Source organism: Wolffia australiana, chromosome 6 (genome assembly GCF_029677425.1).
Source record: "Wolffia australiana isolate 7733 chromosome 6, ASM2967742v1".
NCBI classification, from domain to species: Eukaryota; Viridiplantae; Streptophyta; class Magnoliopsida; order Alismatales; family Araceae; genus Wolffia; species Wolffia australiana.
The window spans coordinates 1068770-1140858 of NC_135840.1; the positions used below are offsets into that span (position 1 = coordinate 1068770).

General features: G+C 39.3%; 4 protein-coding genes across 6 annotated transcripts; 1 reads left to right on the forward strand and 3 right to left on the reverse strand.

Moving 5' to 3' along the window:
• Window positions 1-11882: 11882 nt before the first annotated feature.
• Window positions 11883-12903, reverse strand: LOC144704551 (uncharacterized). Of its 2 annotated transcripts, none has more exons than XR_013581840.1 (3): window positions 12713-12903; window positions 12318-12570; window positions 11883-12139 (listed from the first exon to the last, which is right to left on the reverse strand). XR_013581840.1 is itself a non-coding variant. In XM_078577005.1 (3 exons), the coding sequence occupies exons 1-3, from the start codon at window positions 12805-12807 to the stop codon at window positions 12117-12119; spliced, it is 348 nt and encodes a 115-aa protein (XP_078433131.1). In that variant the 5' UTR covers window positions 12808-12900; the 3' UTR covers window positions 11883-12116. The 2 variants fall into 2 exon arrangements, 1 of the variants encoding a protein (XP_078433131.1); XM_078577005.1 differs by having other exon boundaries at window positions 12341-12570; window positions 12713-12900.
• A 22943-nt stretch (window positions 12904-35846) lies between these two features.
• PTR2 (peptide transporter 2) lies at window positions 35847-39633 on the reverse strand. Its single transcript, XM_078577456.1, has 5 exons — window positions 39313-39633; window positions 38117-38222; window positions 37485-37702; window positions 36851-37410; window positions 35847-36786 (listed from the first exon to the last, which is right to left on the reverse strand). The coding sequence occupies exons 1-5, from the start codon at window positions 39361-39363 to the stop codon at window positions 35955-35957; spliced, it is 1767 nt and encodes a 588-aa protein (XP_078433582.1). The 5' UTR covers window positions 39364-39633; the 3' UTR covers window positions 35847-35954.
• A 5051-nt stretch (window positions 39634-44684) lies between these two features.
• On the reverse strand, window positions 44685-46300 carry LOC144704887 (protein BASIC PENTACYSTEINE1-like). Of its 2 annotated transcripts, XM_078577458.1 has the most exons (3): window positions 46162-46300; window positions 44855-45847; window positions 44685-44777 (listed from the first exon to the last, which is right to left on the reverse strand). In XM_078577458.1, exon 2 carries the CDS (start codon window positions 45766-45768, stop codon window positions 44881-44883), a length of 888 nt encoding a protein of 295 aa, XP_078433584.1. In that variant the 5' UTR covers window positions 45769-45847; window positions 46162-46300; the 3' UTR covers window positions 44685-44777; window positions 44855-44880. The 2 variants fall into 2 exon arrangements, with proteins under 2 accessions (XP_078433584.1, XP_078433583.1); XM_078577457.1 differs by having other exon boundaries at window positions 44685-45847.
• Window positions 46301-50816: 4516 nt separating this feature from the next.
• LOC144704901 (zinc-finger homeodomain protein 11-like) lies at window positions 50817-51530 on the forward strand. Its single transcript, XM_078577480.1, has one exon. The coding sequence runs from the start codon at window positions 50921-50923 to the stop codon at window positions 51431-51433; it is 513 nt and encodes a 170-aa protein (XP_078433606.1). The 5' UTR covers window positions 50817-50920; the 3' UTR covers window positions 51434-51530.
• Window positions 51531-72089: the final 20559 nt, after the last annotated feature.

Sequence of the window (72089 nt, forward strand, 5' to 3'; positions counted from 1 at the left end):
TTAACTTGGGCCTTCATGATATCCAAAGAATCTTTGAGAAGGTGTTTAAAATTTTCTGTCATTTCAGCCATTGATCGTTACATCTCCTTTTCTAATTTTTCTAATTTGATGTCTGTCTCCTTTCCTTTGACATCAATAACTCCTCTTCTCATCCCCCCTGTCCTAGAGTCTACCATAGACCCTTGACGATACACCCAATTTTCCACCAATCCTTCCATGCATCTCAAAGATTCACTAGCTCTCATATTTAAGAAATTCCCACCGCAAGATATATCCACTAATTGCCTCTCGTTGTAATCCAAGCCTTGATAGGATATCTGAGCAAGCTCATGCTCAAGAATACCATGGTGGGGGCATTTCCTTGTCAGAGACATGAATCTCTCCCAGGCATCACCAAAGGGTTCCTCCCTGTTGGTGAAATTCCTGATTATTTTTCTTACGGCATGAGTTCTCCCATAAGAAAAATACTTCTTTAAGAAACCAGGTTTGCATTCTTGCCAGGTGGTGTAGCTTTTTCCTAGATTGTTCAACCACTCTTTTGCTCTATCCTTAAGACCAAAAGGAAATAACATAAGTTTTACTACCTCTTGGGATAATCCGGCAAAATTAGATGAGCAAAATTGAGTAAATTCTCTCAAGAACTTATAAGGCTCATCACTGAATCTTCCATGGAAGCTTGGTAGTAGATTTAGCATAGTGCCATCGATTTTGAAGTTGTGATTTTCTCCGAGGGGTGCTACTATTCCTGAATGAAAGGTGCAGATAACTCATTCAATGTAGGTCCTTGGTTGTTGCATACTTCCCTCTATCCGTCAGCCATTGTCACTTCTTTTTCTCTGTTCATCAAGGGCAAATCTATTTTGCTGCTTCCCAAATGTAATTTCGGGTGCAAAGATCTTCTCTCGTGCATATAAACTATCTAATCACTAAAACAAATCAAGCAGAGGATAATTGCCAAATTTATTAACTAAGAGAAGAAGTTCAACTGAATATTCTGATTCTATGCAATTAAATAAGGTATGAAACAAATCCCTTCGTGAAAAAAAATGAAATTTGTCCTTGTTGCCTCCCCGGCAATGGTGTCAATTAATAAGTTCAAAAAATATGTTTTTATATGTGTCGCTATTTAAGGGTTTTTGAACTTAAGCAATAAAATTTGTTATAACCCTTAGTACTTGAGTAAGGGGTCGAACCTTAGGGAGGCATTGGTGAACTTCAATTCTTGATAGATCAAGGTCAAGTTGACTAAATTGGAACTGATATGACACTCTTTTTACTCAAGTTAAAACCAGGCTTGTAGTTATATTTATCCTTCTACCTTTTTTCTTCATTCAATTTATCTCAATTAATAGAGATTTAGTTTCTAAAATTCTTTTCAATGAGAATCAGATTTATGATTAGTTAGCAATTCTTGATAAGAATTACTAAATAATCCCCTGAATAGATTAACTATGTATCTATTTGATCTTAGATTTTTGGAAAGTTAGCATTAATCTTCGCTAATTTGTTTTCATCACAAAACCCAAATCCAAATCTACCATTAACTAGCATTCCTCTTTTATTTTACCCAAAAACTTAATTCAGTGTAATTATAATTTTGGGTTATTTAGTGAATTAGAAATGGTTTGAAAAAGATAGTGAATCTTAATTGATTTATTACAAGTTTGTTTGTAAAATCTAATCCAAACTTCACACGGATTGGAAGCCATAAGTTTGCATTTTATGGTGTTTTCCATTTTAATTTAATTTATTTCAAAATTGGAAAGATATCCTGAACTAGTAAATCGTGGCTACGCCTTGCTAATTCCGGCAATTGAGAGCTAATCGTGTTGTTGGAGATTTAATTTCGATCCAAATAGGTTCGACCTCCAATGCAGAATGCTAATCAATTCTAAAACGAGGTAAATTTGAGAATGTAAAAGTAAAACTGAGTTTTTTTGAAATTAAGAATTACCGTATATTGGTAAATCGTAATCACGATCTGCTTATTAAAGGAATTTGAAACTAATGTGAGATCATTAAAGATCTCTCTCGATTCAAAAAGATTAACTAGGACTAATGAATGTTAAACGATTCATAAACCAAGGAAATTAGAGAATGAACACAATTACAATCGGGAATTCAGCAAAAAATTTGCACGTAACTTAAACTACGAAATTGCTAAAATTAACACAAAATTGAATGCAAATTGAATTCAATACAAGCCTAGAAGTACCATGAATGATATGTGAATCAATCTGGAAGGATTTCGCACAATGAATACCCAGATTTCCCACAAATTGATGCTTCAGTTTGGTGAAGAATGCGGCACTGGATCGTCGAAATCGCAGTCCAAATCGAGCGCGGATTGCACTCCCAGCTGTTCTTGAGTCTTCGAGGGAGCTAGGCTTACTCTCTTCAAGCTTCAAAATCAAGAACTCAGTTCCATTTCTCCCTTTCCCAATTTTATCACCGCAGAATCACAAGAACTTGTTCTTCTGATTCTGTTATTTCTTTGATCTTCTTTGCTTTGTATGCAGGCTGAACAAGGCATTGCGGTTGGGCCACATGGTGTCGCGTATGCGTCGTCCTTTGTATGCACGGCATTGTGTACATACGCTTTGCACAAACGAGGCATGCATGGACTATGACGATCTGCAATCCCATTGGTCCGCAGTGCTCATGTGTGGTGCACGACACGCATGGTACTGTGTACGTGCGTGTGGCGCATCGAAGACTCCTATCGCTAGCCTAATTGGCTAACGCGCTCCGCATATGCTATGCGCAATTCAGCAAGTCTGTTAGCGCTTAAACTGGCCCAATAAGGGCCAGTTTCAATAAAAAGTGATTTTTATTTAAAATCAACTGAAATAAATTGTAAAAAACTATTTATTAATGCACAAAAATGCTTTATTAATTCCTAACCTCAGTTTTAGTGTTAATTTGTTTTTGTTCATGGGACTAGGTCACTTCAACACATTTAATTCTTTATAAATTTCAATTCTACAAGTGTTTAAAATGTGTTAATTAATCTAATTATTTATCAAAAGTAGTGTTTCTCTTGAAGATTAAGAAAAGTGTTATTCTAACATAAAATCATTATAACATGCACTAGAGTTGGACATTTTTTTTAACACTAAAGCCCAAAAATATGAAAAAATTAGCATTTTTTTAGTTCTTATTTGCATGTTATCAGACACCGCACACAAATCGCATGGGCTTGGATGCAATGCGCTTCCCCGTTAAGCGTTTGAGGCGATGAGCCGGTACGTGCCCATCGACGACAACGAGCTTAGCAGAGCGGCCGGGTTGAGGGGATCACAAACCCTCTTCTCCTATGCCTTCCCCTTTCTTCCTTCCCTTCTCTCTCCTCCTTCCCTTCTTTTTGTTGAGACAACAGAAGAACAACAAAATACTTCACGATAATTTCTATTCTGCAGGGGCTAGAGCTCCGTCGTGCCCCTTATATAGGGGAGCCCTTAGTAAGGGCACCAGTGCCCTTACAAGGGGGATCTTACACATAGGACCCCCCACTTTAAAACAAAGCAACAATATTATTTGACATATGTTTGGCGATGTGAACACAACACACGAAAACACGACAGACACATGATGGACACAAAGATGACATGACGAACACCAACACGACAAACAAGAACACAAGAACGCAATAAAACAGCAAACATAAGAAATTATCGAACCCGTACGTGCGTGCTTTACCTGGGGTATGCGAACCCGGGTATTTCACCTTTGCCTTGGTGTGCCAGTTGGGTTGGATGCAACCACCGGGCTTTCGACAACGATGATGGCGTTTCTGAAGACGTCTCTGATGGAGTAAGCTGACGCGCTCCATCAGGGATGAGTGGAGACAATAAAGAAAAACGTAAGGGACGGGGGGCATTCAGATATGGCTTGGCTAGGCGCCCTAAATGGGTGCCTCCCCCCATTAATGAGTTTTCATAACCACCCTCAAAATAAAATAGATCTTCCAAAATCCTTTTAGTCTTATGAGTGTGATCTTCTATGCCCATATTCCAGTCTAGTTAATAACTTTAAGGTACCATAATATTTATTCACCAACCTTATTTATTAATTATGTCGACATATAAATTAATTTGTAGAGGTATAATTTTGCCTCATTGATAGGTTAATTTTATAGCCTGTGGGGTGCACATCTGCATCTCGAGTTCTAGAAGATATAGATGATGGAAATATATGCGTCCAACAAGCCAATCACACATTCCATATTTCGTTTTGTGTTCATTAAGAGAATATATTCATTATAGTGCATGTGTGATGCTTATAACGGAGTCCATGAATATATGATCGGACTTAGTGAACTATGAAGAGATTGTAATATGGAGATCACTAACCTTAAGCATGTGTTCTAAATGTTCCTAGTCAAAGGATACACGAGAAGGACATCAAAGTACACGAATATAATAGCAGTATCTAGCACACTCATATGATGAGTATGGCCAGTCCCGTAGCCATAATTGTGGAGACACTAATGATAGATCGTGGGTGCTCTTTAGTGGAAAGAGTTCACTAAATTGATCCATACAAAAAAAAATTCATGAAGCCATATGAGTGTTCAATATTGGATTGTCCGCCATCGATATAAGAGGTGACAGGTTAATGAAGATGATGTGGTGATTTCCTAGGCCAAGGTAATGAAATATCGAGAGAAGACTTCTCCGATGATTTCAAAACGCATGAGTACTTAATTGGATGACCGATTAGGGTTTCATAGTTGACCATACCCTAAGTCAACCTAGGAACCTCAAGTGAATGAGGAATCATATGTACATGGCAGCTGATGATGAACAAGCTCCACGAGTGCACCGACAAACAGTCTTTTTTATCTTCTAGAGCACGAGGTATAGCTTAACACCCTACATGTTGGAGATTCAACCTATCAATTTGATTAAATCAATTTCAATTTAGTTAAGTGATATGATGGTATAGTTAATTAATTCAAAAGGCCATTAAAGGTTATTAGGCCACTCAGGTTGCCAACTAGACTGATATATGGGTCAAGAGGGTCACACACAAATGGCCTTTTGGGCATCTGATATTATGCAATTCATACATGTTTTTGTATAATCATTCATGCATTTATTAGGCAAAATTGGTAAGTTATATTTATATTGCATATTATCATTTTATTATTTAAAATTTCCTAAAAATATAAAATTGTAATTTTGAATTAATTTGACTAAATTTCATGTTTTAAGGTGTTCTAATGGAAAATAGAATGTTCAATGATAAAATTTGGTGAAACTTTCATGACTAAATCAAAAGATATTTGATTTTTCAGAATTTATATAAATTTTTAGGTTAAAAGCGCAAACGAAGGCCCATTAACCACCAGCCATGGCTAACATGGTAGGCGCATCTGCGTTATTTTTCAGAATTTATATAAATTTTTAGGTTAAAAGCGCAAACGAAGGCCCATTAACCACCAGCCATGGCTGACATGGCAGGCGCATCTGCGTGGTGTCATGTCAGCAACTAAGGGAACAAATGGCACGGACGGGGGGGGGGGGGCGCATGGGCTCACGCATATGCAAGATTTAGAGGAGCAATGGGCGAAGAAAAGTTTTCAATATATAATATATGCCTCGTTATTTATAATGAAAAATAATCTTAAAAGCTTCCATATGAGATTAGTCTTTTTACTCGTTTAAGAGCTAAGCTTACCTCCTATTCATTTTTTTTACAGGTCAAAGGTGCATCGATCGGACATTCAAAAAACATTGCGGCTATTATGGACATAGATCTAACGGCAACGGAGGAACCCAACTTAAAAGAGAACATCTAGTGGTCCAAGGATCTATCAATTGGACGGTTTGGGTGCAATCCAACTATAAAGGAGCTAGATCCAACTGCCAGAAAATAATCTTCTTTTAAAGAAAAAGATATAGTATTCCCAGGGTGCATCGATCAGACGGTTGGCTGCCAATCTGACTATTTTTTATTCAGATCTGACAGCCGAGGAGCAATCCGAAAATTAAGAGAAGATCCAATGGTGGAAAGCTATCCCGATCAAGATTATCGGATGATCCGACGGCTGAGGATCGTACAGATCAAAGGAAATTGAGAAAATGGCATAAAAGTCATTAAAAAATCAGAAAAATGCCTAAAAATTGAAAACAAAATTCTAAAGAGGGCATTTTTTATAGGGCCATAACGGTTGACCCGAATGGTTTTTTAACTCGCAATGTTTTTGGTAGTTTGCTTTGATAACTATGTATTTTCTGGCCTATAGAACGTTCATTAAAAGGAAAGAGTTTTTAAAGGATGCAGTTCTTCTACTTTTGTCTGGCTTCTAGCAAATGGCTAGCCGGGGTGAAACAAAGCCCAGGGAGATAATAAGAATTGTGTTTTCATCAAAAGGTTAGTGAATTTCTTCTCTTCACATTTGTCGATTCATGATTGAGTAAGATGCCAAGGCACCAGGCGAAATGTACGGGTCCATGAAGATATGAACCTGAAGAGAGCATCACTTGCACAGAGGTGAAAGCAAGGCTAGATAAAGAATAGATTTTTTTTTAATAATTTTATTATAATAAATTTAGGTTTAGACAAATATCCCTAATTTAAGCCCCCACTTAGAGCTTTATGTTCTTGATCTATGAAAGGAGATAAATACATAAAGATAATTCCATCAACCTTCTCATCTTTCCATATTCTTAAAGTAATCCTAATTTAAATCTAGATACCTTTCCTCCCTGTGGATCGATCCTTTCTCACTCTATATTAGAATATTTAGTGATTAAGGAGTACTAAATATATTGTATAAGTTGATTTGCCTAAAAAGACGCATTATAAACACATAAAAATCTACATATTGTCATTGAAGTATACACTTAAGTTTTCGTGGTTTTTATGAAAAAGGGAAGGCCATGAACAAAATTCACCCAGGCCAGAATTTTTCTGGGGCCTTCCTCTTCTTCTCTCTTCCCCCACACCACCTCTACACTCCTGATGCGATCAGAATGCTATAATGAAGACGACAGAGATTGAACAAGGTTGTCATCGACAAGGAGGAGATCTGACGTGCTAAGGACCACGTGGATACTTCTAGAGGCTGCACATAGGAGAAACTCCACACGACTCATATGAGTATAAAAGGAATTACAGATGTGATCTATGCCAAGATAATTAGTTTAATTATTTTTAATGATGTTCTTCAATTCCGTTTAAGTCTTCCGCTATGAATGTTTTGACTTTCTTATCCAACAATAGAGTCATCTTTAAACTCTTTTATGGAAATTTTGCTATCATTGACTTCCGGTATGGTTAATCGTCAAACCCTAATCAATCATTTGGTTAGTACTATTGCATAATAAGGATCATTGAAGAATGTCTTTTCCAATATCCTTACTACGCTGGAAGGATATTAGTACATGATCTTCCATGAGTCAATTTACTCTTATACTTAAGGCAGATGATACCATCATGACAACTCAATTATCTCCGCAGACTTCTTACTCTATCCAAGTTGTGACTTGTTTGAATCCCAAGGTAAGACACTCGTAAGTGGTAGTCAAAACAAAGTTTTCCATGCATGAGATTTCTTAGGCTTTTAAGGACAACATGTCACTTATACAATTGTGACATGAATCAACCTGATTCATGTTTAGGTATTATATCATTCAGATATTCATAGAGATCAATTTGATGAAATCTTTCTCCAAATACCACCCCAATTCGTCCTTAGTGTCTCCACAATATCTGCCATAGAATCAATCGTACTTATCGTATAAGCAGGGCCATACATTATTATTCTATTTGGATAACTCAATGTCTATCTGGACTATCCGTTGAATTTGGTTATTTAGAATACATTCTTAAAGATTGGCAATCACTATATTATGATCCCATTATAATTCACTTGGCCATTGACTACATAACACATTCATGGGTTTTATTATAAATGTGAGTCTCAACTAATAATGAACTAATATTTTATTCAATGCACCTAAGTAGAAACATGGTGGTCTGATTTGGCTTGATGACTACATATTACCTATAAATGGAGTTATGGGCAAGAATATATTCAAATGATAATTTTTATACATCAGATAAAATTAGAATGAAAAATCAGGTTTTGAGGATTAAATTTGCCCTAAGTCATTCATTAGTCTCACACAAATGGTAAATGTATGTCGAGAAAGCTTAGCTAGAACTCTATATCTTCTTGGGCATGTTGCATCACTTAGTACCCCATAGGCTAGAATGTCAAACTGTTAATTGGGTTAAATTGATCATTGAAAATGTACTTAAATAATAAGATTCCAGATAAATATATTAGGATGCTAATGTTATTAATTAGAATGATACATAGGTCTCCAAAGTTGCACACACAAGATTTGTAGAAGTTGGTTGATATATTTGAAGTATACGGGCATTAGTGGAAACTTCCATAATAAGTATATCTGTATTGAGCAACCATTGTAGGTGCCAATGCCAACCTGATTTTGTTACCCCCCTGCTCTCTTCCTTCTCTAAATCTCACTTGTTTTATTGCCACTAGATACCGATAAGATATAGCAGATCTTCAAAGAAGATTGAATACGATAAGGTAGAGATCTATTGGCACATTCATTTAGTTAATCAATATAAAAACCACTGCACTCATCTGAACACTGAATATAATTTTCTGGTGGAGTTAAGTGAGAGTAGAATCAGTTCTATAGCAGGTGATAACATTATCTACAATTAACTTGATCAATTCTAAATTTTCATATTTGTGCAATCAAATTTGAAATTAGAAACTCAATCGAAGCCATTTTTTATTAGCAAGAACATGGTGCCGAGTACAACAAACCTAAGGTTTATGCTCGTAGATCAATCCAGCCATGCGATGAACGCCACCTAGGAATTTCATGTCTGTAAGGTTGAGTGTTTATAAGAGTTGATAGGTGTGGCGAGCGTAATTTATTAATTACTCACGGACCCTACTTGCCCATGCCCATGACACAAAGGAAGAATATATAATAGTGATACTGCTGCATGTTGTGATGGAGACCTCAAGCGCCAGGAGCTCATTCTTGTCCCCTATAGTTGGTGATGTGAAAAGCAGGTGTTATACGCGCACTCATTAGGTGTCATGGTTGAGCTGCGCAAAGGTTACAACATCTACGTGGGATGCCATGCACTCGTGTCTCCAGCATCCCATGAGATACGCCACTCGTAGGGCCTTCAGATGCACGAGTCTAGTGTGTGTAGAGAGCTGACAGGCTAAGTCACTCGATGTGATGGCTGCCTATCGTCTCACGGGGAAGACCCAGTCAAGTAGTATAGATGGAATATTGCAAGAGCATACTGCATTTTTTGCGAGGGCATCTAACGTTTGTCTCCTCTTTCACAGTTGCTGGCAAATGCTGGTAAGGCAAGTGCAAAACTACATGATATCTCACCATACATTCTATATACATTACTCGAAGCACGAGCCTGCACAAAGAATATAAACTAAGAACTATGGGTCTGATTCGATGATCATACGGTGAAGGTTTCACTCCTCAAAGAGGAGCAATCAAAGCCATCAAATATAACACCAAGTTCTATGTAGGGGTGATAGTGGGTTGTAGAGACATCAGTTTTACGTATCTTGTTATAGTGAATGAAGAATAACAAGTGGGAGTAAGTAGACACCTTATACTCATATTACGCTCTTGAAATTTTGTGCTCCTTGAACTTTCTTATTCACCTCCTTAAAATTTTAAGGTTAATAATGCCCAAAATAGTTATACTGGTTCCAGCCACTATGTCATTTCTTTATAATTTTTCCTTGTTTCCAGAGTGAAAGTTGTCTAAATAAAGGAAATGTCAAATAGAAAATTCAAGATATTATCGCATATAATTAGGATTGGCTTATTTTGTGAATAAAAAACTGGCAAAACTAAAATAGTAATTAGGGATTTGTTATATGTGCAACATGATGAGATTATTCAATGTTTTTCTTATAATATTTTTATTTCTTGTGAAATGAAAATTTCCACTGAAATCATTGAGCAACTTAAAAACTTATAATATTTCAAAAAAATTGACACTTAAGTTTCAGCATATCTTAAATAAAATTATGAATGGTTTAACATTGATATGTTTTATAAATTTCAACATTTATATGTGTAGTTCATTTATTTTTAGCACAAAAGTGGAAAATTCTCCATTAAATAATGTACTATTTGTTAATTGTTTGGTTCCATTATTTCTTGTAAAATTCATAGTGAATAATTCATTGGGATATAAAACATTGTGATGTTGAGTTATATTGGATAGTTTCAACTTGTGTCCTAAAGACAACATAATTATGCACGTTGTTTGAATTAACAGGGGCCACAATCATCATGGTAAATATGTTGTTTCATTGCATTTTTAGTGTTTCTATCAAAGTGTAGAAACACAATATTGAGAAATCGGAGAAGAATATTATAGAAAACAAGGCTTTGAAAGTCGTATAATGAAATTTGTATGGAATTCGAAAGATACATATATCTCATGAGCAGGTTTCTATCTACGAAAGAAAATGAAAGTGAAATATGTTATTATATCTTAAAAATAGTTATCCCATCACGACTATTGACGCAGATGGTCCATGGATGCTAAGTGATGCGTACGATCAATACCGTTTTTTAATACTATCCTATTACTTTAATAGAATCCGCTAAAATAATGGAAAAAGGTTTCAGAAAAATAATTATGTTGGCAAGGTCTGGAATTGTATGGAAAATGTTTTCAAATACTATCGTATCACTTCAATAGAATAGGTTATAGTTTCCCTCGTGACGAAATTTTAGGTTATTAATCGTTTCATCAGCAGACGATTAATATGGTTCGATCATTCTTGATTCATTTTTCTTAGGTGCACAAAGGGAAGCTTGTGCCTTTGAGAGATATATCAGAAGCAACATTCGTGTTGAGACTTTGTCATTAGATTCTCAGGGGCTTAAAAGTTCTGTCCCAAATTTTCGTTTATCTATTGATATATTACATTTCATTAAAAGAGGAATAAACCCTACACATATTTTCCCTTTTATGATACCGATGAGTAATAACGGTACAGTACTGAGTATGCTTCTTACTTATCGTATCTCTGTGACCATCTTTTCGTCCTGAACCATGTTAAGTTTATCAACATGAAGGATGTGAAATCCGAGTGCAAGGATGGTCGCGGACGATACTTTCTGCAATTCTACTCTGCCTCTTTACATTCTTAATAAAAATCCCAGCCGATCCTTATCGTCACCTCATCTGGTTCTGCGTCTCGTCCTGTTTTGAGCTCCATTCCTACTCAAAACTTCCATTATCATCAAATTGCGAGCGCAACGATGCGGGACCATGACAACGTATGTTTCATCACCATTTTTTGTAAGTTATATGTATGTATCTCTCACGATCATTCTCATTCTCTGTCAATTATTCTCTCTCTATCTCTACATCTCTCTCTTTCTCTCTCCCACCCCTTTGATTCGCTCCCTCGCGCGCCATACGACGTAGCGTTGCCGGATATTTTGTGGTTTTCCTACTTGGTTTTAAGGAATAAAATTGCAACGGTTTATTCTTAGGAATAAGTGGTTAGAGGACACGGCTCCCATATGCATACACGAAGCGCTAATGTTATTGCCTGACAGACAAAGTGCAAAACCTAATTGAAAGAGTGATCACAAAAATGCAAACCTCACAATGAGAAAATTTACTGATGACCTGCAATCAGGTAAAATATATACGGTGAAGCAACAGATTTATAGGTAAGGTAAACATTTGAAAGGCAAGTTCTGGAATCGTCATGAATAGGGGTTTTATTTTTGTGTTAGAATGCATGATTTGGTATGCAATAATAATAGAAATATTTATAGGTGGTTTAACCATTCGAAAGGCTCAATGAGCCTTGATTGAATTGAGAAAGTCAAAAGATGACTTTGATGTGATTCCATATTGAGGCGCATGATACATACCAAGGATAGATAGTAATCTTATTACATGTATTGATCGAACACAAAAGCATCTACATCAACCGTGAATGGGTCATGCTATCCATCAACCTTGAATATTGAACCAAGCATCTACATCAAATGTTCTACTTTCTCCCTCCACCCGTCCCACTTTATCCACTCTACGCTTTCTTCTCATCCAGGAAGAGATGGTTGCCCTGTAACAAGCAAATCGTTGCTAATGGAACCGTTATGTAAAGAAGTTAAAATTATCAGTACTTTCCCGATATAATTCTACTATATTATATAATTTGAAAAAAAAAATCAATAGAATTCTGAAAATAAATTATCAAAAATAAAGTAATACTGGTTAAATATCATTTTAACTATAGATACCATATAGTGTTAAATTTGCTGACCGGGGGGGCCTTGCTCCTGGTTAAGTCCTTGAGTGGCAGGTGCTTGTGCAGTAGAGGATTCCACACCTTCCGGCAGGCTTTCAGTGGCGATTCCCTCCGTAAGTGACACAGATAGGGCTTCGTAGAGTGGCGAAAGAGTGTCAGAGAGAAGGGCAAGTCTTTCTCTGCTTCGCCCACGGCCGTAATCCTCAAGGAACGCCTTGAGAGACGGCCAGTCAAAGTGTGCCAAGCTACCCCAGTTGAAAAAACAAAAGGAACACTAATCAATAAGAAGAGCAAGCCCAATCAATAAAAAGAAAAGGCAATGTTAGAAATAAAGGGTTGAAGGGCGAAGAATTGAAGAAATAATGCAGACACAAGGAGAATACGCACCTCCCGACGACTACCTCCTCTGGGTTTTCGCTGTCGCTAAAATTCACTTGAACCCTGGCGTGATCGAACTTCCCTACTTCCCCGTGCAACGACATATGAATCCTGTAGTTAGCTGCACCACCAAAAGAAAGATATAACAACTGAAGGCCGCGTGAGAAGACGCCATTAGGGTTCGACCTCTAACACGTTGACGACTGGTTTACTCTTTGTTATGACGTTGTCAATGCCATTGACAATGACATTGAAGAACTTGTTTGAAGCCCGGGTAAGAAAATGTCATTTAGGGTTTTTGTCATAATGTCGTCAATGTCATAATCAATGGCAGTTGACCCTTTCCTGGCTGTGAAATCCACTCCATTGACGCATATACTGACAATGTCACATCTGTTCAACCACCCTCGAACCGTCAGCATCATAGGGTAAATGAGTTGACCTTGATGGTGGTAAACCCCAAAAGACACCTCGACGACTAGGGTATGATGACTACAGTGCCAAAGCCCAGCAAGAAGACAACACTAGTGTTGGACATTGTAAATTTTGACAACGTCGTCAAGTCAATCGCAGTTGACCCCTGATTTTGGACGTTGCCAATGTCATATAACTTCAACCAAATTCGTCAATGTTGTCGTCGCCAGTATGGTAAACGTTAGTAAATCAGTCAACGGTGGATAACCCTTGAAGAGACCTTTGATATTAGTGTTTGATGACTACGGTGCAGAAGCATCAGTACTAGGGCTTGACAACTAGTTGACTCTTTGTTGATGAGCCCAATGTCATCCTTGACAACAGATGACCTCGGTCTGGCTAGTGAGTCATCCCGTTGACAATGTGACACTTACTCCACAACCCTTAAACCGTAAATGTCAACGTTTGTCAATGAGTTGACGTTGAAGATGAAGAATCCTGGCACAGACTGATGACGAAGAAGAGTGGTCATGATCTTTACAAGAGGAGAGGACGAAAACTAGACAAGATCTGCAGAAGGATGACACCCAGACTTGCTTTGGGTTGACGATGACAATTTCAAGATAGTGTTTACGTACCGCAGCCATGAACGATATCTCGTAGGACTTTGCAGGAATCGTCGCAGGGTGGCTCGGGCTGACGCAGCCAGGAAGTGCCAATTGGAGGGTTACCAAATATTCTATTTGCGAGAGAGCTACCCTCGTTGTTGGAAGGTTTAAGACCAAACAACCGAGAGAGAAAATCTATGTCAATATCATGGAGGTTGACTCTACCGTCACTGCTCTCGCCGATGTTATGTACAACCCCGCTACTCTCGCCGATGTTATGCACACCATCACTGCTCTGGCCGATGTTATGCATACCAACACCGCTCTGGCCGATGTTATGCACACCATCACTGCTCTGGCCGATGTTATACACACCATCACTGCTCTGGCCAATGTTATGGATACCAACACTGCTCTGGCCGATGTTATGCACACCATCACTGCTCTGGCCGATGTTATGCATACCAACACTGCTCTGACCGATGTTATACACACCATCGCTGCTCTGGCCAATGTTATGGATACCAACACTGCTCTGGCCGATGTTATGCATACCAACACTGCTCTGGTCGATGTTATGCACACCAACACTGCTCTGGTCGATGTTATGCACACCAACACTGCTCTGGTCGATGTTATGCACACCAACACTGCTCTCGCCGATGTGTGGATCGACACTACTCTGGACGATGCTATAGATAACACCGCCGCTCTGGTCGATGTTATGTACACCGACGCTGCTCTGGCCGAAGTGATGTACAATATCCCTGCTGTCGCCGATGTTATGTACACCGACGCTGCTCTCGCCGATGTTATGTACACCGACGCTGCTATAGCCGATGTTATGCACTCCAATACTGCTCTCTCTGATGATTTGGACGTTGTTGGGAGGGTTGCTTTCAACGAGGCAGATGTTCACCTCTGGTTGGACGCTTGCGTTGGGCTCTAAGATCGTCTGTCCTTCGCCGTCGACGCCAGCAATGGGTTGGCCCAGTTCAGCGAGGATGTTGGGAGAGTTGGCCCAGAACTGGAGTTCGTCATCAGAGAAAATAATGCCAAAGTCGTTTTGAATGGGAGCAGGAGGGAGATTGTCCATGATGAAGCAGTGGTTTGAGAGGGTGCAACTATCGCAGTGGAGAAGGAAGGTTGATATAGGGCGAGAGAGGGCCGGGCAGAGAAGTTGAGAGCCGTTCGGGGCCTGCAACTTTTGGAGATATTGCCCTCTCCGTCTTCTTTAGAACGTCGCGAGCAACCGCAAGGGCAGTGTGCTCTTAGGGTTTCTATCGTCAGTGACTGAGCCCTATCTTGTTTGAAAATCGTCAGTGATACTCACGACAGCGTAGTGTTGCTGTAAGGGGAATAAATCAGACGTCTCCTGACGATTTCTCTTTTCCTGTTCTGGACTTCTGGGTGTCACAATTTAATGGGTTTTGATGCGTCTTATCCAGCTGTCTCAACTCCTCTTAAAAATTATTAAAGAGGTTTAATTGTGGGTCGCCCGTAGTTCTTCTATTGTGCATTGGTAAAATAAATTATATAAATCAAAGTGTTGAAGAATACAGATGGAATAAATCTCATATAAAGGCAAGCCAGACAAGTTAATCATAGGTGATGAGTAACTTACGCGAGTGAACTGGAGATGTCAATTATTTCGAATTTCAGCCAAGATTTAAAAATATTGAAAATAGAAAATAGAAAATAGAGTCCTTCGAGATAAGAAAAAAAGAACGTTGATGAGCGAGCGTTGAAGTTCCAGAACGACAACATCTATTTTCTATTTTCAATATTTTAAAACCTCTGTTGAAATTCGAAATGATTGAAATCTTATCCAGTTCATTCGCGGAGATGGGAAAAAAGGAACGTTGATAAGCGAACATTTAAGTTCCAGAGCAATGACTTCTATAATCATGTATAAACTGTATATTACAAATTTAGAAAATCGAAACTGAATATGATGACAACTAAATAATAAGCACAGTGCGAAAAAACCTTTTGAAGATAACAAAGCTCGCATTACAAGTGTTGTGGTGATGCGTTAGTTTTATACCACAACACTACTACTGTATCCTTTTTCACCTAAAAAAATTAAGAATCTTGACTGTTACTTTCGTTCATTGCCATTTTATTTATCCCCCTGGCATGGTTATATTATTCTAAGATTCTGAAATAGGTAAGAGATCTACTCCTGGCTTCTATTATAACTAATATTTTCCGAATGCATAGTGAAATATCTGTGATAATGGCGAATGTAAAATTCGTATATTTAAAGCTTTCATAACAGCTCTACTCATTTATCAAATTTCAATAATTTAAAATTCAAATAATAAATAACCTCGCCTGTGTGGAGACCTATCATGCTGACACAAATTGGTGGACACATAGTTGACCCGTTGATGCATGTACCATCCAGTCTGGAGTACCAAGTTATACGTCTCAGTAATATACCAACGACTTTTATCATAAGACACATCATTTTTTCTCTCCCCATTAACGAACACTGTTAGTTTTCTATTGAAAGGTTTGTCATAAAAACTAACGCATTATTGAAAAGTTTACATCTTTGTTAATACGAGGCTGAATTAGGTCTTCTCATTATTTTTAATTTAAATAATTAGAATCGCATTGGTATTTCCTCTATCTTTTTTCTTGAGTTAATTATAGATTGTCTTGAATTTCAATAGTCCATCCTCTCCTTTATCTATTGAATAGCTCTTAGCTTGATACTCGGTATATATATATATATATATATATATATATATATATATATATATATATATATATAGGTTCTATAAATCGTACTTGTCATGTATAGGTATTATATAAATAGTAGATTGGTTGAGAATTTGGAGGGCAGATGGCAATTTTAATAGAAGATTTGGATATCCCCTAAATCCATCAAGGTAATGTAATTTATCTAGAGCCTCACATTATGTATCCTATCAGTAATCGAGGGTACAATACCTAAAACCCCACCAGTACGGCCATAACACATTCTTGTATTCCTCTTCTATGCTAATGTTTTTAATAGGCGTATACTTTATTCTCAACCACCCAATTTTACATGGATTAGTTGTTAAATTGGTCGAAGTCCTAATTTAAATGTGTAGAAGCACTTGTTGACGGTTTGATCTAAGATAGTTTAATATCTAAGTGATTTTACAAGACATCCATGAAAATATATACTTATAAACTTTTAATGTTTCAGAAGATGAAAATTTGTGACAAAATAAAGATCCCACGATGTCACAATAAAATTTTAACTCATAATTAATGTGTAAAAATTATATTTTCAAGTAGATTAGTATGTAATAATGACAATGTAAATAAAGCAATGATCCCATGTTTTCTTCTAATTCATACATTTCAATTTAACTTACTGTAATATTACTATGAACTTAAACTCTCATTATAATTTTTTGACATATAATGCTTGATTCATATATGCAACTAATCAAATAGAATCCTCACATCAGATTGTTAACTTTTATACTCAAAGTATCGACCAACTATTGAAATTGGGTGGTACAATTTTGAGTTTTTTTCTCTTGGTTCGTTTTCTCATGTGTGAATTCGTTAACTACAGATCAAGGTAAGATCAATATCTTCTCTATAGTAATTTCATAAACTTCCAGCTTCAACTATGGTGTTTTATTAATATAAAATGTACCCAGATTTACATTTTTGGGATATACCGAACTATCATTTAGAAATTAGAAACATATGATGATCTGTAATTAAAATTTTCATTTCAAACACATGAAAAAAGCCTTTAATTCGTTAACATTTGTAGGGTAGCTTCATCTTTTTCTCCTCTTTCTATCCATGCCCACACATATAAATTGAAGCATGGAACTTTCTAAAAACCATTCTTAAACTTGTGTCCTACATTTTTGTGCTCTTTTTTGTAGAGAGTGAGTTTCTTAGGTGCATCAAGCTCCTTCTTAATGTATGAGGAGTGGCAAGAAAGATTAGGGGCAGATTACCGGCAATAGCAAATCACCATGGTCCTCGGAGAACATGAGGTCTGCACAAAGTGTCCACACCTTATTGTATTATTCTCATCATCATTAACTCATACCCATATTATCGTCATATCTTGTTGTCATATCCCATCTTTACACTTTGCAACATATATTAAGTCTTTCAGATCATTGCGTCTTCATCATGTCACCCTCATTATACTTCCTTAAATTATTCCATCATCACATAATATTTTACCTATCTATATATCTCAATATTTATTTATTTATCGATTTAGCTATCTTCTTATCTTATCATGCTCAGTTCATCTTCCATCTCACTCTCTTTCTTGCTCACATCAACACACCATATTTTATTTGTATTACCCTTCAGCTCGTGTATCTCTATTTAAAAATTATTAATTCCCTAATTATCAGTCCACGTGGAGATACTAGCTAGAATTGTCTATGTGAATAAAGGTTTACTTTGATAAACTGAAAAGTACCAAGGATTAGTTAAAACTCTAAAAAAGGTTCACATACTAGACCTAAAATTATATTGCCCCCTATTGGTGAACTCCTTATATATAGTGTCATTAATTATTTTTGTTCAAACACGCACATATAATATACCTCAACCATTGTAATTATTTTTATATAATTATTAATTTCTACCTTAACACTTACCCATTATCATCATTACTGTAAAATGAGGTTCCATATTTGATTATTAAATAAAATTGAATCCATAAAATCTTTCCCTCTCCCTAAGAAAGTTAATTGAACTTAATACCTATGCCCCCGATTGTCTCAGTACAAGAGGGTTCCAGGAACTAAGTTACACCAAAACTGAACTTAGCTCTCGATGAAGAAGTTTACCCGTACATGATTGTTAATCGTATCATACAAAAAAACCTTTCCTATAAACATAAATAATTGATCATCTATACAGGCCATCATTCACCTTTTCCTTTTCATTAATGTTCCTTTAAAATAATGAAACCATTTTGGTCGCTATTAGAACTATGCAAGATACCCATTTTTCTTATTTTATCTCATATTATAGGATAGTAAGGCTCAAATTCTCAATCATGTTAGGAACTCAAATCACTATAATTCCTTATAAAATGGTTATGAATAATCATTTATGATTAATTAAGAATATGTAGAGGATTTTTATTTTAGTTTTGATTTATAAATTTATTGAATCATGTAAATTTCATATATTATATGAAAATTCATCTAAAGATTAACAGGAGTACTAAATTATTAGTATGGCGGGTAAACATATATAAGGATTATAAATATTAAGATTAAAATATAGGCAATAGTTGCCAAGTTTGTTGCATTCAGTAGCTCGGTCATTCAGAAAATAAGCAATTTGTCGAGTTTATTACGCACTCCTATACATGGATGGTGTATATAAAAAAGACACACTAGAACTACCCCATTAGGTTCCAGATTTTCAAGAATAAAGTGGGCAAGCAAAAGCAGAGGATGAAAAGTTGCGACGCTGGTCTACGGGGAGATATGCTACAAGTGCATGCCAAAAGGAAGCGGTGGGATAGAGTAAGGTACCACTAATCAAGTGTTTACGTAAGCAGTGCACCAGAAAATAAAAATCTTTGCACCACTCATCAAACTGATTAGTACGCCGACAGACTCTATCAGTTCCATGTTCACATGTAGAGGATTGGGATTCATGGATGTGGAAGTCAATTTTCTACGTCATTACTAGGTCTCTTTCTGCCTATCTTGGGATTCTATTCAACAATTTTTGATTAAATATCTTTCTGTTTCTGTTACAGAAACCTAGTGTAACAATATTTTTATTGACTTGGAAGATTATGATTTGCAATCTTTTCCACGAGATTTTAGGTTTAAAATTTTCCAAAAAGTGAGGGTAAATAATGGTATCATGTATTTTTCGAATTTTTAAACTTTTCCCAATTTTCTACATCTTTCCTTTGCCACGAGACTGATGAGGTTCATCTTTGTTTAACTCCTCTTTGTAGCAAACCTACTATCGTTCTAATTCTTCGTCAAGTTGATCTTTGACTGCTTCTAATTATGAACCCCTCTAGGAACCTTTTAGTACTTCACCGTTTCCTAAGCCAACGTATGATTGATTCATACTAAGGTTACATAATCATGAATGTGAAGGTGGTTTGGTGATATATGTCACAATTATATGATGTTTTGTAGATAATAGACAGTTGAGAAGTAAGCTTCCAACATAATTCATCTTTTTTATTTCCAAAGTATGGATTTATTATCTAATCTAGCTGCATGGAAACTATCAACTATCTCAAGGAACGATCTCGTGTCAAAAAAGTTTCATAGACATACTTTGTTTTCTAAATAATATTATCAATTGTCATATGTGACATCTGAATTGTATTTTTCCAATGTGATGAAACATCTAAAGGATAAGGAGCACTCTGTTGTGTATCATAACTCCTCATTCACACCTACTATGTGGTGCTGGTCAATAGAGTCTGTTGCAAGACAAGTTAAAAATGTTTTTTTGTGTTCCTCTAGTATTATGCACGACAAGGTCGTAATATTATAAGGCAAAAAATTATGATTAAAAGATCCTCTTGAAGATGAGGTCTATATTGAGTAAATGGATGAAGACAAGGATTCCACGCAGCAGAAGACACGTAATGGAATCCAAGTAGCCTCATTAAAACCATGAAACAATGTACCTTTGCAAGGATCGCATCCGTGATTTCTTGGATCCCAGAGTGAGACGAGTCGAGCTGCTCAAGTCTGCAGCCTCCAGACTTATCCATGGGATCCTCGGCACGTCGAATCTCCTCTTTCTCATTGACGAGCCCCGTTCAGTATCTGTCATCGTATCGGGATGGAGAAGGGGTATGGGGATAGTGGAGAAAAAGGGGAAAGGCCCCTAAATAATTCTGGCCTGGGTGAATTTTGTTCAGGGCCTTCCTCTATTTATACTAAGTGGGTATTTTTCATAAAACCCCCAAAACTTATGTATATCTTTCAATGTCCAAAAGACCACTTGCGTGTGACCCTCGAGACCCATGTATCAGTCTAGTTAACGACTCCAGCGGCCCAATAACCTTTATTGGCCTTCCAAATTAATTAACTATATCAACATATAGCTTAATTAATGTTGGATCAATTTAACCGAATCGATAGGTCGAGTCTCCAACACGTGGGTGCCAAGCTACACCTCGTGCTCTAGAAGATATAAAAGAGTGTATATCGACTCACTCATGCAAACTGTTCCTCATCGGTTACCGTGTACATATAATCCCTCATCCATTTGATGCTCCTTGGACGACTTAGGGTATGGTCAACTATCAAACCTTAATTGGTCATCCGAGTTAGTACTAATGCATTCGGAAATCATCGGTGAACTCTTCTCTGATATATTCCTTCCTTGGCCAAGGACTTCATCGTATCGTCTTCCTTGAGCTGTCAACTCTTAAAACGAGGGTGAACAATCCCATCTTGACCACTCAATCATCTTTGTGAACCTCTTAATGAACCCAAACTTAGAATATTTGGAATCCCATGGTTCGAGACTCGTTTGCCATAGTCAATGTGCAACCGTCCGTCCACAAGACGTCTTTGGTGTCTGAGGTCTAAGGACCACTTACACAATCGTGATGTGAATCGACCTGATTCACAGTTTGATATAATTCCATTCAGGGGTTTGTACGGATCAATTCAGTGAACTCTTTCCACTAAAGAGCACCCACTATCTATCCTTCATGTCTCCACCCTAATGGCTATGGGGCTGACCATACTCATCATATGAGGGAAACTAGATAGTGCTTTTCTATCCGGATACTTCGATGTCCTTCTCATGTATCCATTGAATAGGAATATTTAGAAGACATGCTTAAATATTAGTGATCTCCATATTACGATCTCGTCATAATTCACTAAGTCCGATCATGTATTAATGGACTTCATTATAAGCATCACACGTGCACTATAATGAATATATTGTATTAATGAACATTGAACGAGATGTAGAATGTGTGATTGGCCCGCTGGCCACATATATTTCACTCATTACCTTGAGTTGATTGAAACAGAATTTCACGTCATGATAAATTACTCATGCTATTATCAGAACCAGAAAACTTAGTGTACAAATTTGTCTTTGTCATTTGATTAAATACTAGAACCATCAGTTTTCAAAAGATTATGTCAACTATACATGTAAAATATACAATATATTATTCATCATAACTACTCGATAGATAACATCAAACTACAGATATTATGTTTCTAATATAATTTTAATATTATCAATAATATCAAACTACATCAAAAACCTACACCTTCATACTTCTGTTTTACAACTTATTTCTAGGTTTGCAGTTGTATTATTCACTATTTAAGGATAAAATGAGTCATTTATAATTTACTTTCCTAAGCTATGTTTTAAAGTATTTTATTGATTTTTTGGGCAAACCCACTTGACTCCTTAGAGTCAAGTGGATTTCTCACATCTTCTAATATGGCCTATAATATATTGTAATATAATTTTAATATGGCCAATAACATCAAAACACATCAATAAAACTACAACTTTATACTTCTCTTCAACCACTTATTTTTAGGTTTGCCATTGTAATTCACCGTTTAAGGGTAAAATGAGGGATTTATGATCTACTTTCCAAAGCTCTATTGTATAATATTTTATAATTTTTGTTAAACTTACTGATGGAGAGCATCAAGACGACGCCAATGAGTCATCAACGGAGCCGTCATCGCCGTCATCAGCATCGACAACCACCCCAGGTAGAGCACGTCCACAGGCGCATCATTATTTTTTGTCTTCGTTTCGTATCGGTTTTCATTGTCTTTTTCGTCTTTCACGTCATTTCATTTCCTATGTCATTTAGTTGTGTTTTAAAAAGGGGGGGTCATTTATTGGACTCCCCTTGTTGGACCCTTTAAAAGGGGCCTATCATGGTCCTATATAAGGCCATGATGGCCCCCACGTTCTTTTTTCAGATCTGTCTTTGTGGAAGTTGTGTTTTTTTCAGTTATCAGATCTCACGTCTGAAGAGAAGAAGAAAAAGAAGAAGAAATAGAGGAGGAAGAAAAGAACGAGGAAGAAGAGAGACAGAGCTCTGAGTGCACACTTGAGTTGCAACACCAAGCTCATCAACGACGGTCCTCCGTCGACCCCGTGCATCACCACACGAAGAAGCCAGTTCATTCGTCGATCGGTGACACTCGGAAGAATCACCGTCTACTTACGATGCAACGTGCGGCTACGTCAACGCTCACACACGAGGAACCCCTCCACGCCCACTTGACCCACCACGGTGAGTCTCGCAACGAATGCCCCACAACGAGACCCACGGACTGCATGGAGTTCCGCCGCAACCGGTCAAACCCTCTCCGGGTATTCTCTGCTATGACCGCTATCGCAAGAGGTCTTCTGCGATGCGGTGAACCATCGTGCAGGTCCTGTCGCCCCCCTCCAAAAGTTGAATCCTTGCCGCTGGCCTGGCTACCGGATGATAGTCCTTTGTGGATACTTTGAAGGAGTATCTATCGCACCAACGAGCGCCGAAAGCCCCTTCATTGACGACTACCACCCCTCTACGTGGTGCCATTCCCATTGCATCAAGATCAATCGACCATCGGACGTACACGCACAGCCCTCTGGTGATACCGTTGGAACATCTTGTGGCGTGAAGTAGTCTATCAACTGAGTCAACAACGGGACTTCCATCAATCCTACATCAGAACAGTTAATTTCTACCTCCACTTAACGCCCGTCGCACTCCCGGGCCTGAGGCTGTTTATGCGGTACTCTATTGCTGCCGGACGCCCACACACTGCCGCTACGACATCCTCGCCTACTCGTCTTCGCTCTTCGACTCTTCACTTCAGTACCGCCTGTCAAGTTACACTGGGCTCGCCTCCGGCATCTCTCCACTGCACTTGCCCACACCGGCCCGTGCACTAACAAATTCTCTGGCGAGGAACGCCCTGTCAACGAGGTACGCCGTTCCCCTTGCTCGTCAGTTATATTACGTCTTTTAGTATATTTTTTACTACACTCCACCACACTCGGGTTAGGTTATGTGAGAGAGAATCACTATGAGAAAACTGTGAAATGAGTGTCTTCCTAGATACGGGTTGAGCCTGTCCATTACATGCGAGCCTCTACGAATTTGTTCCATTTGGTGCCATGGTCGCCGACGTCACTCCGACGAGGGTCAGAAGGTTACTGTCATCATCCACGGTAGTCCGCCTCGGAGCTCGAAACTCGGCATCTTCCCCACTCGTCGGCCCTGCAGGTACAATCCACCTAGGACATACACATCACGTAATTGCATTTACCTAGCGATTCTACCCGTCGGACTACACCATCGACGACGTCCGACATCACTTGCCCCACTTGACTTATGAGAGGCAAGTGGATTTTTCACATCCTCTAATATTATTGATAGAATGTTTGTAATAGCATTTGAAGATTACCGATAACATCAATTTACACCAAGAAAACTACACCTTTATACTTCTCTTTCACCACTTATTTTTAGATTTATATTTTTACTATTCGCCATTGAAGGATAAAATGAGGCATCTATGATATCCTTTCCTAAGCCATATTTTTAAGTTTTCTATTGATTTTTAAACAAACCCCACTGGACTCCTTAGAGTCAAGTAGATTTTTCATATCTTCTTGGAGTTTTAGTTGAAATTCAGGACTTATGTTAATAAAGTGGTGAATTTATGATAGAAATGGAAGATAGGGAGAATCCCATGCCATCTTCTAGATGATAAGAATATGCCCAATACACTAGAAGCTCACTCTAGAAGCCCATTTAACCTTTTTTTATAATTGAGTCAACTAAAGGAAATAATTTTGGAACTAACCCACAATTAGAATTTGAAAGGCCTAATTCAACTCTGGAAAGGTGGGAACATGGATCCACCTGCAAATCAAGTACTCATAGCCTTCAAAAATCTTGGAATTAAATTATGGCTGGGAGGGTTCGGGCATAGTTCGTATTTCCGCATAAATTTAAAAATGAAAATTTAACCCTATTTTATGGTTTGTCAACTATTTATAAATAATGAATGAGCTTAAAAATTATACCTCAGAAGTTATAGTTAGAAAACTATTAATGTAGTATGGTATAATACTAATAATTCTGGGAATATTAGACTTATAAAGCAGAATTTAGGTTAAATAAGTCATTTTAGGGATCTGATTTATGCAACAGTATTTATAATTTTTTTCTTACTTAGAATACAGTAAGGGTTGAATCCATCTGGAGCAGGTAATGAGAGAGTAAATTTCATTATAAATATACTAAAAAAATAATTCTTTTAGCTGATTTTTTTATTTTTCTCCTAGACTTGGTGAGTATTTTCTAAATAGGAAAAATCAATGTAATGAATGCAAACTAGTCAAAGCTATTTTAAATAAATAGAATACATATTTATTATGTGTTAGATATGATATAATAATTAAATGTTATTTTTATAGGAATTTTTTGAGAATTTTAAGGGCAAGAAAAAAAATTTAACATTGAACAAAACCTTCAGTCCACACTAGTGTTCGCCCATCCTGATACCGGTACCAGATGCCAATATCGGGACAGATGCTATATCAGATACCTAAAAGGCAATTTCTAGTATCCGTTCTTTTTGATATCCAGATATTGGATATCGGTTGCTACAGTGCCGATATCTGATACCGATATCGGCCTCGATGTCGGCATCCGTCTCTGTCTCAAGGGGGAGGATGACGACATCAGATATCAGGTGTGGGTATCGATTTTCGACATCCACATCGAAAGGATACTTAAAAATTCTATTAACTTATACGTGTTCAGCGAAAACATGGGCAAGAGCGTAATAAGTGAGGTTTTCGATTGTTTACGCATCTCGTTTAATATATACAGCCAAATATTTTTAATTTCTTCCACATGGGATAACAGGATTTGGGTTTGGTGTTAAACTACGAATCCCTTTATCCCATATGGAGGAAAATAGAACTTTTTACTTCTATTTATTGGACGATGTATTATTATATTAAATAATAAACAAATATGAGGCCATTAAATATGGCAAGTATTGATTAAAATAGCATTTTAACATTTAATGTATAGTCGAACTCATTTAATATATAGAGAGAAAGGTTTCTAATTTCTTCCATGTGGGATAACAGGATTCTGAGTTTACATTACACTTCGAATCCTATTATCCCATATGGAAGAAAATAAAAATTTTGCACTCTATATATTAACTGAGATTGAAATAGATTAAAACCATTCAATACTAATGTACGTAAGTCATAGATTGATATGAAAATCGTATTTTTTACTATCGACACCAGTTTTGACATCCGGATACCGGTTCTGATACCCGGATATCAAAAATCGATATCCGCCATCCAGTATCCGTCGCGTCCCTCTACCTACGATATCCGGTACCGATATCCGTCTACCCCTCAGAGATGGATATCGTCCGATATCTGATATCCGATATCCGGCAGCGTCCTATTTTTTCCCGGATATCAGATATCGGTTGTCCGATACCGGATGACGGACGGATATTAGTTGGGCAAACCCTACTCCACACTCTATTGGGTAGGTAGTAGACTGAAAACTTTGTAACTTTTTCTGCAAGAGGAATTTTTCAGTTTTGTTTGATATTTTGGGAAGCTCAAAGTAAAATCTGTCTACTGCAATGACCTAAAAAATTGGGTTAAATAAGTTTAAACATTCAGAATATCACACAAATCTTGTTGTCACTTCCCTCAAGGACCAAGTGGCGCTATTTCTCCAAGAAGCTTGACCACATGTGAACTCTCCCACCCAAACTCTTGTAGAAATCTGATTCATTAGGCCTCCCACAGCAAGTTGGTAGCAGAAATCCAAGATGAGATACAAACAAATGGGAGAAGAGAATAAATAGAAGTGCACTAACTCTCCCAACCATTGGATTTAATTCCAAGGGTTTGGAGGGTTAGGATTTCTTGATTTCCAGTCTAGACCCACATTCATCCTTACCAGATTTGAAAATAGGCCTTTCAAGTTCAAAATGTGGTTTAGTTCCACAATTCTTGCCTTTAGTTAATCCACTCTTTAAGGAGGTTTGATTGGGCTTCTAGAGTGGGCTTCTTGTATATTTGGCCTCCACTTATTATCTATTAGATGGCTAAGGTTTCTAAGTCCTCCCATGTGCATCTCAAAATAACTAATTTTTTTATCTAAGTCCTGTTTTTCAAATAAAACTCCAAGGAGTCAACTGGAGTTAGTATTCAAATTCAATAAACTATATTACAATATAGCTTAGGAAAATAAATCATAAATTTTTCATTATACTTAACTGGAGAATAATGCTAGTGCAAATCAAAAATAGGTGGTAAAAAGGAAGTAAAAATACATAAATTGATTTCTCTAATTTGATGTTATCACAAAGAAATAGCAAAAATATATTATAAAATAGATAGATAGAGAATTAAAGGTATACTTCTTTGTAATATTACATTAAACATAAATATGTACGAAATGACTGAAATATTATTTAGTAGTATAGCTTTTTAAAATTTTTCAACTAATATCACCATTTTCAAAGACACATTTATACAGTTCATGGTTAGCAATACAGATTTTATTTTATAATTTTCAATATTAATAGTTTGAGAGTATCATGCATAGAATGGATTAACCAATTCACGTAAAGTTTATTTGATTTGTAAGTTTTTGATATCTGGTATTTTTCCAAAAACTATTTATGATTATTTTTGTGATCGAATCCAACCTGCAGGTGATGTAGATCAGATGAGTTCCATCAGGGCCTTTTTGTTCTAGTCCAACCAAGTGTATTGTAATGATCACAAAAATCCAAACAGATAAGAAGATATCTTACTTGAGTCAAAGTATTACTCATTAAGTTATGTCTAGCTGCAATATGTCTTGCCTCAAAACTATTGTTGGAGGCAAATCTCAAAATTGTTCTTCACTCTTTAATGAAAATATGTGTCTGACGAGCCATTTACACATTCCACATCTCATTTAATGTTTATTAATAGAACATACTCATTATTGTGCATTTGTAACTATTATCATGAAGTCCATTAATACATGATTGGACTTAATTAATTATGATGAGATGAAAATACTTAGACCATTAATCTTTAAGCACGTGTTCTAGAAATTCCTATTCAAAGGATATTCAAGAAGGACATAAAAATATTTAGATTGAATAGCACTATCTAGCCTCACTCATATCATTTGTATGTCCAGTCTCGTAGCCATTAGTGTGGAGACACCAAGGATAGATAGTGGGTGCTCTTTAGTGGAATGAGTTCACTAGATTTATCTATACAAATCCTTGAATGGTATTATACCAAACTATGAATCACGTTGATTCACGTTATAGTTTTGTAAGTGATCATTAGACGCAAGACACCAAAGATGTCATGTGGATGGAAAATTGTACTTTGACTATGACCTAGGAGTCTTTAATCATGGGATTGATAAATAGTCTTAGTTCGGGTGTGTCAAGAAGTTCACAAAGATGATTGAGTATTCAAGATGTGATTGTCCACCCACCATATAACAGGTGACAGCTCAAGGAAGACAATGTGATGAAGTCCTATGCCGAGGTAGTAAAATATCATAGAACAGTTTTCTGATGATTTTCGAACGCATCAGTACTAACTCAGATGCTGAATTAGGGTGTGATAGATACCCGAAGTCATCCTAGGAGAGTCAAGTAAATGAGGGACTCTATGTACACGGTAACCAATGACAAACATGTTCTATGAGTGAGCCAATACACACTATTTTGTATAGTCTAGAGCACGAGGTGTAGCTTGGCACCCCACATGTTTTAGATTTGACCTATCAATAGGGTCAAATCAATGCATTAATTGAGATATATGATGATATGGTTAATTAAACTGGAAGGCTAACAAAGATTGTTGGGCTTCTAGAGTTATTATCTCGATTGATACATGGGTCTAGAGGGTCATACCCAAATGGTCTTATGAACATCGGAAGATATACTTGAGTTTGGGGGATTTTATGAAAAATACCTACTTAGTATAAATAGGGGAAGGCCCAGATTGAAATTCACCAAATACAGAATTGTTAGAGGACCTTCTCATCCACCTCTTTTCCCCCATGGATCATCCCCATTCTCGCCGTGATCGGGACATCTTAATGACGGCGACGGAGGTTGAGCAAATGATGTAACATGACTAACAGGATTGTTCAGATTGTGTTACACAACGTACGTTTGTCCACAAGACAAAATGAAGGGTTGAAATGATGAGTAAATTTAGAAATAACGAGTAAGTAAATCAATCATTGACTTACAAAATGTGCAAGTCAATTGAACAACACGTGACGGGTTTTGTCACGATCAAACTTCCAATAAGTCACGTACTATTAGAAGGGGTCGACTTGGTGGGGAACGAGCTTCGTCCACTAGGGTCCACACCGTCGACGTGAACGAGCGGATCCAGTACCATCAAAGAGAATGTCCTAATGCAATGGTGGTGGCTAAATCCTATAACATCATATTTGCTCGAGGCAGCGGAGCAATCTAAAACCGGCACTGAAGGGGGTAATAGTACTGCAAGAATAAAAGAAATATTGGGGAGTGAATGAGACAGGTAGGTGTTTCTGAGTAACGATGAATCATGATCGTCAATGAAAGATGAAGGAGCTGCGGTTGATGATTGCACAAGCACCACAAGGATCCCTTTTGGCGAACACGGTAGGATTCGTTCACGGCGGATGTTCACAATTCACCTTGTACTGGGCTGATGACATCTTGACGGTGATCGTGTAGGCTGAGGAATGTGATAGAGACCGAGTCAGCACGATGGGCAATATTTGACCAAAGGGGAGGTCTTCGCGGGTTGGCATCAATTTTTGGCCGGAGTCGGAGGCCGCAGCTAGAGTGGGAGGGGAAAATTGCGGTTGAAAAAAAATCCTGGCAAGACTCACGGCGATGCTGGAACACCGAAGAACCGGATGACCTCGTCGTGGAACGCTGAATGACAGTATATCAAGGAGGACGGGGAAATGTCGAATATTTTTTGACTTCGATGAGCGTCGGTCGAAAGTGGAGACGTTGCAGCACAAATTCGTCACTGCCAGCGATGGAGGATCGGCGATCGATAATCTTCGCACTAGGGGAGATCCATCGATTGGTGGACGTTTAACAGAGGAAATATAATCATTCAAGGTGTCCAATCTTCACCATAGTCCGGATCCCATCCATCCCCCGAAAGGAGAGAAGATCACAGAAAAAAATAGAGAGGGAGAGGGGACGAAGGATAATCTTCAGTGTTGAATGACGCCGGCAAGTGAGTTGGCGATGATTTATCGTGGATGGAGCTAGGACGGAGGAGACCAACGAGATAGTTTACCCACAGTGCAGCAGTAGTCTGGATGCTGATAGATCATTGAAATATCGCTCCAATACTTGAATCCGATGGTACAGTCTTCAACACAAGTCTTCTTCGATTTATTCCTTTTCTTCTTTGTCACGGTGGAGAAGAAAATGTAGACGAGAAAGAATTTCACCCCGTTGATGGATGCCAAAGTTCCATTGAGGAGGTATTGATTGACCAAAGAGTTAACACTAGATGCAACCCTCTCAAAAGAAAAGAGGATTTAAGGGCGATGGAACTCCGATGGCGCTTTGAGAAAAGAAACAATGATGCTATATGCTTCTTCCCCTTTCAGACAAAACAAGAACGATGAACAACAAAAAAATAACTACCAATGAACAAACGAGATCTGGTTTTTCACAAAATGATCAAGCACTAAGCCTCCCACATCCACCCTTCCTCCTTAAAGAGAGGAAGAGGCAGTTGTGGGAGGCCCAATTGGGCCCTCTTTTAAAGGGAAAGCCTATTGGGCTTCCCCTTAAAAGGGATCTTTAGGGGGAGAAGAAGCCCTATATGGATTTCCTCCCCCTAAAGATAGCTAAATCACAATTAAAAAAATGAAACACACGCAGGAGGCTGGTACTAATGCAGGAGGGGCCTCTGACAATCCAAAGACAATGAAAAAGAAAAGAACACAAAGACGGCTCGGCGCGCTCCAAGATGACGTGAATGTTGCTTCAAGCCTGATAGTGGAAGTCTTGGTTCTTCACGTCGGCTCAGGCTCCACGTAGGGGCTGGCGACGAGTCTGGACGCGATTAGCTGGATGGTCCTCCATCAGTGAAGCGCACCCAGGTGTAGAGATTTGACGTGTCAACAATTACATGGATATGTCTAAATGCTGCACACATGAGAAGCTTGACTCATCTTGCTTTGGAATCCAATCAATCATGGATGAGATCTGTGCACATGTGATTTTTTTCATTATTTTTTATGCCCTTATGATTCCATCATAACTCTTTTGCTGCATAGAATCCTTATGTTCATCCAGATCAAGGCCTTCTCAACCCAACATTCTTAAAATAAGGATTGAGATTCAAGAGGGAGAACGATCCTAGAAAATTAGACACTCCATTTTATTTGGCACAATTAGTTGTGTCTTCTCCTCCACAAGTTTTTCGTATTTCCTAGATCACATTGTCATAATTTTTATATTTTCTGTATTTTTTGTGTGTTGGTTATGATTTATTTGCTCCAATCACATGAATTTATCCCACTCCATTTGATATATTCATGACATGACACCTGTTCCAGTTGACTCCCCTTCACTATGACTTCATATAATTGTGATGATGTCAATTTATTAACCAATAATTGATATTATAGATCCATATTTGACTAGATAATATGTGCAGTTAGATGTGACTCACATGATATTAATATGTTATTTTCGTGTTGTCACACATCATTAAATGACCGTGATGTTTTTCATGAATTTAATGGTTCATTATTTTGAGCATTTCATAGGTGTATTTTCATTATCATGGGGATATTCCTGTTTCAGATTAGTGGACTCTAGATAATTTCCTTTTGTAATTTTGTTACATGGGAATGATTAAATCGTGTTAGTTACATGGCTTGTGATGTATTTCATTAATTTCATGGGTCATTCTTTTGAGAATTTTATGGGTATATTTTAAGTATTATGGGGTTATTCCTGTTTAATATTACTTGAGTTTTAATAATTTTTCCACAGTAAATGATTGAATCATATTAGTTTTTCAATTAATTAATAAAGGATTAGAAATATTAAAGTTAGCTGTTAGATAACATGTGATTGCTATGACTTGATTTTTGAAATAATAATTTTTTAAGCATAAATCATGTCTTTAATTTACTTATTCACTTGATGGTAATAGATATGTTATCTACGAGGAAATCACTAAACCTTTTTTACCTTAACTTCATGCATATTTTTTCCTGGATATAGGATACATATCAAATAGTGTATTCATATAATTGTATTAACTATTTTATTATAACTATAACATGTTTAAAGTAGCCGGATAAAACCATTTGTAAGCTGCATTTAGCAGTCATTTATCATCATTTGGTGCATTGAAACGATGGAAGATTTTATGTTATCATTTATGTGTACACCTTTATTACATAAACACGTTTTTTGGCATTTATATCAGATTTATATAACTTAAATAAGTTGAGAATGTTGTGCACATAAAATGATCTTGAAATTACTATTATTGATCTTTCCATAAAACATTGTGATTCATCTGTAAATTTTAACAATACCATATGTTGGCATGCAGTTTATTAATAACTTATATCTTTATGTGTACAGATATTTTAAAAATAATTATCTCAATTTTTGAAAAACATTAAAGCTTATTGAAGTAGATTGACTGGCAATCTTGGTGAGCTTGATTTATGGATTCCATGATATGCTAATTAACCATTTCAGTAGGCCTAGTGGGTCACCATGCAGGGTGGGAAAAGGAAGCAGTTTAACACTCTAGAAGGTTGCCATAGAACGCCAATTGGTTGGTGTATCAGGATATTGATGCATAAATTGGGTAGTGAGGTGCAAAACATACCTAATTTACTCATTACAACTTTTTCAACATAGAAATATATTAGATCATGGGATATGTGGCCCAAAATTATCAGCCTCAGTTGTCACAGGAGTTTAAGAACATCACAAATCAGCACTGTCAGATTCTGCTAGGATAATCTGAACTCTGTGTGTATATTTGTTGATGTACCACCCTCCTGTTCAATTTCTCATTGATAGTCTCTCCATCCATCAGCCCATGTGAAATGGCTATGGCACTATGGTGCATATTCTTCTAGTTGCTGGAAATATGAGATCCAAAAAAAATCAGTGGATGCACAATCATCTGAATTGATCAAATATTGTGGAAAATACCAATGCCTGAGTTCATCATAAAAATCCAGTGATTGAACCAGGGGTTGTACAATTTTAAAGTCATCATATAAAACCATCAATATAACCCAAATCAGATCACTTCTAGTAGGAAATCAGACTAAGTCAATCTTAATAACTCATTTACTCTAATTATTGAGTATATTATACACAGGTAAGCAATTAGATTAGCAGGTAAAATGTCATTATTTTGGATTGGCATGTTGTTTTTCTTAACGCGTGAAAGATTAAATTAACCTTTATCTCCTATTCAGTTGACTTCTCTCGGTAAGATCCTCTTTCTAGTTCATTTAGGAACCTCTCGACCTAAAAAACATTAAAGCCAGACATTCGGATGGAACAATCTCAACTTATTTACCAGTAAATTTTGAATTTTCTCAGTGGTTGTTTAGAATGTTCATTTAGTTTTAAATATCAAATACAGTGAATTGGAATCATAATTAAACTATTGAGGCCCATGATTGGCTAGAAATTCCATCCTGCGCACAGATCCTGCTAAGGAACTGTGAAGAAAACCGGTCTACTAAAACCAGACCTAGAAGTCGAACCATCTAGGTGGTATTGAAAGTCAATGTTTAATGATCAAACTAATATACGTAAACATCAATTATATACTTGGTATACTAAAATATCAAAGATGATTGATGTCATGATCAGACATCATTATGGTTTTTCTTCATTAATTGTTTTTTCTCTCCCTCAGAATTCCCACCTTTCCTCTCTATCCCTTCTGTACATCTCTCTCACCCTTTGTTTCTCTCTCTCCGTCTCTCTCTCTCTCTCTTTCTGTCTCTCTCCCTCTCTCTCCCTTTCTCTCCTTCTCTGTCTCTCTCTCTCTCTTCCTCCCTTCCTCTCTCTCTCTCTTCTTCCCTTCCTTTCTATCCCTCTCTTTCTCTCTCTCTATCGTTTTCACTCCCATTCTCTTATCTTTCTTTCGATTTTAGAAACCACTGAAAATGTCTTCTTTAAAGATGTGAACGTCATCAACGAGTAACTAGTAAACACCAACGTTGACGAGGCATGATGTTTCTCAATGTTGTTGGCAGTTCGAATAAATACAAGTGGCTTTGAGGATTGACTTGACATTGAATGTCCAATCCACTACTTTCATTTATATGCCTATTAATCTAAAACACATTCATATGGGATAAATGAAAGAGCCGAATGGTACAGGGGACTGTATAGGATGAAACCAAATGACTTCATCCAATTTACCATGCAGTGATATTAATGTTTTGACAAGCTTAGATTGAAAACTCACTGAAGTTTTTATACACATTCTGAAATTAAGCAATTTTTATTGAAACTTTGGTTCAATAGAACTTGGGTGATTTGTTCTTCATAAAGCTCATCTCTGGTTTTGATTTTTGACCTTAAGGCTTCGGAAAATATTGAGATCTGTCAGAGGCGCTACCATTACCTCTGAACCATTGTAAAGTAGTACCACGGATTAATAGCACGAAATATCCCAAAATTTTTATAAAATCTGAGATATAACCTAAACTTTTATTTTGGCACGGTATTTCCCAAACTCTCTAAGTCGACGCCGACATATCCCGGTGATGACGTGGAATCCATCGTGGCTGCCAGGTGGATTTCCGGCCAGATTTTGACCTGGCGGAATCCACCTGGTAGCCACGATGGATTCCACATCATAACGGGGATTCCACCTGCCAGATGTTTTCCGATAAGAGAGAGAGAGAGAGGCATTCTAGAGAGAGAGAGAAGGAGAGAGAGAGAGAAAGAGAGGCATTCTAGAGAGAGAAAGAGAGGCGTTCTAGAGAGAGAGAGAAGGAGAGAGAGAGAAAGAGAGGCATTCTAGAGAGAGAAAGAGAGGCGTTCTAGAGAGAGAGAAAGGGAGAAAGAGAGGCATTCTAGAGAGAGAAAGAGAGACATTCTAGAGAGAGAGGCGTTCTCTCCCTTTCTCTCTCTAGAATGCCTCTCTTTCTCTCTCTAGAATGCCTCTCTTTCTCCCTCTAGAACGTCTCTCTTTCTCTCTCTAGAATGCCTCTCATTCTCTCTCTAGAATGCCTCTCTCTCCCTTTCTCTCTCTCTCTAGAACGCCTCTCTTTCTCTCTGTAGAACGCCTCTCTCTCCTTCTCTCTCTCTCTCTTATCGGAAAACACCTGGCAGGTGGAATCCCCGTTATGAAGTGGAATCCATCGTGGCTGCCAGGTGGATTCCGCCAGGTCAAAATCTAGCCGAAAATCCACCTGGCAGCCACGATGGATTCCACGTCATCACCGGGATATGTCAGCGTCGACTTAGAGAGTTTGGGATATACCGTGCCAAGAAAAAAGTTTAGGTTATATCTCGATTTTTTAAAAAATTTGGGATATTTCGTGCTATTAACCCAAAGTACCACTGTCTTTTGATTTTTACTTCACACACAAATCAAAGGTCTACCATGCACCACTAGTTCTGACAACTCTCTCCTGTGTAGTGTGACGGATAGTTGAGGTTTGTCAAAAATTCTTTTCCAGCTCTTTAGGTGTAAATATGTCTACTTTTTTCATCTGAAAAAGAATTTAAAAACTTATGCGACTCGTAAATGAATAGGCTCTGCCATTTATGCTAGCATAACTTGCTAGCATCCCAGCTGGTCTTCCGTGTGGGTTGATTTTACCAGATCGGTACATTAGTTCATAATATTGCAAATGATGTGTTCTTTCCTGTTTGATCGGAAACCAACATAGAATCATAAATCGCTTGAAAAAATCTGAAAAACTTAACAGAAAAGTAATAATTGTATTCGTGACTAGTGTAGATATCTGGACAGAAACAAATAAAGAAGGAGAAATATAGAAGAGACGAAATAACAATGTAAGAGAAGGAGAAAGATGAAGAAAAATAAATTTAAGAAGGACATATAAACAAAGTGAAAACAAAGGTAATGCAGTTCCAAATATTTGACTTCTTTCCTGTACAACCCCATCATCAAGGGGTGGTCTTCTTGTATTGGTATCTGCCAGCGCAGGCGAGGTAGACCAGCAAGTTGATGAAGCTCAGCCCAGCGAGGAGCCAGAAGAAATAATCAAGATGACCCTCATTCAGATTATCTGGTATCCAGCCAGCGCCACCTCCACCGCCGGTCACGGCATCAACAACAGTGAGAATGAAGGAGCTTAAGTAATTCCCCAGAGCCGTGGTGAGCAGGGCATAAGCGCTGCACAAGCTCCTCATGGCATCCGGCGACTGGTCATAGAAGAACTCCAGCTGCCCAATGAATGTGAAGACCTCGGCAGCACCCACAAGGAAGTATTGGGGGATCTGCCACAGTATGCTGAGTGGTGCTGCCGCCCCAGAATTGACCAACCCCTCCTCTCTCACGAGCTGCAACCGCCTAATCTCCACTACAGCTGCCGCCACCATGGCAAGGATGGACACGACAAGGCCCACGCCCATGCGTTGGAGCTCCGAGAACCCACGATCACGTCCGGTGAGGCGCCGGACGACTGGCACCAGAGCCTGGTCGTAGAGCGGTACCCAGATGATGACGCTGACGACATCAAATACTGACAGGGACGCCGGCGGAATCTTGAATCCCCAGAGAGTGGAGTTCATGACCATGCCCTGCTCCACAAACATGGTGGAGATCTGGGCATAGACGGCGCAGAACACAATACCAGTGGCCCAGATGGGGAACATCCTCAGCAGGATTTTCAGCTCCTCTACCTGAGTCACAGTGCAAAGCTGCCATGCATGTGCCTTCCCCTCCCCCTCCCCCTCCCCCTCCCCATCCCCTGCCACTGCAGCCTTGTCCAGGAACCTAACCCACGAAGAATATTAGTAGACGGAAAAACAAAGAAAGTTCTTTATTCTGTGTCAAATACCTGAACTCATCGGTGTGCTCAAGCTTGCGGCTGCCTTTAATGGCAGAGGCCCGGTCTGGGGGAAGCTCATAAAGGAGGGTGCTGTCCAGGGGGGCAGTAAGCCGCCATTTCCTTGTGGCGGCAATGATGACCTGGCAGCACCGAGTGAGGGGGCTCCCCCCGGGCGGCTGGAACCGGTACAGAGGGGTGCCAGAGAAGAAACTGAAGATTGCAATGGCCATGAACACAGTGGGGATGCCAAAGCCCAGGCCCCACCCTTTGTTATCCTGGATCCAGACCAGGAGGCTGCTTGAGACTAGGGCACCAAGGTTGATGGAGAAGTAGAACCAATTGAAGAAGGAGCCCTTCTTGACTCTCTCTATTGGGTCTGTGTCGTCAAACTGGTCAGCGCCGAAGGAGGAGACACATGGCTTGATTCCCCCGGTGCCCAGGGCAATGAAGTAGAGCCCAGCGAAGAAGACTCCATACTGGGACAGAGATGCCTCTGGGCACACCTCCCCCACACACGGCGGCGGCTTCAGTGCCGGCAATGATGCCGACAGAGTCAAAGTCCCCATTCCCTGGGTAAAAGTCAAGGTCAATGCAATGAAAAGTCAATGAGATGTTGGTAGATGGTGGATGGTAGATGGTGTACGATGAGGTAGATGGTGGAGAAAATGGCAATGGTCCAGTATCGGCCCCAGTAGGCATCGGCAAGGACAGCACCGATGAGAGGAGCAATGTAGCATGTGCCTTGCCATGTTGTCACGTTCCTAGCGGCTGAGACATTGCCTTCGTGTAGTTTCTTTGTAAGATATGTCACCAGGTTTGTGGAAATACCATAATATGCCAGTCGCTCACAGCACTCCGTTCCTGGAAATGATCATCATAGTTCCCATCCAAAAATAACTTATCATCATCTAAATGGTATCAAAAAATGTTTGCCAAATTTTTCATAAGAGCGTTTCTCAAACAATCAACTAACAAAAAAATGATGATTATTTCAGTAAAAAAAATGATGATTATTAAGCATATCGCTAAATTTTCTAGCAATTCTCACAGTTGTGGTGATGACAAATAATATTTTAAAGACAGTAATTTGATATATAAATCATTATTCATTATCCCATAATATTTGCCTAGGCTCGTCTTTATCTACTAAAGTGTCCAGAGAATATTCTTCCTATCATAAAATAAATATTATTTATCATATTGCTGAGCCTTTCATGCTTTTGTCGCAATAACATTCATTAGTATTCATATTACTCTTTCAAAAGGAGTAACTACCTAGAATGAAAGGACAAGCTTTCCATCCACCAGTGCTGTTCTTTCGGACCTGATTTCCCCTGATGTCCACCGATCCATCTCCTGTGTATTCCCCTTTCGAATTTTCCTGCATCAGTGATGAAATTTATTCGAGATTTGAGAAATTTTCGGACGCCGAGTAGCCAATAATTTAACAAATGAGCGGAAATTTTTTAGTAAGCCCACAAAGTAAAATTTGAAGTTCACAAAGTAGTTTCGGAAAGCTACGCTCAAAGAGAGACATTGGGAAGAAATTATTTCTTGAATCCCAATCGTAAGGATAGCCAACATAGTTAAGTACATCGAAAGAAAGCTATGATGATCTGGAAGATAATTTAGACAGCCAGCTTCATATTAATGCTGTGATTCTGAAGTAAAAAGAAAATATAGCAGAGGATAATAAGCCTCTGAGGATGAAGCGAAATCCTGAAATGATTGAGGAAAAGGCCCAATCTTGAATTGAATGAACCTTACATTTTACCTAATTCACGATCAAGTGCCGACAAAAGACTCAAATTTCTCCGTGTGTTGGACGAGATTATTCCAGTAAAACCAATGCATCTCATAAATCTTTCGTTTTGGAAAGCTCCTTCAAGGAAAAACATAGCTGACTCGCCAGTGGCCTAATGTTTTTCAGATAATCATAGTAATACCGCCTCATACACAAATAATCGATTCAAAAGATTGCAAAGAACTTCCTGCTGAACTTTTGGCAAGGAAATTATAAATCATTAGAACGGCCTTCATTCGAGATTTAACCCTGAAATTTATTAAGAAACATTCGAAGCAAATCGGCTAGGGATTTGACCCAACCACAAATCGAGACAGATTACATAAACATCACCTACGAGTAACTAAATAAGTCCTTCCATGGATGAACAGATTGAAAGAAATAAGCCCAGACACATCCTACAGCAGGATAATCATTTTCTTCCCGGACAATTAATCCACCAAAACATTAAAAACAGTACTTCCATAATCAAGCTCCAGTCTGATAAGATCGTCAATTTCGCAATAATGGCGTCACCGCTAGAGAAACGACTCGAAATAAGAGATCAAACTACGCCAATCCACCAGAGAAGATAACCAATTGAAAATCAAATCGAAACAGGGAAAAACCCAGATACAAAACAGATAGCTTGAGCGACTAAATCAAAAATTTAATAAAAAGAGCCAACCTCTAAAAGACCTTCCTCTAGGGCAAGCCGATTTTCCTCTTGCGAACCCATCAAACGGCGATCACAGCACAGGGATCACACTCTTACAATAATCAGATGATGGGACTGGGGAGGTTAAGAGCACCGATTGTAGTGACGTATGAATCTTCAGTTTGTGAACGATCCTCTCTACCCCTCGATCGGAGAGCCTGTTCTTTCGAATTCCCTATACTACACGCGATAAGCTAGTCTGGGCGGTTGCCCACAACTTGCTTCTCTCTCTCTCTCTCCCCCCTTCTCTCTCTCTCTCTCTCTCTCTCTCTCTCTCTCTCTCTCTCTCTCTCTCTCTCTCTCTCTCAACGAGTTAAAAAGCCACAATCACAGCGGAGTGGAAGATGACGCCGTGTATGGTGGGACCCCCAGAATGTTCCTCTCTCTCTCTCTAGATATATAATATATATTTCCCCTTTCTATATCTCTCTCACTGTCGCTCTCTCTCTATCTCACCCTTTTCCTGTCTCTCTCCCTCCACCCTTTTCCGTCCCCTCTCTCTCATCTCTCCCTCACAATTTCTCTTTCTTTCTATTTCTCCCTTTCTCTCTCTCTATATCTCTTCCTCTCCCTTTTTGTCTCTATCTTCCCTCTCTCTCTTTCCCTTTCTCTCTGTATTCCTCTCTCTCTACCTCTACTCTCTCTCTATCTCTCCCTCTCAATTACCCTCTCTTTATATTTCTCCCTTTCTCTCGCTCTATCTCTTCCTCTCCTTTTCTGTCTATTTTTTCCTCTCCCTCCCTTTCTCTCTATATCTTTTCCTATCTCTTTATGTCTCTATCTTACCCTCTCTCCTGTTCTCGTGAATGGAAGACAATATTTTGACTATGAGGAGCCTCTAATCATGGAATTCAAATAAGTTATAGATCGAATGTAGTAAGAAGTTTACGGAGATGATTGAGTGGTCAATAGGAGATCATTCCCCCTCATTATAAGCGGAGATTCACTCAAGCAAGATGATGTAGAAAAATCCTGGTCCAGGGTAGTGAGAATATTGGAGAAGGCGTTCTCCAATGATCCCCCTTATGCATCAATACTAATAGAATGACGGATTAGGGTTTGACGATAACCCATACCCTAAGTCGTTCGAGAGTCTCGCGCGGATGATGGATTATACATATACGGTAATCGATGATGGTAAAGGTTCCATGGAAGAGTCCGAGACTAGTCGGTATCTTCTAGAGCACGAGGTGTAGCTTGGCACCTCACGGGCTGAAAACTTAACCTATCGATTGGATTAAATCATTTCTTATTTAATTAATCTATACGTTACTATAGTTAATTAATATGGTTAGTCAATAAATGTTATTGGGCTATTAAAGTTATTAACGAGAATGATACATGGGCCTAAAGGGTCATACGCACAAGGTCACAAAGGCATTGGTGGATATATTTTACTGTGTAGGGTTTTTGAGAAAAAATTTAAGTGAAATATAAAGAGAGAAATGGGTCTCATTTTAAGCACCCATGCAAGCCTGATTTGAGAGCCTGAAGTTAAGAAGAAGGGAAGCAATGAGAACTATATGGGGATGATGAGGTGAGATGAAGGGTGGTTCAATGATGGGGATGATGGGGATAAGATGATAGGGAAATGATAGAGATGACAAAGTATGGAGAAAGGGAAAGGAGGAACCCAAGAGGAGTTAACGATGTTGAAAAAGAGAAGCCGTGGTAGTCATCCTGTTAACGCTCCGTTGTTGTTATTGCCAGAAAATCACCAAGGAATTACTCTTTTCTCACAAACAACTTCACAATAATTCTCAAACAAAAATGTTCATACATGCAGGCTCATGGCCCTTTTAAAAGAAAAAAAACCATGCAGTTACAAAGAAAATAAACTGTCAATTTGAAATGGAGGTTTAAGAGAAAGTGATAGAGAGAATGGTGGTTCATGTAGAGGAAGTTGTGGGAAAGGTGAGGGAGAGGGGTTGGAGAAAAGTCAATTCAGAAGTAGAAAAGAGAGAGAGAAAGAAAATTAGAGAGGGAAGATAATGGTGGAATAGTCAACAATAGTGAACAATTAAGAAGGTAAGAGAACTGATAGAAAGAAAGAGAAGAAGTGGAGAAAAAAAGTCAAAGAAAAGAGTTGAGTCAGAGAGAGAAGAACGTGGTAGTAGGGAAAAATACGGTCTGAACGTTTGGTCAGACTGGATCGAACCGGATGCTATTGCTGTTGGATTGGCTGTAGGACTTGCTTCTATTGGACCTGGAGTTGGTCAAGGTATTGTTGCGGGTCAGGTTGTAGAAGGTATTGCGAGACAGCCAGAAGCAGAAGGTAAAATACGAGGCCATTTTGGGGCCTGACCGGACCGTCCGGTCTGGGTCCGGTTTGCAAGTTGAAATAGACCGAGGACTGTTCCTAAATAAATTTAAACAGTATTATATTGAAAATAAGAATAATGGAGGAAGAGGAACGGGTCAATCTCCCGTTCCTCTCCCCACCATCAATCCGTTCCCTCCCCCCTTCATAGTTCCTTTGATCCTCTCCCAGACTAGATGCCATCCGTGCTTGCCGTCGCCACCGCCACCACGTTCTCCAGACTCTCATTCCCACCGTCTAACCCTTTTGCTCTCCCCACCTCTCACGGTCTTCCTCTCCCTCTCTCACGCTCTCCCTCTCTCGCTGATGCAGGACAACTAGAGGGATGGATTGTGACGACTAAAGGAGACGTTATGGATGATAATGGATACAGGTGCAGGAATTGGTTGAGGGTAAGGGGGGATTAAACAGACCACAAACTAACACGATCGACTTTGGAAACTTAAATCGGATGAAATAATGGTGGTGCAGCCCCATTCCTTGTCGAGGGCGGGAGTACTATCTTCAACCACCGCGACGATGCCGAAGCACCAAGTCCAATACCTTCAAATTCGCGTTCGCGGGAAAACTCACGAGAAGACCTAATCCACTAATTTGTTGAAATTCCAAGAAATCTAAAACAGATCCGAAGGCGATGGAAGAATTCTCGTGGAATACTGGACGAAGAACACACGGCACCAAAGAGTTTAGGCGTACCTCGGCACTGGAGTGCGTGATGAGGCTACGGGCAATTCTGGTCGTAATTTGGCTCGACGTTCTGGGCGTTGCGTGGCCCACTGGACGAAATAGCTGGGCGTTCCGGTTGTTGAGCGGCCCTGGTAATGACTTGATCGGGCTAAGCCGGGCTGCTTCGTGACCAAGATGCTTGGGCGTGGCAGATGAGCAGTGATGTCGTTGTCGGGGATTCAGGCGTAGGCGACTTCCCGCGCGCGCGGAACGCAAGCGCACGGAGCGCACGGAGCAGCGCGCGGGGGCGCTAAGTGCGCAGAGCGCCAACGCGCATGCGGAGAGCGCAGAGGGCGTGCAGCGTACACGGAGCGCGCACGGTTCGAAGCTTTGGTCGACGGTTTGCGGGGCTATGATGGTGGCCTGCGCGGGCGGGCGGAAGGGTGGCTTGCACAGGCAAGGAGGGCGACGAAGGGGATGAAGGCGAGGATCCGTGGTGGTGGCGACGACGATCCGGCAAGAAGGGGGCTAGGGCAAGTCCTTCAAGAGGATCCGTGGTGGTGGCGACGACGATCCGGCAAGAAGGGGGCTAGGGCAAGTCCTTCAAGTTATACTCAATTCTTGAATATAACTTTGCCTAACTATTTCTTGGAACATTGGCCTATACATATAGGTCTTGAAGGAAAGAGAAAAATACAGTTAATAAAATAAAATAAAGACAGGCGACGTGGTTTCGTGTCACGTCAAGGGGCAATTCTTGATCTGTTACTGGCGACGTGTCATGACGTGTGATGGGGCATGCTTAGGTGAAGACGTGTTTGATGTTGGTGCGTTGACTTGGTCGGGTAACGGTGACGGCGTGTCCTCAGCAGCAATGTCGACATCGAATGACGGTGGTGGCGCGTCCGGTGTCGATGTGTTGACGTTGTCGCAACCAATCCCCTTCCTCTATCTCTATCTTTTGCTCTCCGTCTCTCTCTCTATCCCCTTCCCTCTATCTCTAGCTTTCTCTCTCTATCCCCTTCCTCTATCTCTATCTTTCTCTCTCCATCTCTCTCTATCTCTCTATCCTCTTCCCTCTATCTCTATCTTTCTCTCTCCTCTCTTTCAATCTCTCTCTATCCCCTTCCTCTATCTCTATCTTTCTCTCTCAGTCTCTCTCTATCCCCTTCCCTCTATCTTTCTCTCTCTATCCTCTTCCCTCTATCTCTATCTTTCTCTCTCCTCTCTTTCAATCTCTCTCTATTCCCTTCCTCTATCTCTATCTTTCTCTCTCAGTCTCTCTCTATCCGCTTCTCTCGATCTCTATCTTTCTCTCTCCCTCTCTCTCTATCCACTTCTCTCGATCTCTATCTTTCTCTCTCCCTCTCTCTTTTTCTTTCTATCCCCGTCCCTCTCTATATCTTTCTCTCTCCCTCTCTCTATCCTCCCTCTTCCTCTCCCTATCTCTCTTGCTCTCTTCCTTTCCATCTCTTAAGTAGTATAATTTCTGTACATCTACATGGTACTAATTACGTGGCTGGCTATGTTATGCTTCCACAAAACACAATATTTGAGACAGTTACACTCGTCGCTTGCATGTTGACTTGGACTTTTTCAATCCATCTTCCCTCTAAATCTGACAGACTCATAAAAACTTTCTTGTCCGGCTTTATGAGGAATAGTTTTCCCTCACTCTGATTTAACAAAGTTTCATTACACAATGAATGATATTTATTATAAAAAAATGATATTTATCCATGCTTCCTTCATTTGTTCTGCCTTTTTGCACTAATGACCACAAATAAGAATAAATGACTTTTTTACAAGCAGTTGTAGAATACAATGAATGTGTGATACTCTTTATGATTCTAGTATCATTCAACAATAAGAAACCTCCTGATTGATGAGCTATTAATATGAACTGAATTTTTTAACCGCTAGCATCCTATAACAGAGCGAATCTGATTCCAACTTACAAACATAAGTCACCAATAGCAAGTAAAAAAAAATATTGCCTTCAGATCCGATGAATAACTTCCGCAATGCCAAGAAATGCAGATTATGTTCAGAAAATATGAATCGGATCCGAGATAACACAAATGTTGAAAAAATTGCCGTCACCCTAAAATCACAGGGTTTTCTGAAAAATAATTCACACTCCTGATGAACTCATGCGACGAAATAACACAGCACCATTCACAAAATTCACTCAAGAAAATAACAGAACAATCAAGAATAAAAACCTTTGATGAAATTTTTTTCTTAGTAGGCCCAAATAATGAAAACTCAATACTCCCTGAAATAATGAGTGATAATAAAGTATCATAAAAACACAAGTGTGATTGAATGGCTAACATTGGAAGACGCCCAAAAATAGAGAGTAAAAAAAAAGAGAAATTGAAGACGGACAAATGTGACTGTTAATCCAACTACATTGGAAACGAAACTCAATTGAAAGTTGATGGAGCTGCAGAAATTGGAGCTGGTGTGAGCAAAAAACTTGGAAAATAAATCATCCATGAGAGAGGATGGATGTACACAAACCTGAGTCAGTCTTTCCACCTTCAATTTCACCTGATGGTCACATACTTGTTCGTCCCATGCTTGGCCCAGTGACCACTCAAATCAATTGGGTTTCCAAGATTATACCCTTCACCTGCAAGCTTCTCCAGAACCTTCGTAAAAGCTCCCTGGCTCATCTTCCTCCCTGCAATTCTCGCTCCCTGCCGCTTCGTGCTCATCGGCAACGGGTACATCGACACAGTAGTAGTGCAGCAGGCAGACTGCCACCCTCCAATTCCCCACCGGTAGCACTGCTGAGGGGCCCCAGTGCAAGAGCAGACCGGCGTGGGCAGCCCGGAGATGTCGAGGTTAATGCCATTGATCATAATTCCAGAGCTCTTCCTCGCCCCTCGGCCCCTCGGACCGGAGGACGACGAAGACGGCTTGCCGCTGCCGCCGCCGATGGCGGCGGCGGCGGCAGCGGAGGCTCCGCCGCCTTCGTCTCGAGGGCCCGGTTGCTTCCTCTGCTTCTTTGCCCTCGCCCCGCCGCCGCCGCCTCTCCGGGGGGCCTGTGATCGCTTCTTCGGCGGCGCCGCCTCCTTCCTGGCGGCGGGTTCGTCGTGAATTGGGGTTGATTCAGGGGGCTGGAGCATCTGTAGAGTAGGCGGGTTCGCCGCGGATTGTGGATCTTGCATTACAGGGTAATTCGGAGGAACATGGAGGAATCTGTTGCCTTCTCGGGGACGGATCCAGCTAGTGTACTGCTGCATCGCCACCGCGGCGTGATCGGGGACGACGCAATCGCGGTGGAGGAAGGCGCCATTGGGGAGGAGAGGCTTGGTGTCGCCTTCTCCACCCCCCATGTTTGACATCAAATTCAACCCCAAACCCTTCACCGCAGGCTGATGATCATAGTATCCCCCCCAATTCCGGATCCCCAATCCGCCGTCGTCCATGGGGCAAAAATTTGGGGGAAATCGCCGAGCAATGCGACAATCACAGCAATTTTCAATCTGAGTTCGTCCGCATCGCCGCCTGCAGAAGGATCTCGCATCAAAAACAAGAACCCAGATCGAAAAAATCGCGCCGGACCAGGCATTGAGGGAAATCCGAGCAAAACCCTAATTCCCGAAAACCGCGATCGATCGGAAGCAAAACGCGATGTTTGGAAAGATCTGCGAAGAACAGAGCCGGTAATCGATGGAACGCAGGGCGAGAGCGACGGCATGGATTCCACTATGACAGTTGAAAGCGCCATTTGTAGCGATGAGAGAGAAACCCGATGAGAGAGAGAGAGAGAGGGAGAGCGATAGAGAGAGAAAGAGGAGGAGAGAGATAGAGAGACTTACAGGGAAGCGGAGGAGGAGAGAGGAGAGAGAATGGAGAGAGAAGCTGTCTAGGGTTCTTGCCGCGTCGCGATGGAGAGAGATAGACACAGAAAGCGCCGACCAAGAGAGAGAAAAGGAGAGAGAGAAAAGAAGATGTGAGAGGGACGGAGGAAGCTCTTTGCTTTAAATATCCTGCCTTTCTGGCGTTCGCGATGCCCTCGTCGCCGCGTGGCAGCGCTATTCTAATATTTATTTTCTTAATTCTACGAAAATAAAACCCCCAACTCTTAATTTAATTTTGAATCCCCATTTTAAATACACGTTGGAAAAAAAATATTATTATTATTCATTATGCAAATGGAATGTTTCTTTTTTAAAAATACCGATTAAAATTTGGAACGGATCACATCAAAATCGAAATAATTTCAAGGCAAATAATAAATTATTTAACAACCCATGAATAGATGCAGATTTGATATATCGGAGAAAGAGTGAGAGAGAGATAGAAAGAGAAATAGAGAGGGGACAGAAAGAGAAAGAGAAAGAAAGAGGGGACAGATAAAGGTCGAGAAAGAAAGGGGACAGCGATAGTAGTAAGAGTGTGTCAGAGAGATATATACATAGAGAGAGAAATGTGGAGAGGGTATGAGAGAGATTTCTACATAGAGGGAGAGTAATATGGAGAGGGTATGAGAGAGAGATTTCCACAAAGAGAGAGATAGTAATATGGAGAAGGAATGAGAGAGAATAACATGGAGAGGGTATGAGAGATATATATACATAGAGAGAGAGTAATATGGATAAGGTATGAGAGAGAGATTTCTACATAGATAAAGAGAGTAATATGGAGAGGGTATGAAAGAGAGATTTATACATAAAGGAAGAGAGAGAGAGAGAGCGTAATATGGAGTGGGTATGAGAGAGAGATTTATACAAGGAGAGAGATAGAGTAACATGGAGAGGGAATGAGAAAGATATATAAACATAGAGAGAGTAATATGGAGAGGGTATGAGAGAGAGATATATACATAGAGAGTGAGAGAGTAACCCGGAGAGGGTATGAGAGAGATATTTCTACATAGAGAGAGAATAATATGAAGAGGGTATGATAGAGAGATATATACATAGAGAGTGAGAGGTAATAAGGAGACGGCATGAGAGAGAGATTTCCACATAGAGAGAGAGTAATATGGAGAGGGTATCAGAGAGAGATATATACACATAGAGTGAGAGAGTAATAAGGAGAGAGCATGAGAGAGGGATTTCCACATAGAGAGAGAGTAATATGGAGAGGGTATTAGAGAGAGATATATACACATAGAGTGAGAGAGTAATAAGGGGAGAGCATGAGAGAGGGATTTCCACATAGAGAGAGAGTAATATGGAGAGGGTATTAGAGAGAGATATATACACATAGAGTGAGAGAGTAATAAGGAGAGGGCATGACAGAGAGATTTCTACATAGAGAGAGTAATATGGAGAGGGTATTAGAGAGAGATATATATACTTAGTGAGAGTAATACGGAGAGGGCATGACAGAGATTTCGACATAGAGAGAGATAGTAATATGGAGAGGGTATGATAGAGAGATATATACATAGAGAGTGAGAGAGTAATAAGAAGAGGGTATGAGAGAGATATTTCTACATGGAGAGAGAGAATAATATGGAGAGGGTATGAGAGAGATATATTTACAAAGAGAGTGAGAGAGTAATAAGAAGAGGGTATGAGAGAGATATTTCTACATAGAGAGAGAATAATATGGAGAGGGTATGAGAGAGATATATATACAAAGAGAGTGAGAGAGTAATAAGGAGAGGGTATGAGAGATCGATTTTAACATAGAGAGAGAGTAATATGGAGATGGTATTAGATAGAGATTTATACATAGAGAGGGATTGAGAAAATAGAGACAGCTAGGGACTGGGAGAGAGAGAGCAATATGTAGTGAGTATTTATGAGAGAGAAAGGGACAGGGGGAGGGTGTAAGAGATGGAGTAAGAATGTGTATGAGATATATATATACCTAGAGAGAGAGGGAGTAAGGGTGTGTGCGGGATTTGTATACATGACTATATACATAGATAGATAGATTAGTTGATAGAGAGGGAAATGGATATATATATTGGGGGATAGTTAGAGAGAGGGAAGGATGCAGGGAGCGGAATTGAGTTGTTTATCTGTGTGAGAAATAGAGATATCGATAAATAGACATGGAGAGAGAGAAACAAGAGAGATGAGAGAGAAAGAAACGGGAGACACATGAGAGAGAAGAGAAGAGTGAGAATATCCCTGACCAGTGGCAGATGTATTATCATCTGTGGAATCTGAAACATGTCCTTCATTCACCTTCTCATTATGGAGCACATGTGGTTGAGATAACCGCATCCTGCGGAGTTAAATGATATAAAATGTTAGAGAGAGAGAGATCAAAGAGACAAGAGAGAGAATAACCCGTGACCTGTGGCAGTCGTGCTATTAAGAGTAGAATCTGGAGCATGTCTCTCATTTGCCTTTTCTCTCTACAGAACCCATGTGGTTGATATAATCACATACGTAAGCCTCGGTATCTTGAGAGAGAGAGATCAAAGAGATGAGAGAGAGAGAGAGAGGGAGAGAGAGAGAGAGAGAGAGAGAGAGAGAGAGAGAGAGAGAGAGAGAGAGAGAGAGAGAGAGAGAGAGAGAGAGAGAGAGAGAGAGAGAGAGGGCGAGAGAGAGAGAGAGAGAGAGAGAGATCAGAGAATAACCCGTGACCATTGGCAGATGTGTTATCAACTGTACAGAGTACAATCTGCAGCATATCGCTCGTTCACCTTATCGCTCATTGAAACCCATGTGGTGGAGATAATCACATCCGACGGACATGAACCGCAGTAAAATCTGGAGAGAGAGTTAGAGAGATCCATGAAAGAAGAAAAAGAGAAAAACCCGTGACTACTGGCAGATTCGTTAACATTTGTACAATCTGAAGCGATTCCCTCACATGAAATCAATAAGGAACACATCTCGTGGAGATAATCACATCCGGCGAACGTAAACTTTACAAAAATCTAGAGAGAGAGATCCAAGTGAGGAGAGGGAAACAAGAGTCCTTGGCCAGAGGCAGAGTTGTCATTCTCTCTCTTATCTGGACCAGGTTTCTCATTACTTTCTCTCTATAGAAGCCGTATCGACTACAGATAATCACTTCCGGAGGAGATAAACCGAGCTGAAATCTAGAGAGAAAAGCAGTGTTTCCTACAGTTTGTTCTGTGTACAATCTAGAGCATCTCTCTTATTTACCTTCTCTATTTATTGAACCCACGGTGGAAGAGAGAGAGAGAGAGAAGTGCTCGTGACCATTGGCAGATTTGTTATTATCAGTAAATTCTGAAGCCAATTCCACACTTACCTGCGGTAGATGGAGATAATCACATTTGGCGGACGTAAAACTTTGCCCAAATCTAGAGATGAGAGAGAAGCGAGAGTCCTTGACAATTGACAGATATGACATTATCCCTACCATCTGGACCGAACCCTATATTACCTTCTCTCTACACGAACCATATCAGAGACATATAATCACTTCTGGAGGACATAAACTTTGTTGAAACCTAAAGAGAGAGATAAAGAGAAATCCTAGAGAGCGGAGAGAGAAACGAGAGTCCTTGAGTAATGGCTGATTTTAATTTTTCTCTACCATCTGAACCAAGCCCTTTACTTCCCAACATATAATCACATCTGGAGGACATTAACTTTGCGAAACCTAATGAGAGAGAGAGAGAGATACAATAAAGAGGAGAAAAACTATAGTCCTTGAGCAGTGACTGATTAGAATTTATCTCACCCTTCTGGGCAAAGCCCCTTATTACACTCTCTCTACAATAACCACATCAGCAACAGATATCCCATCCAAAGGACATCAACTAAGCTGAAACCTAGAGAGAGAAAGAGAGATACAAGAGAGGGACAGAGAAACATGGGTTCTTGACCAGTGGCTGATTTGAACTTTTTCATACCATATGTCCAAACTCCTTATTACACTATCTCTACAATAACAACAACAGCAACAGATAATCACATCCGAAGGACGTAATCGAAGCTGAAACAGAGAGAGAGAGAGAGAGAGAGAGAGAGAGAGAGAGAGAGAGAGAGAGAGAGAGAGAGAGAGAGAGAGAGAGAGAGAGAGAGAGAGAGAGAGAGAGAGAGAGAGAGAGAGAGAGAGAGAGAGAGAGAGAGAGAGAGAGAGAGAGAGAGAGAGAGAGAGAGAGAGAGAGAGAGAGAGAGAGAGAGAGAGAGAGAGAGAGAGAGAGAGAGAGAGAGAGAGAGAGAGAGAGAGAGAGAGAGAGAGAGAGAAACTAGAGTCCTTGACCAGTGGCCGATTTAATTTTTTTCATGCCATACGGACAAACTCTTTATCACCCTCTGTCTACACTAACCACATCATCGACAGATAACCACTTCCGGAGGACATAAACCAAGCTGAAACTTAATGAGAAAGAGATACGATAGAGGAGAGAGAAACAAGAGTCCGTGACCAGAGGCCGATTTTGTCTTTATCTCTACCATCTGGGCCAAAGTTTCCCATTACCTTCTCTCTACAGGACTCATATCAGCAGCAGATAATCACCTCCGGAGGACATAAACCGATAGAGAGAGAAACAGGAGTCCGTGACCAGCGGCAGCTTTGTCATTATCGCTTCCATCTGGACCGAGTCCCTCATTACAGCTGCGGGAGATAATCACATCCGGAGGAGATAAACCCAGCGGAAATCTAGAGAGAGAGAGAGAGAGAGAAGAGATGGATGGGGAGAGGAGCGCCAAGGAGCAGTACAGAGAGTGCATGCACAACCACGCCGCGTCTCTGGGCAGCTACGCGACCGACGGCTGCGGCGAGTTCTTGGCCGACGCCGCCAGCCCCGGCGGGCTTCTCTGCGCGGCCTGCGGCTGCCACCGCAACTTCCACCGCAAGTACGTCGCCGTAGAGTTAGCGGAAATAGCGCCGCTGACCTCTCCCACCGTCTCAGAGGAGCGCGGCGGCGAGAAGCGTCGCACGAGGACCAAGTTCACCGCCGAGCAGAAGCAAAGGATGCAGCAGTTTGCCGAGAAGATTGGCTGGCGAGTGCAGAAGAAGGGCGGAAACGTGGGGGGCGGCGACGATATCGCGGTCTTCTGCCGCGAGATTGGCGTCAGTCGGCAGGTTTTCAAGGTCTGGATGCACAATCACAAGAACTCTACGGCGGTGGAGGCGTCCCCCCCGGCGGAGGCCGAGATGGACAACGCCAAGGGGAGCATCTCGTCTTTGACCCAGTAGAAGTATTGGTTAGAGAGAGGGAGATGAGTGGATCGATCGTTGTTGTTTGGTTTTGTGGTTACGTTTCGTTGCATTGGTTGGGGTGTTCGTCGGCGTTTCCTTGCTTTTGCGGTGCTTTGTGGGGAGAGAGACGGACTGGAGAAACTTCGAAGCCCGGTAGAAGACGGACAGCTTAGAAAGGGTGCTCCGGGAATGGAGACACTGAGACAAAGATGAGTGGATTGATTGATGAATAGGTAGACAGATGGATTCAAGAATACGCGGATACACCGACAAAAAGTGTTCACACAGAAACCTACAGATAGATGGAGGAATATGTAGGTACACGGAAAGATAGACAGATGTATCGATTGATTGATAATTGGATAGATAGACGGATAGATCAATAAAGGGCTCCAAAGGGCGAGGAAGATAACGATAATGCCAAGAGGAGTCTTGTCCTTGGCCCAGTGCCGGTTTTAAGAGAGAGAGGAAATGGAAGTGTGGGGAGATGACGTCCCGTTCGGTTCGGTTCGGTTCATCTTTCTTCTTTGATGGTTTCGTTTCGTTTCGTTGTCTTTGTTGGGCTCATAGTCAGCCTTCCTTTTCGAGGATGTTTTTGGAGCATTTGCTGAGGCAGAGATCATTCGTTGTGCGTAGAAAGTGAAATAAAAGACAGAAGCGAGGACAGGATGATGAAGGATTAAAGATATGAATGGAAAAGTAGAATTATGGTTTGACAAATATACAGACAAATATACGGATAAAAAGATAGACATAGAGATAGATCGATGTTTAGCTCTTCAGCTTGCAAGCTACGAAGCTAGTAAGCTTGATAGATGGATAAATGTCTAGATAGATATACAGACTGATAGATACGTAGTTAATAGATAGAGAGATTGATAGATGTATGGATAAACTGATTGATAGACCGATATAAATGGATGAATGAATGGATGAATATAGAGCTACGTAGACGGATGCCAGATAAAGTGAGATAACATTTGCTTTGTGTTTGTAGGGATGAGACAAGGAACAGGCTCGTTTGGACGGCTCAAACTTAGAAAATCTGGGTAGACAGACAGTTAGAGAGAGAAAAAACGCCTATTGAACAGAAGGCGACGGAGATGGCAAGCCAAATAATGACGTGAGAAGAGAGAAGGGTAAACACGAGACGAATATGCTCTATTACGGATCAGACGATGACAAAAAGAGTAAGAGCTAGAGAGAAATGGTGGGGGTTGGGTTGCCATTTAGACGGCAGCATGAGGGAGATAAAAGAGGTAAATTTCAAATAGCGGAACTCCACTGGTCATTGGGCCCAACGGTGGCTGCAGCGGCAGATGCAGCAGCAGCTCTCTGGCATACTCCTTGTCGCCATTTCTCTCTTGGGAAGGACCACGATTTTCTCATCTTAGAAAGGCAAAATGACGCAAACGATAATCTAATATAAGAATAACATAAAGAAGAAGAAGAAAAATAAAAAGAAAAAGAAGCGGTAGCAGCAAAAAAAGAAGAAGAAGATGCTGTACTAATAGAAGAAGAGCAACAACAAGAAAAAGAGACAAGAAGTAGTAGCAGTAGTAGTTGCAGTACAAGGGCAAGAGAGAGAATCACAAAAACAAGAAAAAATAGACAAGGAATAGCACTAGTAGTAGACAGACAGACAGACAGACAGACAGACAGACAGATAGATAGATAGATAGATAGATAGATAGATAGATAGATAGATAGATAGATAGATAGATAGATAGATAGATAGATAGATAGATAGACAGACAGACAGATAGATAGATAGATAGATAGATAGATAGATAGATAGAGAGATAGAGAGATAGACAGATAGATACATAGATAGATAGATAGATAGATAGATAGATGGATAGATGGATAGATAGATAGATATATAGATAGATAGATAGATAGATAGACAGATAGATAGATAGATAGATAGACAGATAGATAGATAGACAGACAGATAGATAGATAGATAGATAGATAGATAGAAGAAAATAATAATAAGATAGATAGATAGATAGATAGATAGATAGATAGATAGACAAATAGTGTCTTGTTGTCGTCTAAGTAGTGGTAACTGTTTTCGTTGAAAGAAAAGTTACAAACTGGGTTAGCTGAAAAAGAAGTAGAGGACGAACAATACGAACAAGAAGAATAAGAATTTACGGTAAGGAGAAGAAAACGGAGAATAACAAGGGAGATAGATAGATATAGTAATAGATAGATAGATAGACAAACACTGTCACTTGGTTTTTTCTTGTTGAAAGAAAATTTACGAACTGGGCTAAGCTGAGGGTACTTGGGGCATTAACATGGTCCCACAAAGATGGCCCACAATTTCTCTCTACGGTCCTGGTTTTCCCATCTTCCTGGAATCTGGGAGCCGCCCAGTTGGCCCTGAGTTACACTTATTTTTGGGCACAGGAGTTGTCAAATCAGGACGGTTGGTTTATCCTTAAGGTGACAACTGGTGATAGGATTTGAGTCAGGTCCTTGTTTGTAAGCACCTCTTTTGAACTAATAATGTATCTTCCAGTCACTCTTAATTGTTGAGCTCTACGTATGCTTTGGTAAGCCCAATAAAATCTGATGTTTAGGAATCAACCAGATCTGGATCAAGGCTGGGTGGCTGGGTCAGGATGGTGGATCAACACAACCCTCAGACTTACCCTACTGGAAGATTCTGCCTAGACCAATTTGACTTGATCACTAAACCCAACTAATTGGTCTTAATTAACTGGGTTAATTGTTTAGGTATGAGGCAGAATGAAAAACTGGAGACTAATAGATCTTGCTTTAGTGATAACATATTTTCCAATACTGAGCTTGTTAATAATACCATTTTATATATATGATTCGCCACCAAATCCTAGTGACATCTGAAAAACAAACGCTCATATCTGCAGCTGATCTATCGTCAAAGTAAATTTAGTACGCATCTAACTAGTTCAATAATCCATTTATAATAGAAAATTTTACTTGTATTTCCACCCATGTTTTTAATTTGTTAACCACTTTTCAAAATAACATATTGAATATTCATGGAGGGAAACCTAAATAACTAACCTCAACATTTTTTCTGATCGATGCTATGTAGGGACTTGAAAATTGATCGTGCTTATTCTTGCCAGCAATGAAATCGTAAGATTTATTTAGTAAAGGCTAACTTCACAATTATGCATTTAATATTTTCACCCAATACTTAATCTTCCTCATAATGTAGCTTAGAAAGATACCACGTACAAGTAGCAGAATAATAGTCACAATTCCTTTGGAGTTTACATGCCATGATATTTGCCTTCAAATGCCTTGATATCTCGATGACTATTTAATATAGTCCTTCATTTCCCAAAGTTCTAAATAAGCAGTAAAATCATTCGTTAATCCGTTATGTATTGTATCATAAATAATAAGACATTATCCAGACTGCTTTTCGAGATTGAAAGCCTTATTATTTATGTAAAAATACTTTGTTACTTCAATAGCTATTCAACTTTGTCATCCATTCCCAGAATATAAAATAAGTATTTATCTTAGTTTATAAAATTATTAAATTTAAAATCATAAAAAATACAAATGCATTTCTAAAAAAATTTTAACTGAAAGTTAACCTCTTTCATACCTACTCTCTATAGACTTTACCCATAATCACGCCGTGCTAGGAAAGGGAATTATCACAAATTTTGTTGCAAAGGTAGAATATCATTTTAGCCCTAGATTTGGATTGAACAGTTTGTAGAAATGACGGTATGAATATTTATTTTATTTAAGGTGATTTAGATAACATAATATTATCCTTAATTGATATTTCATTTTTTACCATCAAATAATATTTTCTCTGTGTGCGTATGGTGTCCACTGCACAGATTTTGACTAAAGTCCATAGCAGCCTTTTCTATTGGCTTCAAAAAGATAGTTTTATCCAATTCGGGTTAATATTCTACCTAGCTTTAGCATTTTAAATCAATTGGAAATATTTTGAATTTTGGTAATTTCATATAGCTTTATTGTTTTTCCTTGCTGCAACTGAAACATTTTATATTTTTCTTCTTCAAGCGCCAAATAAATTATCAATTATTTCAAAAGTAAATATTTTTATTTATTTCATTTATTTTATAATTCAGTTATGATATGTTTATTGTCTATAAGGTTGCATGATTTTTTTGAACTTTTCATAAAATTGGTGGAATCATTCTCTTCTATTACACTGGAAAGAAATACCATGAACATGAGCCGCGAATAGTTCAGACTTCATGATGGGCTGATTTAAGTCCTCCATTTTTATGTATTAACAAAATTTTATCCCCATTTGAGAACATTACTAATTTTATTGAAGTGACCCCTTATATTCTAAAAAGAAATTAATTCAAGAGAGTTTCTCTGTGTAATTATATGAGGGTATCACTGTGATAAAATGCACAAATGAATGTTGTCACTGTCATTTCTTTACATCAATTTGGTGGTAGAATAATTATTTTCATCTTATTCTGGTTTAATATCTTTTGTTTTATTTTTATTAACTTTTTTCAATGATACCTAGAAGTTTAATATTTTATTATTTTATGATTTTATGAAGTCGTAAACATGTTTTTGCTTCATTTATATTCGTACAAGTCCATAACATTTTATTAATCATCTAAATGTGTGTATATTATCTGACAATGTAGTTACATCCAGATTTCCAGGGTTTTTTGATTTTTTGCTTGCGTGTGAATGATAGCTTGTAGTCTTTTTTTGTGTGCATTTACATTTACCGCGCAATATATTCAGTTTAATATTTCTTTCAAATATCATAGAATCTATAATTCCCTCTTAATATTTAACTCCATTTGACTAATGTCAGAGGGTTGAAGAATATTAATTCCCACATATTAAGGAGTGGAGAGTGCCATTTCATGGTGACTTTTTAAATTTTTAAATATATTGTAAACTTTATGGAATAACTTCACATTGGTAGTATAGATTCTATAAGAGGGAATAAGACCTACCTTGGGGAATACATGAATATTTAGGTCCTTATGAATTTTTGTTATCTCTCATTTAGATTTCAGTTCCATCCTTTTGAGTATTCTACTTTAGAATATCCCCATATTGTTTCAATTTAATCTCGCAATATGATGGTTATGTGTCTCATCCCAGTCTGTTGTGCTATGTATCCTCCTTTTTTATTTTTCAGCGCCCTCTCTGTTTAAGTATCTGATTCACTGTATATCAAAAAGTGTCGATAAAATGGTTTTCAAACATCTCTCATATTCAATGAAAAACCCATGTGTTGATGATTACATATGATCCTTAAATCTTTACCTCTCCTCTACTGGAAATACATTACACCAGAAGTTACATATGACTTGTCTATTCCACCCTCCAAAATCACGTGTGATGTAACACGAAGTGCCAGGATTGAGTGGCTCGTGTTACACCACAAGGGAGGGTAGATAATCAGTAGAGCAACGTGCGCGGGGCAGCCGCATTGGCTACGGTGGCAGGGAAGGGCCGGCTACAACTTGCTACAAGCAAATGAAGATAGGTATCATCGGCGTCAGCAACGACTGTTCTTCCTGTAGCGGGATGTGCTTTTCGGCGGTGAACTAGCGGCAATGGGTCGTCTGGCAAACGTCTCCCTTATATCTACTCTTGCAAACAGTAGCGCCAAAGCATGGGGGCGGCACAAAGCACGACAAACATGGGGCGGTTGTGACAACGGGAGCAGGGCGGCTGTGTCGGCGTTACATCAGCCTGCAGCAATGACGATGGCAGGCATCACTACAGCGACGTCGGTTGTAAGTGACCACTAAGGCTATCTATCGACGAACAGAGGTAGGCATCGCAGCAACGTCAGCGGCTGTTCTTCGTACGATGGAATGTACTTCGCAGCAATAAACTGGCATCAGTGGGTCGTCCAACGAACGTCTCCTCAAAGTTACTCTAGAAGATAGTAGGCACGCCTAGGCGCGGGTGTGGCACGACATTCGCGATGGTGAGGCAGTGAGGCGGTGTGGTGGCGTGGTGGCACAGCGTCGCGGGTAGGTGCAATGGCATGGGTAGACGCAGCAGCGCAGGTAGATGCGGCATCCTTCTCGTTCTTCCAGAATATCTTTTCCTAGCCCCCAATCCTGGCCTCAATGTATGAGGCGCATAGGTCGTCGTCCATACTGTACCGCTTGAAGTAACTCTCTAAGTTAGACTCTATCATCGTCGTCGTAGTGACAACGGGCTGGCTGGTGTCGCTGGACGTCCTATGGCCCATAGGGGTCTTGGGGCTCTGGTGTCGGTGCGAGAGCTGGGACCTGATGAGTTGGATAGTATTATTGGGGGTCCCGGAGGCACATCTACCGTCCTTAGCATGTGCGGCGTAGGGTGGGCATATTAATCATACTGGGTAGGAGACACCTATTGTGCAAAGGCTGTGGGCATGGCCAATAGTGCACGATTATCGCCGAGGAAGCGTAGGGGCCGCGTGGCACGTAGGTCGACACCGATGCGTAGGTCGGTTGTGGTGGTGCCAGGGGTGCGTGAGGCACCCCATAGTAGTCCTGTTGGCCGTATGAAGACACATAGGTTGGTGCTCGGCCGTACTGGGACGGAGTAGCCTGAGGTGTCGGGGGATGGTAAGGCTCCTCGTGAGCCGGTAGATAGGTCCACGCGTAAGGCGCTGTGTACGTGTCTTGGGCCGGGTACTAAGCTGGGGATGGCTCGTAAAGTCGGCCCTGGTAGTCGTGAAGGGGTCCTCTTGAGCAGTAGCTGGCTATGGCAGAAGCCTTCTCTTGTGGCAGGAATCTAAACTCCGGGTAGTGATGCGGCTGGTCCTAGTAGTAGTGTCGGTCTTCGTTGCATCGTGGTGGGCAATATTGACCAGCCGGTGTTGATCAATGTCTTTGTTATTCCCATGGCGTTTGCGTGGCTGGTAGGGGCGCATCGGCTGATCGAACTGTCCAGGAGGCGCGTCAATGAGTGGCAGGGACTCCAAGCTATCTTTGGCTGGCGCTTTCCTGGGACGTTGAACGACATTGTCTGCCCGTGCCAAAATGAAGTGGGATCTCGGTGCCGACATAGATGTCGATGGTATTACAACCTGTTCTCGGTCATCGGACCAGGGTGGGGATGCGATCATCGGCGGCCCTCTAAGGGGGGGATAGGGGACCTTGAAGGGGATTCCCTACTAGCTTGAGTAGACAACTCGGCCTCGGTGAGATCAGGCGAAGTGGCTTGAGGGAATGCGAGAACATGTGCTTCTGGTGGAAGATCGAGGATATCAAGATCAAAGTCATAAGCCTCTTTTGATGTGTACCATCTATGGTGGACCGTCCTATGGCCACATAACTCATGATCTAGAGTTTTCTATGTAGGATGATGCAATGATGAGCATATGTATGAATTCTTGTGCTATGAATTTCAAGATATGTGATGCATGCAATTAAGTGCATAAATGAAAAAAAAATTGACCAACGGTGCTAAGCGTAGAGGTTAGCACAACCTGGCTCTGATACCAATATGATGTAACACGGCATGCCACGATCGATCAGCGCGTGTTACACCACAGGGGGTGGACGAGGGTGAGTGATGCAAACGAAATCAATTGATACAAAATTTCATACATAATCAATGAGAAGAACGTTGGAAGATTGGTTGACCAGGCGGTAGTACCCATTACCAACACGAGGGGTCTATGTAACGGACATGCTCCCAATGATCCGGGTGATCAGTTTGAAGGCCGACGATGTGGGTAACGTTGACCGTCTTTGAGCGTCCTGACCTATCACTGTGAGAAACACTGATCTGACACCGACAAAACAAAGGTCCTAACACGAGAGGGCGGCTAGTCCTATCACACATTTAAAGTCCCTCGGGACGATGAGCAATAAAAGACCGTCACTGAAAGAAATAATAATCCTGTAAGAGGGAAGAGGAACACAAACATGTGAGCTTGGGGGCAGACGGCCGAAGCCGATCACTTCCGTCGAGGAGGTCATCCTAGGCCTACGTGCAGAGGTAACACGTAAGGGTAGGGCAGGAGGGCAGCTATAGGTCTATGGGTTGCAGGCTTGACCATCAAGATGGTGATGCCACAACAGGAGGAGATTTGGTGTAGGGCTTCTACGTGTGCGCGGAGAGTAACGCGTGGTCGCAGTTAGGTCACAAGTCGTGGAGAGGGGGGAGGAGCCCTCACGGTTGACCACAATTGAGGCAACGTCACATTATGTTGCAGGGCCAAGGAGAGACGATGGTGGCCAAAATAAGGCTGAGCTAAGTTAGCACAATCATTGGGGAGTCGGTGACAAACATGTAGGAACCGCTTGTAGTTTTTCTTCCATCTATGAAGACGGGGCCAGACGTCATGGCAATGCGAAGGGTGGAGAGGCGACGTTGAGAGTATGTGGATATCAGTTGTAGCAAATGGTGTATGGTCAATCACACTACACACGAGAGGACACATGCAGCGGTGCAACGAGTAGCGTTGGTTACGGACTAACCCACATCATTAGAGGAAGACATAGGGGAGGATCACAAGCAGCCTCAAAGTCCTAAGGGATACATCACGGAAGGTGCCAATGGGTTTGGGGATACGGGCAGCTGTGACCCCAACGAGAGAGAGGTTGAGTTTCCTGACGGGCCATCTAGTGGCGACCGTTAGAGTTGGCCGACAATGAAATTTTAAAAGCATGATTGAAAGTTTATCCCATCCCATTTGATTTTCAATTTTCAATCATGCTTATTTTAGAAAATATAAGCTTTAACTATGATGCATGTTTTCTTAGTTTTTGTGCTGAATTACATCTCATGCATTGATTGGCTCATTAAAATATTTTTAGATTTTCTATTATGAATTCGACATGATTTATAGACTCAGTTAATAGAGATTAAAGCATGAAGTCATTCTTATTTTGATTTTATTATTTTAAAAAGTGGAATCATATTTTGGTAAATCATTCTCTGAAGTTAATCATGTTTAGGGTTTGCAACTAAGGAATCATATGTTAGGGTCACATCAGCCATGACTAGGAGTGCAAGGAAATCTGAAATCGAGCAGCCATGAACAGTATTATACTTAAACCTCCATCAGGTTGATTCATGTTGTGGTTGTATAAGTGATCCACTATCCTAAAGCACCACACACATCTTGAAGATGGAAGAACACATTTTGACTATGACTTATGGGCCTCTAATCATGATATTCAAACAAGTCATAGTTCTAATGTAGTAAGAAGGTCACAAAGATGATTGAGTGGTGAAGATGAGATCATCCACCATCAGTGAAAGAGGAGATTGACTCAAGGAAGATGATGTAGCAAATCACTGACTAGGGTTGAGAGGATAGATAAGTATTCTTCAATGATCCCCATTACGCATCAGTACTAATCGAATGCCAGATTAGGGTTTAACGATCAATAATATGCTAAGTCATTTGTGAGTCTCATACGGATGATGGTAACTGATGATTGTAAAGATTCCATGAGAGAGGTTGAACACTACTCTGTATCCTCTAGAGCATGAGGTGTAACTAAGCACCCCACAGGCTGGAAACTTAACCTATTGATTGGGTTAAATCATTCCTTAGTTAATTAATCTATATTTTGATATAGTTAATTAATATGGTGGCCAATAATGGTTATAGTTATTGGGTTACTAATGTTATTAAGTAGAATGATACATTGGCCTAGCGGGTCAAACACATAAGATCATAGAGGAATTGGTGAATATATTTTACTTAATGGGTTTTTGAGAAAAATTTAAGTAAATATAATAAGGGAAGGGGCACACATTTCGAGCACCCAGGCCAACCAGAATTGAGAGCTCCCCTTTTCTCGACTATGATCTCTTCTCTACTAACCAAGGAGAGTGTCTTTATGGTGAGAAGATCTTCAAGAGTTTCAGAGTTAAAGAAGAAGAAGTGGAGATCCAAGAGCAACATGATCATGTGGATATTTCTAGAGGCTGGGCACATGATTGACTTCAGAAAAATCAGAAAGTCGGCAAGTGAAGAGTGGAACAAGTTCTCCTTAAGGTACATGTGATGTATGATTTTAATGATCAATTTATAATCGATAAACACTTCCACATCCATGGAAAAACTTGTTTTCTGATGAAGCAAAAATGGCGTGTTAATTTCATTGTTATTACTTTCATTTTTGTCAGATAAAATTTCTAAATTTGTAATCTTACTAAAAAAGATATAGCTAAGAGTAAGGTCGTCTCCAAAGGGATTGGCTCTTAGAGTTAGAATTAACTAATGAATTGGGGAGCAGAGAGAAGAGAATCTAGAATGATAATGCTAATAAGGAGTTTATGATTATTAATATTTGATTCCTAGATGGGAGAAAGTGGAAAATATCACTGAAAAAGATGGATGGAAGTATGAAGAGGTAGTTAAGGTGATGAGGATCAGCAAGGAACAAAGAAAATAAAGACAGTAGTTGAAGAGAATTAATAAAAGCACTAGGTCTTTGTAGAAATACCTAATAGAAAGAGAGAGGGTTTATATCTTTTTTTGTAAATATAAATTCTCTTAATGATTTTATTTGTGGCTTGATAAACCAGAATTTCGGTGAAATAAGTCGTTTAAGGCTCTAATTTAGGCAAAAGTATTTATAAGATTTTCCTTACTTAGAATAGGGTAAGTAAGGGTCAAATCCTAAAGGAGCAGGTAAGAGAGAGTAAACTGTATATAAATTTATTTTGAAATAACCTTCTTTGGTGATTTTATATATTTTTTTAGATTTTTAATTATTTTGTAACGAGAAAATCAACTAAATGATAGAAAACTAGTCAAAGATATTTTTAGTAAATAAAATAAGTATTGATATTTTTTATTATAACACCTAATAAATTATTATTATTTTTACAAATTATTTTAGGGCAACAAAAACTTTAAAGATAAACAAAACCTTAGGCCGCATTTCCCTTAGTGGAATTAAGGCATAAATGAGTAGTAGCCTAAAATTGCTGTAACTTTTGCTACATGAAGAATTTTTGAGTGTCGTTTGATGCGTTGGAAAGCTTGAAGTCTAGGCTATCCTCTGAATATGTAGAAAATATGGTAATAAAATTTAAATCAAAAATTCAGGAAATACCACAAACCTTGTTGTCACTTCCCCCAAGGAGCAAGTGGTGCTTTTTCTTCAGGAATCTTGATCACCCTCGAACTCTCACTCCCACACTCTTGTAGAACAAGAATGGATCAAAGAAATCTGATGCACTAGGCCTCCTACAACAAGTTGAGAGCATAAATCCAAGATGAGATATAGAGAGAGGGGAGAAGAGAATAAATAGAAGTGACCCAACTCTCGTAACCATTGTATTTAATTCCAAGGGATTTGAGAGCTAAGATTTATTGATTTCCATCCTGGACCCACGTGGATTCCTTTTCATATTTCAAAATAGAACATTCAAAGTAAAATTGTGGGTTAGTTCTGTAATTGTTGCCTTTAGTTGACCCGGTGTTTAAGGAGATTTGAATAGACTTCTAGGATGGGCTTCTTATGTATTGGGCCTCCACTCATTATCCATTTGATTTCTAATGTCCTCCCATTTGTATCTCAAATTCACCATTATATTTACATAATTCTTGTCTATCAAATAGAACTCCAAGTAGATCTGAGAACTCTAAAGAGTCAAGTGGGGTTAGTCTCAAAAATCAATAAAATATATAAAAATAGAGCTTAGGAAAATAAATCATAAATTTCTCATTTTATCCTTAAATGGTGAATAATGCTAGTAAAAATCTAAAAAATGACGAGAAATTAAGTATAAAACCATTCTTTTACTGATGTAATTTGACGTTATCATGGCTCAAAATTTTTCTATAATCTTATATGCAGATTAGAGAACTTCGGTGATTTTTAGCAAATTTTTAGAACCCAAGTTATCATGGCTCAAAAATTTTAGAAGATGACTATGGATATGGTGTGTTCAATGAAATGTCTGAATGAAATAAAGTAGTTATTATCAGGTTTTATAAGAAGCTCAAATGATTTAAGGTGTATTTTATATCAAAGAAATCAATAGAATGAGCAATGTTATTTTTTATAGTATTAGTATTTTTGGAGATTTTAAATTGGTCAAGAGATATTAAAAAATCAATTGACTTTGTTTTGAGAAACAATGCTGACCAAGTGTTTGTTGAAATGCACATAAGAAAACTTCACTAAAATGAGATGTTCGTGACCTAACTATACAAAAATAATATCTAGACTTTTTCATAAATTTATCAAGAATTGATAGACGTTGACTTACCAAGACTCTTCGACTTCTTTTGGAGTCTCCGACAGTTTCTGACATTGTTCGTGGCCGAATTATCCTCTAGGTAAGTTTATTTGGCCTTCTTCTTGATTTCTCTCTTCTTCTACCACTCTCTCACCAATCTCTCTTCAGGTCATGGACCTGTCACAGCCATTGACCAAGACAACGAGGAGAAAAGGTACAGAACAAGAGGATCTCCCCCCCTTTTAATCTCAAATATCTGATTCAAATTTGGCAAAAAAGATCATGTTTGGGCCATGAAATTTTGTTTTTATACAATGGGAATACTCGTAAGATCTTCCTCGTCGATATGGGACTATTCTTGGAAGCTTTCCATTGCTGAATGGACGGAGATTCTCCTCCTCGTCGTCGCAGTTCAATCACCAGTAACAAAGCTAACGACGAGGGGTGGAAGAGATCGATCTTACCCCTAGACCTTCGGACCTTCGGAGCTGGTTCAATGGCTATGATTACAGTTTAGCTGTGGAACCCCTCAAGATTCAGTGGTCCTCTCCCAATCAGCAGAGCCACGTCAACGCGGATTGCAACTTGTTCTTGCTTCATGGGTCCATGTTGAAACTAGTCACCAATCTGTCGCCTATAAGAAAAAGAAAGGTAATTAAATAAAATAGAAACTCATCTTGACCATTTAATCTTCTTACAGAACATCAAGGGTTAAGATTATAACATCGCTTAATGGGCTATGACGATGCACGTACCTGAGGGGTTCCTGTGAGAGGTTGTGGCTGTGCCTCCGCTTGCCGCTATGATCTTTCAGGCCCTTGGTGCTCTGGCTGCAATTGCAGCCTAGCCCCGTGGCGGCTCCATAGGGACCAAATTCTTTTTATTTTTTATATTATATTATTATTATTTATTTCTTCTTCTTCTTATTTTACTTTATCAACGCTTTACATATTATGTTATATTGATGCTAAGTTCACTAAAAATAGGGAAGTTACATAATATATTAACAAATGCATGAAATGTAATTTATATATCCTATACCATGAATTAGGTATGTTAATTCCATCATATAGACATCATATATATTTCAAAAATGTTAAATTGCAATCCTGAATTTCGATGCATCATTTTCTATGATTGAACCAAGGCACATGACTCAACACATAGGTCATAAAGATTACACTAAGAGAGATAGAAGACCCATCTTGTAGTTTTTCCCACGCAATCAGTCGTTGTGACATCTTATTTATAAATTGGCAAGCTCGAGGAGGTGCCAAAAGGTCTCTAAGAGCATCCACGTTGCTCCAGCATAGAGTACATAAGCCATAGATGTAGACAAGAGTTAGGGGGTTGTGATTGGCATCCCTATCCTTAGGTCACCAAAGTGAGTCCAATGTGATTTTTTGTTTGAACGTTTCATTGTATATCAGTCAAAAAGATTTAAATATTACATAAGTCTATAGATTTTGATTAAACCAAACATGGAATCAAATTTTGACTTGGATTTGTTGGAATATCCTCGATGAGACGTTTGATTAAATACATGATGAAAATATGCAATTATGAATGTTTTGCCTTATTTTTTGATTCATTTATATTAAAGAATCACATACACAACCAGTTAAGTCTATGAATACACCTACATTCTTGTGGGACTAATCTAATATACCCCTTCTTTTCTTATTTTAACTAAATAAGTTATAATGCCTTGTTATTACTCCTCTCGTCACAAACTCTTTTCATCTTAGTTTACTTTATTTTATGTTTTATCAAAATTAAATTAAAATATTTCTCCCACCCTCTATCCCCAAATCTCTATCCACCTAATGATGCAAGACTAAGTTACTCTCTTGACATATCCATTGCCTCACCCATACAAAATAATACTAAAAACTTATTTATTATATTAAAAATAGTATCATTGATATCCCTTTTCTTCCCTTTAAAATAATATCTCTGTGTAAGCATCCCTGTGGAGGTAATCGTAGTCAACACTAAACACCCCGAGTGCACTCTAACAATTAGAAAATTTTCTCATTGAAGCAAATTAAAAATTACAATGACATAAAATTATAGAGTTTAATTAGCTTTGACCACTCTCCATTTCACTACAACTGGATCATATATTGTACCCCTGGTCCCAATGAAGGTTCCCATAAATTTTGGTCCCAATGAAGGTGCCTATTATAAATATTTTCCTATTGAGACGATGCAACAAAATATCTAAAAAAAATTCTCAATATAATCATATTTATATGATAATTATGGTTGATCCTACGACCATCATTTTAGAGGTATTAAGGACATATGATGAAAACTCTTTAGTAAAAGAGTTAATTTGATCTATAAGAATCCCTGAATGGTAGTATACTCTATAATCAATTACTTAATTCATGCTAATGTTGTGGAGGTTGCATTTAGATCTGAGTTACCAAACACCTCATGCACGGAAAGCTATGTGACTAAAATATGTGAGAACTTAATCACTGGATTCAAATTAGTCTTAGCTCAGAGAGAAAAAAAGAGTACACCAAGGTAACTAACTCAAGCAATAAGATGCAGTCAACTCCCCAACCAAGGTAGTGGAAATATAAGATAAGTTGTTCTCCAATGATTTCTCAATGCAGTAATACTTACTAGAGTGACTTGTTATAATTTGATGGTTCACAATGCCATATGTGAATCAAGAGTTTTGAACATAGTATGATTTTATGGTAGCCAATGATAGTAATGATTCCATGCGAGAGTTCATTCACTAATATATATCTTTTGGAGCACAAGGTGTAACTTTATAATTTAATACATATGGAAATATACTTAAGTGAAAATGTTGGTTAATAAATCTGATTGCGCCACTAAATTTATTAATGAGACTAATACATGCACCTAAATGGTAGTTGATAACTCAGATTTTGGGGTGTACTAATAATAAAATAATCACTAATTATAGTCATTTAGGCAATCTGAATTAAAACAACAATATTTATAAACCTTACTAGCCTAGGGAGAGTAATGGTCGATGCTTATAGCCCAAACTAATAGTTTGTGAATTTTTATTTTAAAGTTATTTGGAACAAACTAATTTTTACTTTAAACAAACTAATAAGTTTGTTTTATACTTATAATTTATTACCAATAAAGCAAAGTAACTAGATTTACTAAAATTATGATCCAAAAAGGAAATATTAGATAAACTATGATTTTAAGGAATTTTTAGGATTATTTTAAATTTAAAATAAATAAATAATAAATAATAAAATAAATAACCTCAGTTAGGCAAGGGGTGGTGTTAGGCACAGACGTCGGGGGGCTGAGTGGTGGAGATGTGCTGGCGCTCCAGATAGTCAAAATTTGGCTAAGTCTGAAGGCTGTACAAGGCAGGTGGCTAAGCAGAGGAGAGAGAAAATGGGCCCCACGGGCGCTGATTACGCGTCAACAGGGGTGGAAACTGGTGCTGCTCTAAATTTTCTCTAGAATGAGTTATAGAACAAATTTTTGAGCATGGTCAGAGGCATTAGAATCGTCAAAGTGTTGGCTAGCTGCTCCTAGTCTAATCTTCAAACAAAGATGAAAAGATATGGATGAGAGGAAGAAACAGTGATTGAACCTCTTTGTTACACCAGCAAAGGGCTAAGGTAATTAAGACTCTTCCACTTCTCCTCGAGCTGTTGCTCTAGAACACCCTGCTTTACCCAACTCTCACTTAAGGTAAGAGGACTCAAGAAAAATTGCACACATGCTACTAAATGATGGGTTTAGATTGAAACAAGAGTATTACATTGGATTATGAGGGGTTTATATAGGGAAGAGAGGGAAATGATGACCCTTGGATCTCCTAAGGTCTTGAATGGTCCAGATCCCTTTTGCAACCTCAATCCTGATGAAGAGGTGTCCTCAAATTAGGTTTGAGTCCTCTGAGTTCCCCTCATCATGGTTGCTCACTTGGCTTGATTTTTTTGAAGATTTGGCCTTAATGAGATTAAAGGCTCATAAAGGGCTCATTAAAGTCATGCAAGGTGCAACTCTAAACCACTCCCGGAGCTCAGAACGTGTTCGGGTTTTCTTGGACCTCTTTCTCTTAACCCGAGGACCCTAAAATGAGACCTAAACCTGAAAATGTCAAAAACTCTAAAAGAGAAGTGAGATTCATTGCACTTGATTCTATGAGTCAAGCTTGGTTAGTCTAAAAAACAAAACCTATAAATACTCAATTACTAGTTAGACCAATTTCATGTATTAAGTGATTAATGATATTTAAATTATAAATTTATATATTCATAGTCCGTAAACAGTTCACTCAAATATGTCATTTAGGACCTATTATTTGATTTATCAGCCACACACATTTGTTGGGTCTAGGGCATAAATGACATTTTGAAAAACTCTTTTGCAAGAAGCAGAAGCTAAAAGTTGATTAAAAATTTCATCGCTTAAATAACCTAGTGGGGAATTTGTTCCACCCTTGAATTGTTCCTTGAAGTCATTCATGTGCTTAACGTTGCAAAGTATCCACACGATCAAAGGATTAATGGACCTCCTCTCCTTTTCTAACTCTTCATGAACACCTAGTTGATCTCCTAACCATGAAGATTGGGGAGAGAGAGAGAGAGAGAGAGAGAGAGAGAGAGAGAGAGAGAGAGAGAGAGAGAGAGAGAGAGAGAGAGAGAGAGAGAGAGAGAGAGAGAGTTATCCAGATCTGGCTCGCATGGGCACCTAAAATTTATAATAATAAAGAATATCTTCAAAAATCCCTGTTTCATTTTAGTTAATAGCTTTAGTTACCCAATAATAATTAGTAGGCATCCATATTAATTAATTATGTCAACATATAGATGAATTAACTAAGGAGAAGTTTAACTCAATCAATAGGTTACGTTTCTAACATCCTCTATAAAATACATACTAGTGTTTGAACTCTCTCATGGAACCTTTACAATATATATAAATATGGCTACGTGAGATCATTCAAAAAAAATGTTCTCTGATATGCTTACTAAAATGGCTTGGGATTTGATGCTCCTTCTTTCTCTTGTGAATCTTCTCTTATATTAAGGGCCGATGGTTCCATCTTCACAACTTAATCACCTTTGCGTATTTCATGCTGTCTGAGCTTAGACATGTTTGAATCCTATTAAGGACTCATGCATCCTAGTCAAAACATGTTCATCCATACACAAGATTGATGGATATTAAGTGGTCATCAAGCTAACAAAACCCTCATTTATTTATGTTCATTAAAAGAAATATTTATTCATTATTATCACATATGATGTTTATAGTCAAATCGATGAATATCAAAATGACCTACTGAATTGTAAGGAGATCATAGTATATTGATTACTAGTCTTTAAACATATATTCTAGATATTATTATTTGATGGATAGTCAAGACAGACATCAAATTATCCATATAGAAACCATTTTTTGATTATACTCATACAATAAGTATGTTTGATCCTACGATTGTTAAGGAAAAATGGTGGGTGCTCTTTGGAGAAGCAATTCACAGAATTAATCTATAGGAATCCCTAAATGGCATTATAAGTACACATCAATCAGGTTGATTCATTTTATGGTTGTATAAGTGATCCATTGACTTGAGACGCCAATAAAATTTCTTGGATGGACAACAATGTTTTGGGTACGATTTACAAGTCTCTACCCATAGAGACTTGTCGGTGGGTTTGAATGCCTATGCACTCTCCTACTTGGTGTCGGTTTGAGTATTGTTGTGGCCTGCTTGTGGTCCGTGCAGTCACCTGCTTCTGCTCATGGACCAAAATTCATATATATATAGTAAACATACCTGAAATTCTCAGATAATTTTAAAGCTGAAATCATTGGCATAACAGATAGTTTTTTTTTATTATTGAAAAAAAAATTTGACGGGTACACCCAACCCAAGGGTTGTGCTAGTAGATCAATCGATACATGCACTAGATGTCATCAAGGGAAGTTTTATGAACGTAAGGTTCAATGTTTAGAAGAGTTTATAGGTGTGGAGCGAGCATAAATATCCCAGTTGCACCCTAACCCCACTCGCCCTTGCCCATGACATAAAGGAAAAAGATACATTAGTGATACCACTACATGTTGGAGACCTCACGCTATAGCAGCTCGTCCGTGTCCCCCTTAGTTGATGATGAGTGGGTGTTATGTTCGCGCTCATCAGGTATCCTCTTGGAGCTCTGTGAAGGGTACAATGTCTAGGCGGGGCACAATTCAATCCTACCTCTAGCGTTTGACGTGATACACCACTTGTGAGGGCCATTATGTACAAGAGTCCGGCGTGTGCGGAGAGCTGGCCAACCCAAACTCTCCATGTAATGGCTGCCTTGGGCCTCCTCGGAATGATCCTGCCAAGTGGTATGGAATGCATACATGAGCGTACCAGATAGTTCACAAGGGCATTTGTCATTCAATTCCTTTATTGTAGCTAGTGGCGAATATATGTGAGACACGTGTGACACTACGTGTTGTCTCGTCAGACACCCTAGAGATGCGACTAAGAGCATGAGCCTGCATGAAGCATATGGACTAAGAACTATGACTCTAATATTATGATGATACCTTGAAGCCTTTGCTCATCATAGAGGAGCAAGCCATCATATATGGCTATACCCTTACTTCAAATCTTAACTCCATAAAACTGTGAGAAGACAAAAATGATACTCCTTATGTGGGTGCTAGTTGATAATTTTTAGGTGGGTGAAGCTGCAAGTCAAATTGACTAGGTTGCCCTAACTCTAGAGTGCATTACATGTAGGTAGTAATGTCGGGCAATAGGTGGTACAAGGTGATGGGTTTTCCATAACCATTGCTTGACACGGCTTATGACATCCTATGCGCTCATGGTGGACCCTACAAAACAAGAAGCATTTTGCTCTTTTCATATCTACCATAGTAAGTATACTATGGTAATGTGTAGATAAGGGCTAAGCTTAGTGTGTTGACGAGATAAATATCTTATCAAAGTACATTAGCGGTGTTAGTGTAGTATGGGAACTAAAATTGGGATGCTAGTGGTGAGTAAGTTGGAGCCAACATTCCATAGCAATCTCACTATGGAAGAAGAGGTCTCGACTTGAGGAGATAAGGAACAACAATGGCTGCACGAACTAATGGAGTGACCAATATTGGTAACCCGACCATTAGTAGGTAGCCCACAATGCATGAATCTCCAAAGGAAGAATGAGACACAGGTGATGATCGATGGGTGCTAAATTTTCTAGCCCAAAGCCTGCATAGGAAATATCTTTTGGAAGATATTCCAAGAGGAATGCCAAGAGAAACTCCCATCAGGTGTGAGTATTCAGAAAGGATGCTAGGGGGAGGTCCCTATCTTAGTGGCCATAGTAGTCGATAAGAAGTCTAACAAAAGTTCATGTTGCTCCCATAGGAGTCTTTTGTTCCCTATTAGCAATTGGACCACAGTCAGTTAGAGTCAGTTGTGTAGAAAAGTAAGGTGGCGAGCTAAACCGGTATCCGCAAGCCTAATATCATACTAGGCATTAAATGTGCTTTGGTCAACAAGCCAGTGGCATTGCCAAGTACACCATTGTTTGGGGCTTTTGAATCAGACTGAGGGTGACCTCACTCGCCATACTTTGCCAATATAAAGCGCCCGAAAGGCAAGTTCATAGTACGCATATGTCATACAAGCATCTGTTCAAAAATGTCTTTGATGCCTTGAAGGCACCTAATCCCTAAACCCCCCTCGTGTATGGGTCAACATGCTTTTTGCCAAGAGAGACAATGATGTTAGTGGCCTCCCTCTAAGTGATGCAACCATAGAAAGTGCACATATAGGCGCTCCATAAATCAAAGAACAATGAGAGATACAAAGTGTGCCACTAGGGTATGTAATGGGATGCTAATGCGGAGGTGACGTATGAGTCAAATGTGTCCTTGGGGTAGTAGAAAATGGAGTTTTCATCCTTTGCATTTCTTTCCCAGCTTGGCCAATAAGACATCAAAATCGTTATGTCCTGCGTGACCAAGAAAGATGGAACATCTAAGATTTTTGAGAGCTAGGTTGTTGATGATGTATGATATCTGAGTGCAATGATGGATGATATATGAGTGTTTTAGGCTGTACATGATCCTATCATAAAGCTGCTCTTTAAGGAATTTATGATTTGACTTGAGGCACTCTTATCGAGTAAGTACACTCATAATGGATTTTTTAGATCCATTAATGACTAGGATTGCATCATCTAAAAATACAAATTGTGAGATGATCCTGCAACCCTTTTTCATTACATATGGTTGGATGAGATCTTAGGCGAACTCATGTGATTGATTGGCTGAAGACCTCTTACCTCAATGGGAAAAGGGTAGGTGAGATAGGGTCACTTTGTCGTAGACCGCACATAGCACTGAAGAAATGAGTGGATTTTCCATCCACCAATAGAGACAAATGATTCTCTCTTATACAAGCATTGACAACATTGTTGAA

Excerpts from the sequence above, each read along its gene's own strand:
- LOC144704887 (XM_078577458.1), bottom strand. The coding sequence starts at position 45,768 with ATGGACGACGGCGGATTGGGGATCCGGAATTGGGGGGGATACTATGAT.
- PTR2 (XM_078577456.1), bottom strand. The coding sequence starts at position 39,363 with ATGGGTTCGCAAGAGGAAAATCGGCTTGCCCTAGAGGAAGGTCTTTTA. Across the intron at positions 38,223-39,312 it reads TAGAGGAAGGTCTTTTAGAG|GAAAATTCGAAAGGGGAATA; the intron begins GTTGGCTCTTTT and ends TCACTGATGCAG. Across the intron at positions 36,787-36,850 it reads GAGCACACCGATGAGTTCAG|GTTCCTGGACAAGGCTGCAG; the intron begins GTATTTGACACA and ends TTCGTGGGTTAG.
- LOC144704551 (XM_078577005.1), bottom strand. The coding sequence starts at position 12,807 with ATGTCGTTGCACGGGGAAGTAGGGAAGTTCGATCACGCCAGGGTTCAA. Across the intron at positions 12,571-12,712 it reads GAGGAGGTAGTCGTCGGGAG|CTTGGCACACTTTGACTGGC; the intron begins GTGCGTATTCTC and ends CAACTGGGGTAG. Across the intron at positions 12,140-12,340 it reads CCAGGAGCAAGGCCCCCCCG|GGCAACCATCTCTTCCTGGA; the intron begins GTCAGCAAATTT and ends TGCTTGTTACAG.
- LOC144704901 (XM_078577480.1), top strand. The coding sequence starts at position 50,921 with ATGGATGGGGAGAGGAGCGCCAAGGAGCAGTACAGAGAGTGCATGCAC.